General features: G+C 38.7%; 4 protein-coding genes across 5 annotated transcripts; 1 reads left to right on the forward strand and 3 right to left on the reverse strand.

Annotated features, from left to right (window-relative positions):
- Window positions 1-11,626: 11,626 nt before the first annotated feature.
- On the forward strand, window positions 11,627-30,996 carry LOC130737509 (myosin-1-like). Its single transcript, XM_057589296.1, has 23 exons — window positions 11,627-12,421; window positions 12,833-12,934; window positions 13,026-13,169; window positions 13,252-13,402; window positions 13,503-13,530; window positions 17,296-17,461; window positions 17,596-17,659; window positions 17,791-17,804; window positions 17,901-17,985; window positions 19,927-20,030; window positions 20,171-20,309; window positions 20,763-20,881; window positions 22,123-22,275; window positions 22,382-22,471; window positions 22,592-22,669; window positions 23,825-23,983; window positions 25,045-25,251; window positions 27,856-28,061; window positions 28,186-28,321; window positions 29,106-29,235; window positions 29,329-29,475; window positions 29,778-29,845; window positions 29,980-30,996. The coding sequence occupies exons 1-23, from the start codon at window positions 12,068-12,070 to the stop codon at window positions 30,637-30,639; spliced, it is 3,504 nt and encodes a 1,167-aa protein (XP_057445279.1). The 5' UTR covers window positions 11,627-12,067; the 3' UTR covers window positions 30,640-30,996.
- Window positions 30,997-33,338: 2,342 nt separating this feature from the next.
- Window positions 33,339-35,308, reverse strand: LOC130737510 (uncharacterized). Its single transcript, XM_057589297.1, has 2 exons — window positions 35,198-35,308; window positions 33,339-34,627 (listed from the first exon to the last, which is right to left on the reverse strand). The coding sequence occupies exon 2, from the start codon at window positions 34,602-34,604 to the stop codon at window positions 33,597-33,599; it is 1,008 nt and encodes a 335-aa protein (XP_057445280.1). The 5' UTR covers window positions 34,605-34,627; window positions 35,198-35,308; the 3' UTR covers window positions 33,339-33,596.
- A 1,884-nt stretch (window positions 35,309-37,192) lies between these two features.
- LOC130737511 (65-kDa microtubule-associated protein 6) lies at window positions 37,193-42,870 on the reverse strand. 2 transcript variants are annotated; one of them, XM_057589298.1, is made up of 12 exons: window positions 42,294-42,870; window positions 41,623-41,847; window positions 40,842-41,108; window positions 40,283-40,498; window positions 40,023-40,178; window positions 39,763-39,922; window positions 39,487-39,638; window positions 38,669-38,756; window positions 38,510-38,583; window positions 38,343-38,417; window positions 37,734-38,107; window positions 37,193-37,623 (listed from the first exon to the last, which is right to left on the reverse strand). In XM_057589298.1, the coding sequence occupies exons 1-11, from the start codon at window positions 42,369-42,371 to the stop codon at window positions 37,757-37,759; spliced, it is 1,842 nt and encodes a 613-aa protein (XP_057445281.1). In that variant the 5' UTR covers window positions 42,372-42,870; the 3' UTR covers window positions 37,193-37,623; window positions 37,734-37,756. The 2 variants fall into 2 exon arrangements, with proteins under 2 accessions (XP_057445281.1, XP_057445282.1); XM_057589299.1 differs by having other exon boundaries at window positions 41,644-41,847; window positions 42,294-42,866.
- A 15,555-nt stretch (window positions 42,871-58,425) lies between these two features.
- On the reverse strand, window positions 58,426-60,714 carry LOC130736009 (uncharacterized). The gene has a single exon (XM_057587870.1). It carries the CDS (start codon window positions 60,712-60,714, stop codon window positions 58,426-58,428), a length of 2,289 nt encoding a protein of 762 aa, XP_057443853.1.
- Window positions 60,715-72,089: the final 11,375 nt, after the last annotated feature.

A 72,089-nucleotide genomic window follows, 5' to 3' on the forward strand; every position in this document is an offset into this window, starting at 1 on the left:
TCCAAGGGATGTGCCGAGAAGCTTCACTGAGGCGTGAGACCTTGTGAAAGCGAGAATCTTCACTGAGGCGTGAGACCTCGTGGAAAGCATGGATCTTCACTGAGGCGTGAGACCTCGTGAATAGCATGGAACTTCACTGAAGCGTGAGACTTCGTGCAAGTGTGTAAATTCACTGAGGCGTGAGACCTCGTGAGAGCATAAAACTTCACTGAAGCGTGAGACTTCGTGATTGTATAAGACTCCACTGAAGCGTGAGACTTCGTGGGAGCATTGATGACTCGAAGAGTTATCGTGAGTGGTTGCACTCATTTTATGATTAATTGTATTTTGTCGCAGAATCGACTATTACCTTAGGGTATGCTTTTAGAGACAATAAGTTAGCTAGAACACATGGCGACGTGTCGAGTGAGGTCGGAGACGTTGTTTGGCTAATCACTTTGCATTCATGCATACATTTTGAGGTATTAACACGAGACGAACTTTGGACCTCGGTGGATTCCAAAATGGTCATAAGACCCGGATTTCCGCGTAAGAGCGCTATTAGGCGACTCTTAGTAGCAGACCGAAATGGCAGACCTTCGGGTTCACTGCTGATCTGGCTACCTTTGTGTGGTGTAAGAGGCACGCGGGCTGAAATGGTCCCACCGTGGCTGGTGATAGGGCTGATTCGTTGATGCCCATCCTTTTTCCGGAATGCATTTGGTTAACTGGGTTAACCGTCATTTCATTTCATGCAACATGCATACTGACATTGTTGCTGAGTGTGTTTGATACTTGTTAATTCTATTTGATGCATGTTAACTGTGATTACTGTCGTTACATTCATTATGGAATATGCAACCCTAGGATGTTATCTATAACTATAAGCCTAAGTGGCTATTCTCTTATTTGTATCTATTGGTGATATTACTTACATAATTCTTTGGAGTTGATCCTCGCGTCTTCTGTGTGTGCTTTGGCGGACTACGCCCTTTGTCCGATGTCTTTGGCGGGCTGGTTCACGATGGTTCACCCTTCGGGGGGAACTAGGGTTGAGATGCTGGAACAGGAGCGCATCGCGGTCGCGAGAGGAGGACGGATGGTGTACATAGACTAGGTCGTTCTGGATTTCGAATTCGGGCGACGATCATGCTAGCATGTAGGTTTTAGTGCTGGTGTGAGCTCCTCGAGATGGGATTAGTGTAGGAGTAGAGTCTTAGCTCTGACCGTTATGTTTTCTTTTGGGAACATGGTAGTTTCCCGCCAATAGCTTTTTGTGTAGTTTCTTTACGGGAATCACAGAGAGTTGGTTGGACTTAGGAGGTCTTGTTTCAGGCCATCTGGGCTGACTCATTCTCATTTTTTCGGTTTGTGTTGCGGACACTTAACCTTTACTTTTGGTCTGTACATTTTGCCTACGGGCGTTACCTTCTGTTACTTCCCGTCACTGGAGGTTTACTCGTGACGTGGTTTGCTACTTACAGCGGGGGGCTGTATTTATATTATATATTAGTTCTGTTATCTTTTGTTGTCTAGCTTCATTTCTTTCAGTTTTAATTCTATTATCGAAAAAAAATATTCACGTTTTTCCGCTTAAACTTTCTTTTTGGTTACTAAAGTGACGCCTCCGAAATCGGGGTGTTACAGAATTCTTCTAACCAAATTCCCAACAATTATCAACATCACTATCAGTTTCCCAACAACCAAATTCCCAACAATTATCATCATCCAAATCAGTTTCCCAACTACCAAAATCCCAACATTTATCAACATCCAAATCAAATTTCCAACTACCAAAATTCCAACAATTATCAAGATCCAAATCAATCCAACTACCAAAATCACAACAATTTTCAAGATCCAAATCAATCCAACTACCAAAATCACAACAATTTTCAAGATCCAAATCAATTTCTCAACCAACGTCCTCATCCCCATCATGGATCTATGATCAGATATCCATCTCCAACACCGCCGTCTAATGATGGTGCACCTGAATTTCCCGAATTTTCAACACAAATGACTCTTGGTGGCATGACAGCTGGTAATGAAGCCACTCCAAATGAAGAGGATTCAACTCCTACGAGCAGGAGAAGTCACTTACCAGCATGGAACACTGATCAAAATAAGGTGTTAATTAGTGGGTGGCTTAAATATGGAACAAACAGTGTTATCGGCAGAAACCAAAAAGGAGAAACATTTTGGGGTCAAATTGCTGAGTATTGTAATCAGCATTGCTCATTCGATCCTCCGTGGGATGGAAATGCATGCCGAAACCGTTATAATTATATGAGCAAGCAAATAAATAAATGGATTGGCGCTTATGAAGGCGCTAAGCGTATGCAACGAAGCGGTTGGTCGGAGAATGATATTTTGACCCAAGCGCAAGAATTATACGCAGATGGGAAGAAGGGTCAATTTAATTTGATGGCAGAATGGCAGACTCTCCGTGATCAACCACGTTACTGTAGTCAAGCAGGAGGAAGTGTTGGCTCAGGAAGTAGTGGATCTAAGAGATCTCGAGAGAGTGATGCATGTGGCTCAAACTCTATAGGATCGATTCCCCGTCCAATGGGTAGGGATGCAGCTAAAAAAAAGGGTAAAAAGAAGAGCACAACAGCTGCCTTGGAGGCGATGGAGAAAGATTGGGCTGAATACAAACAAGTCAAGGAGATAGAGGTTGAACAATTGAAGCAGATGGCGGCGATGCAACAAGAGACTAATAAATTGAGGAAAGAGGAGACTAAAGCTAAGAAAATGGAATTATTTCTAAAGTTAAGTGAAGAGGAGCATCTCAGTGACCACAAGAAAGAGCTGTTGAAGCGGTTGTCCCAAGAGCTCTTTGGAAATTAATTGTCTGTAGTGTTTGCTTTATTAATTTTCAAGTGGTGTCAAGTCTGTAGTGTTTGCTTTATTAATTTTCAATTGGTGTCAAGTCTGTAGTGTTTGCTTTAATAATTTGTCAGTGTTGTCAAGTCTGTAGTGTTTGCTTTAATAATTTGTCAGTGTTTTGTCAAGTCTGTACTGTTTACTTTAATAATTTGTCAGTGTTGTCAGTGGCTTTAATGTATGGGTTACTGAGTTTGAATATGCATCACTCAATTCGAATCTAGTCCTTATCCGATAATTAACTATAGTTCATATTATTTCGAATCCGTCAATGTCCACCATTCAATTTATCTATATATATGGACTCATAGAGCCACCATTGAATGTATCTCTTCCCATCTACTTCAAATTTCACAAAAAATGGATCCACCAGAGTTTGATCTCGAAGCTTACCTTGAAAAAAGTAAGAGAGAAGACACTTATATACTCAACCACTTTAGGGAGCGTCGAAATCTAATATTGGAGGATAGCGCACCTCGTGGTAGAAAACATCTCAGTAGAGATCATGCAGGGGCAAACCAAAGGCTAATTGCCGACTACTTTGCCAATGAGCCTACATACGACGATGGAATATTCCGTCGCCGGTACCGGATGCAAAAACATGTTTTCCTTCGAATCGTTGCGGACCTTTCAAGTAGTGATAACTACTTCACCCAGCGAGTTGATGCAGCGAAAAAAGAAGGTATATCGCCCTTAGCAAAATGCACCACAGCAATGCGAATGTTAGCATATGGTGTGTCAGCAGATGCAGTTGATGAGTACATCAAAATAGGAGAGACTACAGCATTGGAGTGTTTACGTAGATTCTGTAAAGGAATCATACGATTGTATGAGCAAGAGTACATGAGAGCACCAACCCAAGAGAACCTGCAAAGAATACTACAGGTTAGTGAAATGCGGGGGTTCCCAGGCATGATCAGGAGTATTGACTGCATGCACTGGGAGTGGAAAAATTGTCCTAAAGCATGGGAAGGTCAATTTGCTAGAGGGGATAAGGGAACCACCACAGTTATTCTTGAAGCAGTTGCATCTCCTGATCTTTGGATCTGGCATGCCTTTTTTGGATGTCCGGGAACGTTGAATGATATAAACGTTCTAGACCGGTCACCAGTGTTTGATGAATTGGAACAGGGAAACGCTCCAAGTGTGAATTTCATCGTGAACCAACGTCCCTATAATATGGCATACTATCTAGCTGATGGAATCTATCCTTCTTATCCAACTTTCGTCAAATCTATTAGACTTCCTCAAACTGAACCCGATAAGTGCTTTACAAAACATCAGGAGGGATGTCGGAAGGACATCGAACGTGCATTTGGAGTGCTTCAAGCTCGTTTTAAAATCATCCGTGAACCAGCTCGCTTGTGGGACATAACTGATTTGGGTATCATCATGAGGTCATGCATCATATTACATAATATGATTATTGAGGATGAACAAGATTCATATGCTCAACGCTGGACCGATTTTGAGCAAACTGAGGGAAGTGGATCTAGTACACCGCAACCATACTCGACCGAGGTGTTACCCGCTTTTGCGGATCATATGCGTGGTAGATCCGAGTTCCGTGATCCAAATGTCCATCACCAACTGCAAGCAGATCTAGTGAAGCACATCTTGGCAAAGTTTGGAATGTATCATGATTAAATATGCTTTGTATCGTACTAATTACGTTATTTGTGTGTTGTGTGTTTAGTTTGTTGTCTTGCATTTTAAGTTAAGCAAATAAAATGTAGGGTTAATCCTCTAATTGGTCCCTATGGTTGTGTGGCCGTCTGAAATTAGTCCCTCCCGTAAAATCTAAGTCCTCGTGTTTGGAAAGTGTGTGGAAATTAGTCCCTCCGGCGAGGACCTGCTACACACACTTTTTCAAACACGAGGACTTAGATTTTACGGGAGGGACTAATTTCAGACGGCCACACAACCACAGGGACCAATTAGAGGATTAACCCTAAAATGTATTATTGTGTGCTTAGTTTCTTTTCTTCCATTTGAAGTTAATAAAATAAAATAAATTATTGTGTATATTTTTTTAAAAAAATATTAAATTGTTGAGTGTTTTAATTTAATTTACGTTAAAAAAATATTACGTTAATTTAATTTAATTTAAATAAATAAAAAAACATTAAATTAAATTAAATCGATAATAGTTTATTTAATTTAATTTTTATCGAAAATTTTAATTTTATGAAATCATAAAAAGAAAAATATAAAATTAAATCAAAATATGAAATAAAAGTGATGAGGTAGGGGGTAGGGTGTTGAATGAAAAACCATTGGAGTGGGTAAAAGTTGAATGAAGTGTTGAACTGGAGAGAGAAGGTGATGTGGAGTGTTGGGAAGAGAAAAAGTGGAGTGTTGAGGGTGTTGAATGTTGAAACCATTGGAGATAGTCTTAGTTGGGTGCCTCTTGACTTTTTCTGCAATGCTTTTGGAGGCTGGGGGTGGTGCGCATCTTTTTGCTTCACCATGGGCTGATATTTATTATGTCTTGAGGAGCTATTTTCTCTTAGACCAAGTGCAATGGATGTTGAAACTTTTATTGAGAGTTGTTTAGATGGTGCAATGGTTGTTGAGACTTGTTTAGAGTGATGTGGAGGAGAGAGGGAGGGGAGAAATGTTGAGGATTGTCAACATTTGTGAGGGAAATGTGGTGTGCCACGTGGCGCGAGGCCAGTGACCACCGCAGGCGCATGCGTTACACGCACAGACAAGGCGCGTGACGCGCCTTGTCTCAGGAGAGAGAAACGACTTTTTCTCCTCCCCTGCCACGTGTTTCAACCTGATTGGTGGCTCCGGATTCCGATTTCCCTTATCTTTTGAACTCAATTATTTCATCAAAAAAATTATTTTCTGAAAAAAAAAATTATACCAAAATTCATGATTTTTTTTCTCTATAAATAGAGACTTGGTTCGTTTGATTTGGACACAGAAAAAAAAAACCAAGTTTTTTCACTCTCTTATTATCTCTCTCACCATCTTACTATCTTTCTATTAGCTTTTGTTTTGAAATGGATCACAACAATCACCATTTCAACACCCAGAATTCATCTAACTACCCATATAACAACCAAAATCTCAACAATTATCCAGATCCAAATCATTTTCCCAACCAACGTCATCAAAATCCCAACATTTATCAAGATCCAAATCAATATTGGTCTAACCAACGTCCTCAGCATCCCAACAATTATGAAGATCCAAATCAATTTTCCTACCCACGTCCTCAAAATCGCAACAATTATGAAGATTCAAATCAATTTTCCTACCCACGTCCTCAAAATCCCATCAATTATCTCAACAATTATCCAGATCCAAATCATTTTCCCAACCAACGTCATCAAAATCCCAACATTTATCAAGATCCAAATCAATATTGGTCTAACCAACGTCCTCAGCATCCCAACAATTATGAAGATCCAAATCAATTTTCCTACCCACGTCCTCAAAATCGCAACAATTATGAAGATTCAAATCAATTTTCCTACCCATGTCCTCAAAATTCCAACAATTTTGCACCAAATTCCAACCAGTCATCCTTTCATCCCTCTATGAGATATACATCTCAAACACCCCCGTCTAGTGGTCATATGTCAATGGTGAATGAAAATTTTCCAAGTGTTGATGCACCTGAATTTCCCGAATTTTCAACACAAATGTCTCTTGGTGGCATGACAGCTGCTAATCAATTCACTCAAAATCAAGAGGATTCAACTCCTAAGAGCAAGAAAACCCAGTCACCAGCATGGAACACTGCACAAAATTTGGTGCTAATTAGTGGGTGGATTAACTGTGGAACAAGTAGTGTTGTGGGGAAAAACCAGAGAGGAGAAACATTTTGGAGAGATATTGCTGAGTATTGTAATGAGCATTGCTCATTCGATCCTCCGCGTGATGGAAATGCATGCCGAAACCGCTGGAATTATATGAACAAAATATTGGGCAAATGGATTGGCGCTTATGATGCCGCTAAGCTTCAGCAAGCAAGCGGTTGGTCGGAGAATGATGTTTTGGCAAAAGCGCGGGAATTATTCTCCTGTGGGAAGAATGTTCAATTTACTTTGATGGAAGAATGGATACAACTCCGTGATCTGCCACGTTTTTGTAGTCAAGTAGGAGGAAATAATGGCTCAGCAAGTAGTGGATCTAAGAGATCTCACGACAGTGATGCATGTGGCTCAACCTCTATAGGATCAATTCCTCGTCCAATCGGTAGGGAGGCAGCTAAAAGAAAGAATAAAAAGAAAAGTAGAGAAGCTCCCTTGGAGGAGGACAAAGGTTGGGGTTGGGATAAATACGAAAATTTTAAGCAGAAAGAGCTTGTACGATTGGAGAAGATAGCATCGGTGCAAGAAGAGACTAACCAATTGATGAAAACCAATTTGTATCTAAAGCTAACTTCCGAAGAGAACCTCGATGACCATAAGAAAGAGCTGTTGAAGAAGTTGTCCCAAGAGCTATTTGGGAATTAATTTCAATCGAGTATTTGTCTGTATTCGGTCAAATTTGTCAGTGGTGTCAAGTCTGTAGTGTTTGCTTTAATAACTTGTCAGTGGTGTCGAGTCTGTAGTGTTTGCTTTAACAATTTGTCAGTGGTGTCAAGTATGTAGTGTTTGGCTTTAATGTATGGGTTATTGTGTTTGAATATGTTCCACTCAATTCGAATCTTGTCCTTTTTCTGATTATTAACTCTAGTTGATAACTTATTTCGAATCCGCCAGTGGTGTCAAGTCTGTAGTGCTTGGCTTTAATGTATGGGTTATTGTGTTTGAATATGTTCCACTCAATTCGAATCTTGTCCTTTTCCGGTTATTAACTCTAGTTGATAACTTATTTCGAATCCGCCAGTGGTGTCAAGTCTGTAGTGCTTGGCTTTAATGTATGGGTTATTGTGTTTGAATATGTTCCACTCAATTCGAATCTTGTCCTTTTCCGGTTATTAACTCTAGTTGATAACTTATTTCGAATCCGCCAGTGTCCACCATTCAATGTACTTATATATATGGATTCATAGATCCATTGATGTACCAATATCCCAAATCTCTTCCAGTCTACTTCGAATTCTTGTGAAAATCACAACAACCAATATCCCAAATCTCTTCCAATTTCAAAACAAATGGATCCTTTTGAAAATCCAGTTCCAAATCCTTTTGATATGGCAACATACCTTCAAAATTCTGAACTTGAAGAAGCTTTTATACTCAACCAAGTTAGGGAGCGTCGAAACAAAATATTGGAAGATAGGGCACCTCGTAGCAGAAAATATGTCAGTAGAGATCATGCAGCGGCAAACCGAAGGCTAATTGAGGATTACTTTGCCAATGAGCCTACATATGACGATACAATGTTTCGTCGTCGGTATCGGATGCAAAAACATGTTTTCCTTCGAATCATTGCGGACCTTTCAAGTAGTGATAACTACTTCACCCAGCGAGTTGATGCAGCCTATAAAGAAGGAATATCACCCTTGGCAAAATGTACAACAGCAATGCGAATGTTAGCATATGGTGTGGCAGCCGATGCAGTCGATGAGTACATCAAAATCGGAGGTACTACAGCACTGGAGTGTTTACGTAGATTCTGTAAAGGAATCATACGATTGTATTAGCATGAGTACATTAGAGCACCAACCGAAGATGACCTGCAAAAAATACTACATGTTAGTGAAATGCGGGGGTTCCCAGGCATGATCGGGAGTATTGACTGCATGCACTGGGAGTGGAAAAATTGTCCTAAAGCATGAGAAGGTCAATTTACTAGAGGGGATAAGGGAACCACAACGGTTATTCTTGAAGCAGTTGCATCTCATGATCTATGGATCTGGCATGCCTTTTTTGGATGGCCGGGAACGTTGAACGACATAAACGTTCTAGATCGGTCACCAGTGTTTGATGACGTAGAACAGAGAAAGGCTCCAAATGTGAATTTCTTTGTGAATCAACGTCCCTATAATATGGCATACTATCTAGCTGATGGTATCTACCCTTCTTATCCAACTTTCGTCAAATCGATTAGACTTTCTCAAAGTGAACCCGATAATTTGTTTGCACAAGTTCAGGAGGGATGTCGGAAGGACATCGAACGTGCATTTGGAGTGCTTCAAGCTCGTTTTAAAATCATCCGTGAACCAGCTCGTTTGTGGGACATAGCTGATTTGGGTATCATTATGAGGTCATGCATCATATTACATAATATGATTGTTGAGGATGAACGAGATTCATATGCTCAACGTTGGACCGATTTTGAGCAATCTGGGGAAGGTGGATCTAGTACACCGCAACCATACTCGACCGAGGTGTTACCCGCTTTTGCAAATCATGTGCGTGCTAGATCCGAGTTGCGTGATTCGAACGTTCATCACGAACTGCAAGCAGATCTAGTGAAGCACATATGGACAAAGTTTGCAAATGCTTCGTGATGGAATATGATTTGTATCGTACTAATTACGTTATTTATGTGTTGTGTGCTTAGTTTGTTGTCTTGCATTTTAAGTTAAGAAAATAAAATAAATTATTGTGTGCTTAGTTTGTCGTCTTCCATTTTTAAGTTAAGGAAATAAAATAAATTATTGTCTATATTAAAAAAAATTAATTCGTTAAGTGTTTATTATTTAATTTAATTTAAAATAATAATTGTAATTTTATGTAAATAATAAAAACAAAAATATAAAATTAAATAAAAATATGAAATAAAAAAGTGGTGGGGTAGGGTGAGTGGTGAGGTAGGGTGTTGAAAGAGAAAACCATTGGAGTGAGTAATTGTTGAGAGTGTGTTGAATTGGAGAGAGAAGATGATGTGGAGGGTTGGGAAGAGAAAAAATGGGGTTAAAAAGGGGTAAACAAAACATTTTTTGTTGAACCATTGCTCATGGTCTTATGCTAGTTGCTAGGAGTTTCTTTTTATGTGTGGTGGTGGTCTAGTTTCGTTTCTGCATTGGTTGGGCTTTGGCTATCTTTTCATCAAAGATCTGTTGTCTGCATTTGAGGAGGAGACTTTGGTTAAGTGCAATTTATTTACTTGGTGGAACACTTTATTGTAGGAATGTAGTGTTGGTGGATTGGCCGGGTCATTCTTTTCTGTTCTGTTTATTTCATAGTCCTCCTTGAAGTTTCATCTTGATCTTAGCAACGGGCACTTTTTTTTTCCGAAGGGGGTTTATTCTAGTAAGGTTTTAATGAGACCCTTTTCTTTGATCTGTCTTCCAAGGTGGGGGTGGAGGCGGGCTTTTTCCACCTTTGATTCTTATGATCTTGTACTCATATTCTTCTTGACCTCTTTTGTATTGGTTGAAGTACCCATTGTACTTCTCTTAATATATATTTCATTGCCTATAAAAAAAAAGTAACAACTTTTCCATAACTATTATAAGCCTATAATTCCAAAATTAATAGCTTTGCTCCAGAAGGTCAATTTCGTCAATATACACGTGCCTCCAAAATCCAAATGCAAGCCTCCAACTACGTGTGTGTTTGGCTCGGCGTTAGTAGAATTGGATCTGGCCAGAATTGGATCTGATATGAATTGGATCTGGTAAACGTGAGTTTGAGTGACGTGATTTATGTTTGGATACATTTATCAGGAATTGGATCTGATAGACTTGAATTGGATCTGTAAAAGGGAAAGGGGACAATTGGATCAACATTGATGCTGAAGCAACAAATTGTTGTGTTAGGATGGATCCAATTCTGGACATTTAACATCCAAACATCAATGGAGATGGATAAATCACGTTTGAGGTCTTTAAACGTGGATCAGACCTGATCCAACGTGCATCCAAACACACCCTACGTAGTACGTACTTTGAATTTTCACTTCAAAATTCAAAATCGGCTGGCAAATAGAAAATTCCCTCAATTTAAAACTTTAAATAAATGCCACGTTACTAACTTTTTAAAGTAATACAACTCCATCCAATTGATGTGTTAATTGTGGAAAATCTTTTTATTTTGAAATTCACTAGTTCTCCTCCGTTTCTTTTATTTATCCATTTCGATTGATAATTTCAAAATTAATAAATTAAAATTAAGTTCTTAATAGTGGTCTTCCTCTTGTAAAAATAGTTCTTAATAGTGATAGAATTTTGATGATAAAAAGTATATAATTGAGAAAATTAATTAATATTATCTTAAATTTTTTAATATATAATTCATAGAATTTTTCTTTTTCAAAATGTACAAAAAAAAATGGTGGGAACAAATTCTTGAAGTATTTTTGAAGAAACTACATTGCATGCTTGATAAATTTGAGAATCTTGAGTTTCTAAGACTTTTATAACCACATTAACTAACTTGTATATAGTCAAAGAAATTTCTTATGCATTTAGATAAGAAGGTTAGGATAAACAACTTAATTAAATATTTAGAATAAAAAGTATTTATTGTTTAAACGTTTTACGCTAAGTTGATTTCTTTTTTTATAAATTTATTAAAATAAGTTAAAAACATGTTGTACGCAAACATGTGCGGGTTCGACATTCATGGCAGAGCTCATTGCAGTTGAGCTTGGATTACAACAAACTCTTTGGCTCGCCAAGTCTCAAGAGAATGCACTCCACTGCGTGATACTTTAATCTAGTTTTATTTTATCATAAACTCTTATTCTCAAACACATACACACATTTAGAGTATAATAACTAATAAGATAAATTGAAATAAGCTTTTAGTATAGTAGTAACTTTGTTTTTCTTTTAGCATTGCGTTAATTTAATTTATTAAAGATAGTGTAAATTAAAAAGCAATAGAAAGCAGAAAAGCTGGTTCTTCTCCACACGCCTTGGATGGTTGGCAAATAATTTTCATTTTCTCTCTCAACTTTCCCGGAAACCAAACAGACATCCTTTTCTCCTGTCAGAGACTTTGTTCAGAGATTGTTCTTCAATACTCTCTCTCTCTCACCCATTCTGCTTCTGCAAGATCTTCTTCTTCTGCTTCACTGGCCGAGCATGTGCTAGATCATCTCGTCTTAACTGCAATCGGACAAACCAGGTGCTTCCTTGCTTGCTTTGTTAAGTTTGGGAGGAACTTGAAAGTTCAAATTCGCTTTCTTTCGGTGAGGCCGAGGGAATAAAATAGCACATTCGAATTTTCAATATTTCTACGTTTTTTTGTTTTCAAATTTGCGTGTTGGATCGGGAAGGGTTTAGGTTCGGTTAACTGTAGAAGGTGGTGTTTCTTGGTTGGGGCTATTTAAGGGGGGAAAAATGTCTTTGGCATCCAGGGTCCTGCCTGCTCTCCAGCCCATGAAATCGCTGCCTCCTGATCGAAGGGAAAACTGTGGAGATGCTAAATTGAGAAGCTCTGATGTGATTGGAACAAGTAGTCCTATAGATGATGCTCTGATAGGGGAGGAGGTTTCTGAGGAAGCTCAGGACCGTGCAGGGGACAACGGTCTTTTTGATGAGGACTTAGCGTATAGTGGAAAAGGCGTGTCAGTAGAGGAAAGGCCATCAACTGCTGATGAAGACTTAGAATCTGTTCCCCTGCCATTCCAACCGGTTTCAATGTCCTCCAGGGAGCTCAGGTGGAGTGATACAACACCTTATGCTTCAAAGAAGGTACTTTTGGCCTCAAACAGATCATGATACTTGCAATATAATTATTAGTTGGATAAATAACTTGATTTTTCATTTGGAAGCTTAAATGTTAAAATTTGGCTGTGCTTATTGAAGGTAAGGTTAATTATATTATTTAGTATTATTTCTTATATGATGTGTCACAATTAAGTTCATGAGTTTCAGAGTACTGACTTTGAGTAGAATTGTTTTCATGGGGAACACCATGTGATTAAGCAATTCTACTACCAGCAGGTTCGCTAATTTTTTGTTAAACCTCAAAATTGAGATTTCCATGTTAAGATTTCCAGACAATTGTTTTATGAGTTTTATTTGAGTTATAATTCTATACCTAGTTTTTTAGAATTCGAAATTTGTTGTGTCTTTCCCTTACTTCTGAAGTCCCTATTTCAGAAGCTTCAGTCTTGGTTTCAACTTCCAAATGGGAATTGGGAGCTGGTAAAGATAATAACAACTTCAGGAACTGAGTCTGTCATTTCACTGCTTGATGGGAAGGTAGGATTTGATATTTCTCAAGAGCGCTGTTCTTACTTTTGAGCTTTATTAACTATATCGTCTTGTCTCCCCCCTCTTGGCCTAATTATAGGTTTTGAAAGTGAAAGAAGAAATTTTAGTGCAAGCAAATCCTGATATTCTTGATGGACTGGATGACCTCATGCAGCTTAGTTATTTAAACGAACCATCAGTTTTGTACAATCTGCAATATAGATACAATCAAAATATGATTTATGTAAGTCTCTATAACTCGTTGAAGTTTGATTTTTTCCTGATCACAAGTTTCTAACATATTATGTATGTAACTGTGCAATCAGACGAAAGCGGGGCCTGTTTTGGTTGCTATAAATCCCTTTAAGAAAGTTCCTCTGTATGGTAACGAATATATTGAAGCCTACAAGCGCAAATCAGTTGAAAGCCCTCATGTATATGCAATTACAGACACAGCCATCCGAGAAATGATACGAGGTAACCTTTTGTATCCTTAGACACACACACACACATGTTAAGACCACTTCCATTTGTTTAAAGCAATAACTTCTTAGTCTGATTCTTGTTTTATTTCCAGATGAAGTTAATCAGTCTATAATTATAAGGTCAGTAGTTTTTTGTTGAATTATGCTTTTATGAGCAGCTGGTCATTACATTTCTATTAGCTGCTCTTATTTAAGTTTAACTTTTGTTCTAATTGAAGCTTGTCCAAATATTGCATTAAATAACGGTCTTGACTCATAAGTTTTACTCTTATTTTTCAAAATTTTCAACTAAAATTGTCTTACATATTGCATTTATTCTTGTCTACACTTCCTTTTTTGGAGAATTCACAAAATATTTTCATTTTTTATTCAGAATCTGAGATTGGTCATTTTACCTGGAAAATATTCTGGATCAATCGAGGGACTAGGCCTACAAATCTTGAAAGGAAAATTATAAAATTGGTTTTTTTGGTAAAAATATTTACTACAATTAACTACTCAATGGTTAGCTATGTTCAAAGAGTGGTTAGTTAGTAACAAGTAGCCGCTTGAGTGGTTCATCATTTGAATTCAATGTTTGTAATCTTCATTTTTCTGCAAAGTTTTTTGTTCATATTACTTGAATTTGATAAAATAATTATTGTATTTCATTGATTAATACTTGACTAAAGACTACAATATATATAGACTAACAAAGAGATAAAGAGAAACTAAATCTATCTAATCCTATCTCTATTTAAATAGATATCATCTCTATTTAAATAGATACTAATCTAAAATAGATAAACAAATCTTAACTATATCTCTATGAGATAAGACTAATAATAAACTAAATCTTAATAGATATTCAACACTCCCTCTCAAGCTAAAGCTTACTTAGCTTTAAGCTTGTAACAAATCGAACCCAAGAAGAAAATTATCTTAATAGATATCCCTTATTAATGACGGGCTTGGCAAATCTCTGAATTGAATAACCTTTCAAACTTTTAGTAAATCCATGGCGGCAAGAGACAACTTCTCATACTTGAAATTGAATAATCTTTCGAACTTCTGCTAAATCCATGGGAAGGCAAAAGACAACTTCTCATACTTGATCTGGCTGAAATTGATGCAAGACAAAAACCAATTCTTCTGGAGTGTCGTAGGGTGCTGAGCCAGCAAACAAGGGCGAAAAACCAGCAACAATACGCCTGAAAACAAAATAAGGCTGAAGCAATAGCTTACCCCAACAGCAACCATACAGAAATAAAACATACTTGAGGTCGATCGATTGATGGCTTCTAAAACAAACAATGGTGTCAACTTTGACACAGACAACTCTCAAACATTAGAGAGTGGGCCAACGCAACTCGCAGCTGAAGCCCTAAAACCAGAAAACCAAACAGGGTCAGCGCAACCTGCGGCTGAAGCCCTAAAACCAGAAAACCAAACAATCGAGACAAAACAAACGAAGGTGACACTGTCACCTCCAAAACCAAACCAAACCAAATTGCATAAAGTCAGCCAAGATCATTGTAATAAGAGCATCTCGAACCATGAGACGCAAACTAAGATCTCAAACAGCGAGAAACATCGCAGATGAGTAAACACAGCAGACTCACGAACCAAACTAGAAGAGTTGGACCGGACGATCACCACGGTGGCGGCACAACACCTCAAAACAGAGCCAAACAATAAAATCCTTTACACCGGAGATCTAAACAATGCAACCCTTCACCAAACAAACGAATTACCATTGCCAATTGCCAAGGAGAAGAATTTCAATTCTTGCAATCACATGCAACATTCAAAGACTATCAATAGTGTAGCAGCGCAATACAATTAGATCCAACCAAACACTTCTTGAATACAACCTCCACCAAACCAGCAACAAAGGGTAACGATTGTCGAAGGTGTTGATTGTGGTCTTTATTAGGATATTTAGCAATATCCAACACTTCCCCTCAAGCTAGAGCATATATGTCATATGCATAGCTTGTAACAAATATAATTAAGATATTTCCAGATCTTCCCCTCAAGCTAGAGCATATATGTCATATGCATAGCTTGCAACAAATATAATTAACTTGCGGAGAAAAGCTACTGCTGCCAAACACAATGTCAATGCGGTAATCAGAAATTGTAGAGACTTGAAATTGCCCTTCACTGCTTACTCCCAACAAGTAGGTAAAGACTTTGCCCTTTCACACAGCAGAAAAAAGAGAGTGAATCTGCGAAATCTGAAATTGCTCAAACTGTTGCATCAAGGAAATCTCAACCTTGTCATGAACCAGAATTGTAATGATGTTGGTCGAACACTTCATCACTGTGAACACATTAATTTATGAAAAACTGATTTTGATCGCCACAAATGTAATGATCTTTTTGTGATTTCTATACTGAAAATTCAGTATATGAATTGGCAAAGAAGGAAATTGACGAAGAAATCATAGGAGAATCACAAGATGAAGGGCATTAGTAGTGTTCTTTTCCATCAAAACTTCAATACCACTGCTGTTGATGAAATAGAAAGGAAAGCTCCAACAAAAACCTCTTCTGAAGCTTTACCACCACATAACGATAAAGTAAGTCCACACATGCACATAAATAGAAAAATCTGAAGTAGGCATCCAAGAACAACAAACAATACTCTGGATCTGGGCAAAAGGACCCCTGAAACAGCACCAGGAGGGGTAGACGACCTTGTCTGTGCAATTGCGACGGCGAAAGGATGCTTGGAGGGTGGCGCGAGTGTAACTCACTCGCTGAGAAGAAGACGGCGCGTGGAAGGACATTGATAGTGGCTGAACATTACTAGGGTTCCAAGACAAAGGGGACCATAATCAGAAAGAAACGAGGCCGTAAGAAAACGGCTAGAACTAACAAGCGGAAGCAAAGTACGAAAAATAAATCCAGAAAGATTTGGAAAGTCACCATGAGGGGGCTCACGGGGGAGGAGCCCCCTCACAGCGGTAGGATCGAAACTTGCGCTCTGATACCAACTTGAATTTGATAAATAATTATTGTATTTCATTGATTAATACTTGACTAAAGACTACAATATATATAGACTAACAAAGAGATAAAGAGAAACTAAATCTATCTAATCCTATCTCTATTTAAATAGATATCATCTCTATTTAAATAGATACTAATCTAAAATAGATAAACAAATCTTAACTATATCTCTATGAGATAAGACTAATAATAAACTAAATCTTAATAGATATTCAACAATATTAAACAATATTCTTGTTTACCTGTAGAATGAAAAATATTCCCCCAGAACCTGCAAAGTAAACAAGAGAACCTTATACAATCTCTATTAGAATTTGGAAGGCCTAACTCAACCCAAAAGCTAGCACAAGAGTTGAGGGTTACTCTAACCTTTATAAAGGCTATCTATGTCATATCTTTAGCCAATGTGGGACTTCTAACACACCCCTTCACTTCCAAGGTTGGAAATCTGGAGCGTGGAATTTGCAAGACTGGACATATGCGGGGTGGCCCAAATATGGGAGGTCTCCACAAACAAATGGATCTAGGATAAGCTCTGATACCATATTAGAACAAACATATCTAGGATAGGCTCTGATACCATATTAAAATTTGGGAGACCTAACTCAACCCAGAAGCTAGCTCAAGAGTTGAGGGTTGCTCTACCCTTTATAAAGACTATCTATGTCATATCTCTAGCCTATGTGGGACTTCTAACAATGATCTTCTCATTTCTCCTTCTTGGGTTAACATTTTGATGGACATAAAAACATTTTCGTTCTGCAGGTTTTGCCATTATTGTCTAGCTCTTTCTTTGTCTTCCCTAACCTCGTGTGCCCCTTAATTGTTATTGTGTTTGAATTGGGAGTCTAGGACCTATAGTAATTGTTATCATCTACATATTTTCAGTGGTGAGAGTGGAGCAGGGAAGACTGAGACAGCGAAGATAGCAATGCAATACTTGGCTGCCCTTGGAGGTGGAAGTGGAATAGAGTATGAGATATTAAAGACTAATCCAATACTAGAAGCCTTTGGTAATGCAAGAACATTGAGGAATGACAACTCAAGTCGCTTTGTAAGGTTCCAGACTTATCATATTAATTCCTTGAGTTTCCTTTCTTGTGGATTTCAATTTGTGATTCCTTTTATTTAAGCTGTGATCTTTTATTCCTTTAATTCTGAAAGTTCTCATGTTTGAATGTGTGACAGGGAAAGCTTATTGAGATTCACTTCAGTGAAACTGGAAAAATCTCTGGTGCTAATATTCAAACATGTAAGTTCTCTGCTGTTTAGCTGTTGAAACCTTGTGTTTGGTCCTGCTAGAAGTTTCCAACTAATTATGATGTTCAATGTTTCCATCTATGCGTTGAATCTTTGTGATGCTCCTGGCCTGACTATTAATAGTTTTGCTGGAAAAGGTAATAAGTCTTTCCTCTGAGTTAATTATAATTTTATGTTCTAAATTTTATTCATTTTGCATTAGTAGATACTAATTTTATTTGGTATGTGAACAGTCTAGAGTAGTCCAATGCAATGAAGGGGAAAGGTCATATCATATATTTTATCAGTTATGTGCTGGTGCACCACCAGCTCTCAGGGGTAATTTCTAGCTTGTACCCTACTATTTTCACTTCTAATATTTTGTTGCGTATTGTGGATAATGAGCATGTATCTTATGAGAATGACCTTCTTATGTGAGAATGGTGAAAATAAGTCGTGATCGTCAGATCTAACCATCAGCATTCAAAGTTATTTTTGGGCCACATCACCACTTTAAAATGTCATGTGCTTTTTTAAGTAGTCACATGACTTATGTTTTAATCTTGACCGTTAGGTCCTACGGTTGCGATTTATTCTCACCATTCTAACATGAGCATGAGAATGTCATTCTCATAAGATACATCCCTTGTGGATAATAACTGTCCCTATAATATAGTGAACAGAACAATCACATATTCTTGGGGATGCTATTATGATCCCAAGTACGAAAACTGGTAGATAGATTAGTAAGAAAAAGGACCCACCGAAAATAGGGGGAGGGGGTTGATACAAACTTACAGTAGGCGTTTCTGCTATCTTTTCTTTTTCTTTTTCTTTTTCTTTTTTCAGTTTCTGGTAATCATGTGACATTCATGTGACTGTTGATGGCTCAAGACTTGTTGTCACCTGGTTGGGGGCTAGATCATGCAAATAAAGATTTAATAGACTATTTAATTTTTTTCATGAATAATAATATTTTTTTGTAAAAGATTAATTTCCTAAAACAAATATACGAAGAGGACAATGTAAAAGTGATCATATAATCATATAATTAACGGACAAGTATGGATGAAAGGACCTATTGAAACTTTTCTTATAGTTTGACAGTTTATTGAAATACCCCATTTTGTCCCCCCAAAAAAATTCACTCGTAATAGTAGTAGTAATAATAAAAAATATAACAATTGAAATTTTAAAATTGAAAGTTAAGAAAATTAAAAGTATTAAATTAATCAACTTAAGTTTCAGTTTAGTTCTTCTATAATTTTTTACCTTGATTAATAAAAAATAAATTAACTCTAGCCTAGGTTCTAACTTGCTTTCTTATTTTTATTTTAGTTTTGTTGTGATATTATCCTTTTTTTCATTTTGATGTGTTACTTTTCTTCATACAAGGAGATGGAAGGGAAAGAGAAATAAAGGAAAAAAAAAACACAACAGGGTGACATTGGCTATTTAGGGTATTGAGCTGAAAATGTTTTTGGTGCTGTCTCTTACTTTTTCCATATTTTCCTTGAGCCCCCCCCCCAGCCAATCGAGATATGCTTCTGGCTCAGTCTTGAGTCTTGACAAAACAACATCCATTTCTTACCTGCTCTCTATGATAGTCATACATCCCATGAACCATCACTAGCCTGTGTTCAGCTCATCATGGAACCATAGTTTCATTCTAAGCCTAGTCAGAAACTTCTCTTTTACTTCTCATCATGCACTTACATTCTAATGAATTCTTTTAAAATAAAACTAAACAAGTACGTAGATCCCTATTTCTTAATTCAATAACTTTTTATGTTTTTGAATAAATGAAGTTTATTGATTATATAAGTAAATGATATGTTAGATCTTAATTCAAAATACAACGCTAATCTGTTAATAATAATAGACTCTTAACCAATCCTAATTAAGAAAACAAATAATGGTATAAACAAGTATGGAAATTGATTGTAAGAGATAATCTAAGTTACCCTAAATTAATCTATGAGATACAATCAAGATATTATAAGATCTTTTTTCATATGCTAACATTTTCAATTAGGGATTTATTAAATTCAATAACAATTGAGCATTGAACCAAACATCCGACTTTGTTCTCTTGTTGGTCAAGAAAATGCCGATAACATAAACTTACAAATTAATAAGAATACTTGGAAATTATAACATAGTCCCATATAAGCTGTGTGTTTTTATATGTCTTGTCTGCAACATTTAACTCTTCATCCTTGTTTATTTTACCTTTTTATTTTATTTCATTGATTGTTTGGTGCTTGATTTATGATTCAGGGAAGCTAAACATACAAAATGCAGAAGACTATAAGTATTTGAGACAGAGCAATTGTTATTCAATCACAGGTGTTAATGATGCAGAAGAATTTCGCGTAGTCATGGTACACTATTTTTTGTCGATTCAACATGGCTTTCCTCCAGGGAGGCTTATATGATTTTTCTTACCTCTTGTTTGGTGGACTGATTGATTTTGAAATGATAGTTTGACATCAATATGAACTTTTTAATTACCAAAATCCAGGAAGCTCTTGATGTTGTCCACATCAGTAAAGAAGACCAAGAGGCTGTATTTGCGATGCTTGCTGCAGTACTATGGTTAGGAAATGTATCATTTACCGTGATTGATAATGAAAACCATGTTCAAGCTGTAGAAAATGAGGGTAAGAAGTTTCCAGAACCTCTATTAAATGCATCTACATTAAATTCTAGCATTTTTAAAATATGATAGGTTGCTGATTACAACAGAGACACGTGTTTTAGCATTGAAAACTCTGGTTCCTATGTTGCAATGTACTACATGCAAATTTATGTCTAATATGTTATGATGTGATTCAACTTATTCAGATACACATACCCATAATGGTGATGTTTTAATTGTAATTTATTTGAACTTATTCAAGTAAGCGTACCCATAATTTGTTGTAACTATGACTTGTTTTATTTTCATCTGATAACTGTTATTAATTTATATATTATGGTGGAAAAAGGCTTTTGTTCATGTTGTAACTGTGATTTACATGTTATATTTATTACCTAATTTGTTAGGTGCCTTGATGTTTTTCAAGTTATTCAATACCTCACTTCAAAATGAATTCTTTCCTGACTTTTTGAAGGTCTGTTCCATGTTGCCAAATTGATCGGCTGTGACATTGAAGATCTCAAGTTGGCTCTGTCAACACGCAAAATGAAAGTTCGTAATGAAAATATTGTCCAGAAGTTGACACTGTCACAGGTAAAATGACTAGTGTTAGAAGTTTACATTCATCTAAAATTATGGGTGAAAAGTTTGCGACTTCGTATTTCTAGGAGGGAAGATCCTGGAGACATGAATGTGTTTTACATTCTTCAACGGTTATATTTCATTTTGTTAAATTTGTTATTTGAACGAAAAGGAAATAAAAAGAAGTTTGGTGGTGATAAAAAGTGTCTTTTATGTTTTAATTTCCTCCTTAGAAGTTCCACACAACATTTAGTTGTGAATGCTCATGGGCTGGGCTCATCAGTCTTGTGATGACGAAGCCCGTCCCCATTGGATATATATAAAAAACATGTTAGAATAGCTGGTTAGATTAGTTCATGCTCAGTTATACAATTCTGTTATGTTATGTTGGACAGTTATAGGGTGTGTGCTTCTAGCTGAACCTTCCCAAGTCTATCAATATCAATCATGTAAACAAGAAGTTTCTTCCCACTTCAGATCCAATTAAACTAATTCTCTCTTTCTCTCATACTGCCACACTCTTCTAACATAATCTTATCTTAGATTATCTCTTAGGATTAGTTTTCATATTTCTTTGTATCTCCTGATTTGTTTTCTTATTTAAACAGGCCCAGGATTTTCCTTATCATGATTAGTTTCTATACTTGATTAGGATTAGGAGTCTAGTATTAGTATAAATAAGGTTTTGTGATTTATCCTTTTGTATCATATCAACAATTAAACTGTGAGTCCTTATTCTTTTTCCTCTCTTATTCCTTATCTAAAACTCTAAAACTTCAACATGAAGCAAGGCACTTTATTTGGAAATGACTAAGTAAAAATATGCTAGCAACTTCACTGAGGCATTCAATAGTACGGTTGGGTATCTTTGTAACAAGTTGGGCATAATTAACATCTATGCTTTAACTTGAAGTGAACTGTATAGAAGTAAGTATTATGCATGTGATCAATGTGCAAAGAATGCTTATGTTCTTTGTAGTGTATGCCTGCATTATACTACATTGGACTCCTGACACAATCCACTTAATACCGAAGGCTGCATTCACATCGGGTACCATTTCCGAAAATACCTATTTCCTTAACAATAATAATTTCTTTGGGGTTGGAGGAAGGGGTGAGCATACTCTATGTCAAAATCACAACAATTATGCTCAATGTACAGAGAAGTTGGACCTCTAACGATTTGTAAGATGGCATGCAATTGATGTTGGTTTTTATCTTATCTAGCTTAAATTTTACATTGTGTCTTGTAGGCAGTTGATGCAAGAGATGCTTTGGCAAAGTCAATATATGCATGCCTGTTTGATTGGTTGGTTGAACAAATAAACAAATCACTTGCTGTTGGCAAAAGACGTACTGGCAGATCAATCAGTATTCTAGATATATATGGCTTTGAATCATTCAATGTATGTCCATATTAAAACTTAACTGCATCTTTATATTTGTCTCACCTTTGTTATTCTGTTTGAATTTTTAAATATTTTGATCTGTTGATGCTACACATGTATGCAGAGGAATAGTTTTGAGCAGTTCTGCATAAATTATGCAAATGAAAGATTGCAGCAACACTTCAATCGTCATTTATTTAAGTTAGAACAGGAGGTATTCACCGCACAGAAACTGAAGGCTTACACAAGTCTTTGAATAACTTCATATCTTAAAAGAAAATATTGAATACCCTCTGAAAGCTAAAAATTTGTGTACAATTGTCAAAATTTTCAGGAATATATACAAGATGGCATTGATTGGGCTAAAGTTGAATTTGAAGACAACCAAGACTGCCTCAATCTTTTTGAGAAGGTACAGAATTGCTTTGATCCCTGACCCCTTTTCTGGACAATCTTTAGTGTACTTGTTAATTGAATTGTTGCAATTGTTAACTAATCTGTTAATTTTTAGTTGGCAATGTAGTGCTTATATATTTAATGTGATTTTCATCATCATGTCATGTCTTGTATCTTTATGTGCAGTGCAAAAGATATCCAACTTTGATGCTTGATTGTATATTCTGATATGTGTGTGTGTGTGTACTTTTGTATATTGGTTGTTGTCAGTATATTAATTTTGATGCTTGATTGTATATTCTGATATATCAAATTATTAAACTTTTGGTCGGCATTGTTGAGAAGTCCCACATTGACTAGAGATATGGCCAAGATAGCCCTTATATATGCGGAGACAGTCCTCGACTCTTGAGCTAGCTTTTGAGTTGAGTTTGGTCTCCCAAATTCTAATAACATTTGTGAGAAATGAAATGTAGCTTTATTTTCTGCAAATGTCAGTGCCTAGCAGAAGGTCTTGTTTAAATAAAGAGCTGCTCAGCTGTCTTACTATTATATACTGTCCTTTTTTTCTGAATTTTTTACGAAAGCATTTCATTGAGACAAGAAGAAAAGTATGAAGGGAGAGGGGGATAAGCAGTCCTCTATAATAAAAAAAACAAAAGAAAAATTTCAATGGGATACAAAAGACACCACTGTAGCAAAGCTACCCAAACCTTCAACATTTCTGTTAAATGAATCCGTTGGAAAAGTCAATTTGTTTTACACCATGTGTCTAATAACTTTTTGTAGCATGTAGTTGGCATAAATTCTATTAAGAACAACTGTGAGCCGAAAAACCTTAGGTGGAGACTGGGAAGTGTGCACATCTATGGGGACCTAGTTCTGTCGATGCAATTTTTCTTGATTGAAATTCTTGAAATATTTACCATGTTGATCTGGTTATGAATTTAAATTCTGTATTACAGTATTACACTAATACTATCGGATAGTTTGTGAAGCTTTGACATCAATGACTTTTCCTTTTTTCCTGACATTAGGTACTGGTCAATTGGTAAACCATGATGTAATTTGTGTGACAACTGCACTTCTATTCCTTCCTGTGGAAATTTTGACATTCATGATTAGAAATTAGATTCTTGTGCGCTAAACTTGACTTCTCATATATTTGCAGAGGCCATTAGGGTTATTATCTCTGTTAGATGAAGAGTGCACTTTTCCAAATGGCACGGATTTGACATTTTCTAACAAGCTTAAACAGCATTTGTGTTCTAATTCGTGTTTCAAAGGAGAAAGAGACCAAGCCTTTACTGTTTGTCATTATGCTGGGGAGGTATGAATCTGATCATGTCCATATAACTTCTGGTTCTACTGTCCAAATTGATTGTTATTTGCCATAAGATTTGAAGTCTATTGATATGATTTACATTACAGTGGCATTCAATTTGACCTAATGTTGTGACCTTTATAATTAATGCAACTGGGTTATTTTGGAATGTGTAACTATGTAAGTAGTAAAATCATAGTTTTAAAACTCGGCTCGGACCGGCCGGTCCGACCGGTTGGACCGGGACTCGGTCACCTGACCGGTCCGAGCCTCTTAACAGATCGGTTAAGCAATCGGCTCGCTGTGAACCGGCTTGACTCGGCCGGTTCGCCGATTGAACCGGTGACTCGGTCAATTTTCGGTCAGACCGGCCAGCTTTTTATTTTTTTTTTAAATTAGTTGTTAATGGGTCAGCACGTGAGGCCCAATATTTTTTTTTTTGAAATAAGGCCCAATAATTAGACTGGCTAAATTCTGTTAGCACGTGGGCCTTTCATTATTTTTTTTAAATTCTGTTAACAACAGTTTTTTGTTACAGTGGGCCTTTTTTTTAAAATTATTCTAACATCAGTTTTGTTTTTGTTGTTGATAAAAGTAGAAAAAACGTGAAATATGTTTAAATTGTGTTGCAAGGAGGATTCGAGCACAGGACCAGAAGGGAAAAAAGAGAAACCTTTACCACTAGACCATGATATTGTTTGATTATATCACGCGTTTTTTAAAATTTATACCTTAACTTCAAATTGCAATGGATATTTTTTAGAATATTTGAATATAGACCGAGTCAAGCAGTCCACCCGTTGACCCAGTGGTCCGACCAGTGACTCATTGACTCAGTACCTCGACCGAGTCGACCACCGAGCCGAGTCTTAAAACACTGAGTAAAATACTATTCCACCAGACTTGAATCAACATATTAGCTAACCATAGTTTTGATTGAAATTTCCTACTCAATATTTTTGAACTCCCTAACACTATCTTTTTTCGTGAAGCAGTGGGTTACTTATTAATTTAAATTTGTTTATCCTGCCTGACTGTTTGATAGCTTTACTTTTTCCTCCCCTCAGGTCACCTATGATACAGCTGGATTTCTGGAGAAAAACAGGGACCTATTGCACTTGGATTCCATCCAACTTCTATCCTCATGTACATGTCGTCTTCCTCAAACATTTGCATCCCATATGCTTACTCAGTCTGATAAGCCAGTAGTTGGCCCCTTACACAAGTCAGGTGGGGCAGATTCTCAAAAGCTAAGTGTTGCAACAAAATTCAAGGTACGTTGCTTAATCATAAAGTAATCCTAAACTTTAACTATGATGAAATGGTCTAACCCTTTAGCAAACTAATATCTTAATTCTCACAGCTTTTCTTTTCATCTTAATCAAACCATGCGTAGTATTGTACTTGCTGCTGGAAAATAAGTTCTCATCTAAATATCAATGAGTGTACTTGTGATATGGCCTATCAACCAAGATGCTCCAAAGTACTTCTTTTAATTGTTACAACTAAATAGTTTGTGTCTCATTTTTTACTGAATGAATAGTGCTTGTAACTTGGTTTAGGTGATCATAAGTAGGATAAGGTACAGATAAATATTGTAATTTTGTAGGAGTGAAAATGTAGGTACTTGTTTGGGATAGAGTAAAACTTCCAATGTATCAAGCTGTGTGCATATGAAAGTTAGATAAATTATCAACTTTACCCTCTAATATAAGCAACAATGTACAACAATTATCAACAAGGATTTACAGACAGTTATTATAGTCATTACAACAATGTAAAACACCTAAGCAACCCATAATACTATACTCTCATTAGTTCTAACGCTCTCGCTCAAACTGAAGCATATAATTCACATGCACCAAGTTTTTTATATATGTAATTAATTTGAGAACCTCTAAATGACTTGGGAAGACATCCGCCAGCTGGTCATCGGAATTGACAATGCTAGTCGTGATATGTCACCATATATGGTCTTCTTCTTGATGAAATGGAAATCTATCTCAATGTATTTGGTTCTCTAAGGGAACACAGGATTTGATGAATTATGTAAGGCAACCTGATTATCAAATATTAGTGTCATTTTTGTAACTTCCCCAAACCTCAGTTCTTTAAGCAACTATTTGAGCCAAATAAGTTCACAAGTGGTTGAAGCGATGGTTTGATATTCTAGTCTTGCAACAACATTTTATTTCTGCTTTGCTTGGAAATCAAATTATTACTAATAAAAACACAATATCCAGAAGTGGATCTCCCTGTCAGTAGGAGTCTAGGAGAGTCTACCCAGCCTACATCTAAATATGCTACAACTTGAATATGACCTGTTGTCATACTGGACGCCATTTTCTTGAGCTCCTTTAATATATTTTAGGACGCAGATAACTGTGTCCTAATGACCTTCACAAGGCTAATTAAGAAACTGACTTATCATAGTTATGGCAGAGATATCTGGATGAGTAATAGTGAGACAATTTAGTTTCCCAACCAATCTTCTATACCTATCTGATTCTAAATTTGGCTCTCCCTGATTTCGCAAAAGTTTGGCATTGGGATCCAAAGGAGTATCAATAGACTTGGCGTTCATCATCTGTATTTCCTCTACAATGTCCATTGTATACTTCCTCTAAGAAATCACAATACCATTGACCTCTATCCCCAAGTAGTCTGTCAAGATCTTTTGTCTTAAAATGATGGCTAAGATGTTGTTTTACTTATGTGATGCAATGGTGATCACTACCTATAAGGACAGTGGTCTCATTATACGCAACCGAGTAATGCACCCTGCAGCTAAATAGCGATTGAAAACTAAGTGGGTAGGCTCACTCTCAGACAACCCAAACTTTTGAACCAAATGGTGCTAAATCTACAAAACCATGCACTAGAAGATTGAGACCATGTAAAGTTTTTCAAAGACATACTAATGCTAAAGACCCCCCCTGAGGAACTATTCCAGGAGGTTACTCCGTATAAACTTTCGTGAAATCACCATGAAGGAAAGCATTCTTGATATCAAATTGACATAGCATCTACTGACAAAAGTAATATTACAAAGGCCATTTTCTCCATAAGAAAAAAGTCACTATAATCCAAGCAAAAAACTTATGTATATCATTTGGCCACTAGACAAGCCTTAAGCCTATCAACCTTAACATCAGGACCAACATTCACTTCTTCAGTCCACTGACAACCTACAACAAACTTCATTGGATGAAGAGGAACAAGATCACAAGTACTATAGCTTCTAGTGCACACATCTTATCGATCATAGCTTAACTCCAACCGTGATGGGCTTAGGCATCATCACTTGAAGTATTAGGAATAGACCCGAAGGATGTGATGGCTGATCAATGTTGGACTACAAGGGATTGGCCAATATGGTGGAGACAATGCCAGTGGTGAGGCCAACGGTTGGAAAAGACAATTGACAATCGTGGCAGGCGGTGGCAGGAAAAGGTGGTGGTCTTCTGGAAAGAGGTTTGAACCTATCAGAATGAGGACACGGAAGTGAAAATGGAGGGAAACTGAAAATACCACATGATTTCCGGAAATTGTTTTAGGAAATGGATCCAATGGGTAATCACAGAATAGGGGTTGCCGCTTATCAGGTTTGGATGCCATGATGGGACAAAAAGAAAATGTGAAGGCATTGAGTGAATCCATGTGTTTCAGTTACATAACGGTTTTGATAGTGATGGTAATTACAATAATATTCAACACCTAATGTGTTGTATATTATTAACATTATGGTATTTATATAATATTATTATCGTATAAAATACAAGATTGACTGTTATGGCATTTACCATTACATTTTTTTAAGAGGGATATTTATCCTGCTTTAGTAGAAATTAATAATTATTTCATATGTTGGAATTCAGGGCCAATTGTTCCAACTGATGCAACGTTTAGAGAGCACTACTCCTCATTTTATTCGCTGCATTAAGCCCAATAATCTTCAATCACCTGAATCATATCAGCAAGCACTTGTACTGCAACAACTGAGATGCTGTGGGGTCCTGGAAGTGGTTCGAATATCTAGATCAGGCTTTCCAACAAGAATGTCTCACCAAAAGTTTGCCAGAAGGTATATATCAAATTAAACTGATGATTCATATTCTTTAAATTACTTCCACCACCTGCACCCTCTCCGGCCTTGTGTTTTTGCATGTGTCTGACCTTTTTCTATTGGCTTGCATATAATGAATCAGATATGGTTTTCTTCTCCTCGATAATGTTGCATCTCAGGATCCACTTAGTGTTTCAGTTGCAATTCTTCATCAGTTTAATATTTTGCCCGAGATGTATCAAGTCGGCTACACAAAGTTATTTTTTCGAACAGGGCAGGTAATGTATATTTGAATTTAATATAAAGTATTTGTTTAGATCCACTGTTGCACCTGCTATGGCCAGGCCCAGGTCTGGCAAAGTCTACAATAGGAAGCCCAAGTTCACTGGCATTCTGTCAAGTGACAAGGCCTTCTAGAATGTTAGGATTCCTAAATAACCACCTGATGAGGTGTTATTATTAGTAATGATGAGTAGTACAGCTAAGGGGGGGGACCACTAGGGAGTGAGAGGAATATATGTTAGTTATGGTGAGAGAATGAGGGAGGCTTGTTTTTGGCTTAGGCTTGGGAGAGAAGAGCACTCTCGAATTGCTCTGGTTATTTTTCCTTTGTTCTTGTATTCCCTAAACACTATTTCTGGGTTTCATACCAGAAAATTCAGTGCTATATATACAAATTCAGTTCTAATTCCTTCATAATTTCTGGTACCTAACATCCACCAACGTTTTTTATTATCTGCTATGCACTTTTTAGCCATTATGTTGTGTATTTTACTAAGTACGGTTTAGGTAAGAAGTATCAACTGGTGTAATGACGAAACCTTTCAAAAATAATAATGAAGAATGATAACATTGATATTATTTATGTTAAGAATATAGTTTACGAATTAGGTTTTACTGTTAAACTAAGAACTTTTCAGCTTTGGTGATTTGGGACTTTAATGAATTAGAACTTCTGGCTTATAGCTCTATTTATATCCAGTATTGAGTTCCATTCTGAAAGGTCTACGAATATTTTTTTAAAATATAATCTCAATTTATGCTGCTTTGATCACATTGCAGATTGGTGTGCTTGAAGATACTAGAAACCGTACCCTTCATGGTATTTTACGAGTCCAAAGTTGCTTCAGGGGTTACAAAGCTCGATGTTCTCTCAAAGAGTTCCAGGGAGGAATCACTACTCTGCAGTCATGTATTCCTTTTTCTCTGCCTCATTCTTTTCAAGTCATTGATATTGTCTGAAGAAAAGTATAATATAATGGAAAAATATTACCTATTCATGCAGTTATTAGGGGAGCAAAAACCAGAAAAGTATATGCAGCTTTACTTCAGAGACATAGAGCTGCTATTACAATACAAAAGCAGATAAAAGTAGTATTTACAAGAAACAGAACGAGGACAATTCGTGGTGCTGCAACTGTCATACAGTCTGGTATTTACGGTCATTTTTTGTTGTTTGGATGTTTGACTTAGAAATAATAAAGACTGCACACCTTTTTTTTTAAAACAATATGAACAGCTAAACAGAAGACATCAAACTTCTACTTAAAGTGTGCAAATCAATGATGGATTAGCATAGGTGTTGCACGGGCTGTTTTTCATTTCAAATTCCCAAATTTTATTCAAGATTTATTCTAAAAAAACATGCTGTATTTTATTGGAATGAAGACAGCTGTCTTTTCAGTGATAATGTTGATAAATTTTTCTCAATTTTCTTCAACCAATTTTTTGCAGTTATTCGTGGATGGTTGGTCAGGAGGTGCTCAGCAAATATTGCATTTTTGAACTCTGGAGACATGAAGGTATTCTCTTTCCCTATGTTCAGAAACTATATAATATCTGACCTTTCAATTATTTTATGCAATAGGAATTTTCTTATATTCTGCTCGTTAAAGTTTCATCGTCGTGATACTTACTGGCATAGACTTCAATACAGATAAAAGATTCAGATGAGGTTCTTGTCAAGGCATCTTTCCTAGCTGAATTACAGCGTCGGGTACTGAAGGCCGAAGCTGCCCTGAGAGAAAAGGAAGAGGAAAATGACATTCTTCACCAACGTCTGCAACAATATGATAGCAGATGGTCCGAGTATGAATTGAAGATGAAATCCATGGAAGAGGTGTGGCAGAAACAAATGAGATCCCTACAATCCAGCCTTTCCATTGCAAAGAAGAGCCTTGCTATTGATGACTCTGAAAGAAGTTCAGATGCATCTGTTAATGCAAGTGACGAGCGCGATCACAGCTGGGATGTGGGAAGCAATCACAGGCGCCAAGAAAGCAATGGGACGAGATCAACGAGTGCGGGTTTGAGTGTTATAAGTCGGATGGCTGAAGAATTCGAGCAGAGGAGTCAAGTATTTGGTGATGATGCCAAGTTCTTGGTTGAGGTGAAATCGGGTCAAGTGGAAGCAAGTTTGAACCCAGATCAAGAGCTTAGAAGGCTAAAACAGATGTTTGAAGCTTGGAAAAAGGATTATGGGGCAAGACTGCGTGAGACAAAAGTGATTTTAAATAAACTTGGAAGTGAAGATAGTGCACTTGACAAAGTGAAGAAGAGTTGGTGGGGAAGGCGAAACAGTACTAGGATAAATTGATTTATTTTTTCAATTCATTTTCATTTCATTTCATTTTTTTGGTTTGGCTTTGGTCTATGCACTGTTTCAAGGGCATTGCCAACTATATATCCCAAAACAAGTAAAATACAGAGGGAAAGGTAAAAATAGGAATGGTAAGAAAAGCCAACGGATTTATAGGTTAAGTTGGGTTAGTTATTGCTAGCTGCCTTTATCATAACTTTCTGCTTGAGATGTGAAGACGTATACTACAAACTGTAGTGATTCATGTCAAATATGTTATGGAGGCTAAAAAAATGTAATACACAAGAAACAACTTATTGATTGTGCAAAAGTCATTGTAAAATAGTGATATTTATAGAAATTTAAGCTTGCATATTGTGAATGTTAAGAGTTGCTTGTTACTCCCTTCGTTGCACAAAAATTGTTCTTTAAGGTTGTGGCACAAAGATTTAGATGACAATTATTGATAGTATAATGTTACTATTATACCTTTATTTAATTTTACTACTACTATGTGCAACAATTAAATTCTACTTGGATATAGAATAATATAGTAAATAGAGAAGAGTTGTAGTTGGTTGAAATGAGAGGTGATGAGTGAGAGAAGATTTATTAAATGAGGTTATAGGTGGAAAAAATTAGCAAAAAATGCATTGACTTTCCAAAACAACAAACATTTTGGAATATTGAAAAAATGTCCAAAACAATAATCTTTCTGGAACGGAGGGAGGGAGTAGCTGAATTGATTGAATGATTATTTATTGCTTCATGCATTATGAAAGTCAATAAATGCATACAGCTCTTACAAGGAGTAGATTAAAAAAAAATCGAACACATTCCCTCACGTAAGAGTTCACTTGGGTTTAATGTATGGATAATGCATATGTTCACCTATCATGTGCTGAAATTTCACTTTTTATTAGAATAAGAGAAAAAAGATGATGCACTGACAGTGTAAAGTTTTTTTTACACCGTCAACCAATTAGATTGTAAGGATGTGTCATGTCAATTAATAAAATTAATTAAAATGACATATTTTCTCACATCCTTTAAATTTGATTGGTTGACTGTGTAAAAAAATTACACTGTCAGTGCAAAGAAATTAAACTGTTTAAGTTGTCCGGTAAGAGTCACATAAATGGTTTAATATTATACTTTATAGGTACACTTTTTTAACTTGTAAACATAGGATTTGTAACTATGTGCAATAATAAGGTTTGTAATTAGAAAAAAAAATGTCAGTAAAATAGTTACATTTAGCTACAAATTTACTAACTGGTAGATAGTTGTGCTTTTTAAGCATCTAGTCCACAATCCCTGGACGGTACGTATGGAGAAATATTTGTTGGATGAAGCCTACTCATTTAGCGTGATCTAAAGGCTCAAAGAATTTGTATTATGACTGTCGGTTGTGGAGATATGTAGAAAAAAAAAACCATTAGTTAAATTATTGGGAATATGTAACTTGCGTTGATTGATTCTAGGATTCCTATGCCCATTTGTGCTTTGCTTGATATTGAGGTTGACTAATTAGCCACTTTTAGTTTGAAAAGAGAAGAAAGAAAGACTCACATGTGTTTTTTTTTGTGGTTATTACTCACATGTGTTTTTTGATAGTTGTTTTACAATAATTATTTAAGGTTGAAATAAAATTATATCACGATAATGAGATCAGATAATCATTTTTACTCATTTAAAGATTCTTTTAAGAAGGCTAATAAAAATAGTGAGCAGAAGAGAGAAATTTACATACATGGTTTCTCTGAAATGTGATTTTGTTATTTGGATTTCAAAATCTCAAAGACAGATACTATGTTCAACTTGTGAGAAAAAACAACAAAATGGGCGAAGAGAGAAATTCACATTTCTTCCTCTTCAATTTCTTTCTTGATTATCTCATACCAAACAACTTGAAAATGTTATTCTTTTTCACCTCTCTTTTTTAGGCAAATTCTTTCTTACTATTTTCTCTCTTTTTTATTTGTCAAACCAAAGTATAAAGTACCCTTATGAAAGTATTGTAGATGGGGTATAGACTAGTAAAGCCTTGAATTTTGTGCAAAAAGAAACATCCTGTGTACAAAATGTAGCCATGGAGTATTTAACATAATAACAATAAAAATATATCAAGAAAGAAGCAACAATGCAATACTTAGAAAATCTCTTAAATTCCATAATGCATAAACTTGTGAGCTGCTGATGGCATAATGATATAAAAAATCAGAGTTTTTATGACGAAGAAGTGCAGGAGAATATTTTGTTCAGTTCTTGTGACGAAGAAGTGCAGGAGAATATGCTTTTATGTTAGTTTGAAGTAGTGAAAGTTAGTTCTGGAGTGGAAACAAAGTAAAACTTTCAACACCAATAGTTCTAAATGCAACTCACATAATTTCAACTTTGATTAAGAATATATGATATGATTGACTTTGAAATCCTGGACACGATATGAAGATTATAGTAGCTTATACAAGCCTGATGCTGTTTCCTGGAAAGCTTGGATGGCAATTTCAACAAACAGGAAGATACTGCAGCAATAAAGCTGCAAATGAGGGACTTAGCAGGTAAATTGGGGACCCAACTGAGTTCACCCTTGTTGATAATTGTCAAAGGCCTGATATAATTAGTTACAAAGGCAACTCAATTGAAAATACTTGATAATGTCCAAAGTCCAATTGAAAGCTTATAAACAACATACACTTAACTTAATAGCACATACATTAACACAGTAATTAATGGTTAAATTTTTATTAAAACAGAAGAGATGGACATGAAGCAAAGGTAAAATATTAGACAGTAGTAATAGTCCGCCAACTAGTTTATGTGAAGAAATCAAGAAAAATACATCCTAAATTGGGTAGAATTATTTTAATGATAAGCTTTCCCTATCATTGTCAAAAAGCCCAAAAGTTTTTTAAAACAAAAACATGTTTTTCCATTAGCTATCTCAAAGTTAACAGAGAACCAGCATCTTACTATCATGCGCCAGCTTCTGGAGACCTGGTTTGTCGTCTTAATTCTTCATCTGCGTTCCTTAGAAACTGATCCCAACCACTCCCTGCACTGGTGTCCAAGTAATCATATGGTACAGCTGTTTTAAGGCCTGGCCTAACACCACAACGATCTTCCACAATTCTGAACTCCACATCATCTCCTTCACCATTGATAACCTCTAATTCATCCCATGTGAACAACAATGACAATGTAAAGGAGGCCCAAGGGTTGAAATCCACAACCTTAACTCTCTCGTCCTTTGTAATGTAAACATCAAATGTGTAGTTTTCTGACTCAAATCTAGTTCTCACATAATTGTTGAAAAATCCTTGCATCAGTAATAAGAGATCATTTTTCTTTTCAAGCAGAATTGGATAAAAAGTAGTAACCTCTCGCTGAGAAATTCCAACTAGTTTCTGCTCGCGTACAAAACAACGAAATTCCATGTCTGGCTTGAGAGATGGATACCATTTACGGAGAGCAAGAAAGAAATTCTGGGGTCTAGATGAAGATTTATCCTGGCAGGAATCATAAGCATGGCACAAGTCATGGACCAACGAGTCAGATGATCGAAAAAGAAGTGCAATCTCACTGAAATTGGTGCAGCAAAGGGTACCAGTAGTACTCATCCAAGCTGAATCTTTTGGGCCGCTCCAATTCAACTTGGGGAAAACTGCACCCCCAAGGGCCACGATGGATTCTTTAACTTTCAACTCAAGTTCTGGAAATGAAGGTGGTGGAGAAGTTTCATCTGCTTCATCATCAGATCCCTCTAACACCTGAAAATCTTGTTCGTCAACGGGATTATGAATTCTGTTGGGAAATGCATCTTCATTTAAGACAGATTGAGGCAGCAGGAAGGGCCCAGTGTCATCAAGAAGGTACTGAATAAAAGATTCAGGTAGTTGATGAATTATGGTCTTGATAGATACAGATTTGAACTTTGGGAACCATTCTTGAATCTGGCATCGATTCACCTCGTCCTCTTTCATATTTCGATCCTTTGTTGAATTATCTGGTATGAAATACAGTATACATGATTGGTAAAAGTTAATATGCATCTATATGCATGCCTCCTCCCCATGGAGACATTAGAAAGTAGTCTATATTAGCAATAGAACTTGTAAGATGTTATTATCATGCCTAGTGTAATCAAATGGTCTTGGGCAATGAGCAATGAAGGGTGCATCCTTAGAACATGAGTTTGAATTAAAATCTACAAATCAGTTAGATGCTGAATAATAAAAAATAATTGATATTTCAAAATTCATTTAGTTTACTTCTGAGAGTTCTATTCTACTATGCCTTAGAACATAATCATTAGTTCATTACACAAAACACAAATTACTTACACATGCATCATAGCATAAACTTAAAAATCCAACATTGGTTTTTGCCAAAGAATGTATCTTTAGACAACAGAACTAGTAAAAAGGCAGCATAAATTTTGATGATTACACAAAAAGAATGTAAGTTTACACAACAGAACAAAAGAGAGAAGGGAGCATAACAGATCCATTAAACTGTGCAGAGCAAGCAAGTATGAATTAACAAGAAAAGGAAGAAGGGGAGGGAGGTTACTTACGTTAACACGGAAGAGAGAGGTCGTCAACGGCGGTGAAGGAAGAGTTTGAGAGAAATTGAAATTAGGGCTGCTGTGCTGTGAGTGTTATTAAACTCGGACCGGACCGGACCGGCCGGTTGAACCAACAAATTAGGGTTTGGCTTCTTTGGGCTTCAGTAAAGTGTGGCCCGAAAACATGATCATATTATTTAAGATTTTGATTGGGCCTAATATAAAACCAACAATTTGCTAGACCGCCTCTTTTGCTTAACTAATGGACAAAGTAAATCTTTTCTCATTTGTAGCAATAAGGTCCTATGAGCATTTTTTTTTTACATTATTTTAGGAGGTGACATGACCGTAAATTAATTTTGTTTAATTAAATACTTATAGGCTGTACAAAAAATACTTATATGACAGTAAAAAATTTAATGATAATTTCTTATTAGTGTTAGTTTGTTATATTTCTTTATATTGTTTAATAAATACCGAGTCAAATGGTTCAACTAGTGACCCATTGACCTAGTGCCCTGACCGAGTCGATGATCGGACCGAGTTTAATAACACTGTGTGAGAGGGGGGGAACAGTGCAATTTATATTTTATTTTACCTCAACTTAGTAATTTATATTAAAAAATAAATTTACTTTTTAAATTAAAAAATCTCTTTTATATTTTATCCTTAAAATTTTATTTATCACTTATTATTATTTTTTCTCCTAATGAAATTATTTGTACAAGATGTCTGGTTTTTTTCCGGAAAAGGGAATGTTGGGGAAATCACTTGCATGGAGCTAACAACCATGATGTACGGACTCCAACTCGGTTGGGAAAGTGGGAGTAGGCATGTGGTTTATCATGCTGACTCCCTAGAGGCTATCTAGCTGGTTCTAGGTGCGCCGCCTCCACGGCATAGGTATGTGGTTCCCATTTGGGATATAAAGGATTTGCTCTCTCGATAATGGGAGGTGTCAGTGGTTCACACTTTGAGGGAGGGGAATGTGTATTCAGATTTTCTTGCCAAATATGGGGCCCTTCAGGATGCTCTGTTGGTGGTTCTTGATATCCCGTTATCGGGCTTGACGCGCTTGCTGGTCATGGACGATGTTGATTTCCTGAATGAGAGGGGTTAGGTCCTAGCTCGTGTGGTGATTTGTTTTCCTTTGTTTTTGTTGTTTTTCTTGCTTTCTAGGGCCTAGCCCCGCTCATCTACAAAAAATTATTGTTTTCTTGAAATTCTAAGCCGATAAATATATAGAAACAATTTTTTTCTTCTTTAAGCTCATAGTTAATAAACTAAGTCGTGTAGCATAAACTAAGGTAGTTTTTTCTTTTAGCACTCCTCAACTTTTTTATAAGTTTTAATTGAGTCTTGTAGCATGAACTAAGATAATAACATGACTTGGAAAATAATTATAATAACACTATAAAAAGTCTATATACACATAATAGCTCACAGAATTTATTCATAAATTACTTAATTCATTCAAACAAATTGTAGAGGTACAACCCTAGTAATTTATGAACTGAACCATGGTGGTTCATTTAGTTTAGAACTCACCGTAGACGCCACGTTTAATCATGTAACATTTTTCACAATTGTACACATCATATGAAATCTGTCTGTCAACTTCGGGAAAGAAAAAGTTCACATCCATTGCTGTACTACATTTTCAATTTCAATGATTCCACAATTGAAAGTATCAAGAGGCTGGCAAAGTCATCTATCTTTATGAACCAGCTGTCTTAATCATGAGGCACCAACCATAAAAATCCAAATCGAACGTTCACAAAAGTAAACTACTACAAGCTTGTATCCATCAGCAAAATAATTGAACACTGATTACAAGCAACAAACATAAATCATGGCAATAAAATCCATTAACACCTAAATTCCACCCTCCACCTTGAGAGATAAATAGAAGTGGGAGAAGAGATACAATAGATGATGTAATAGAAAAAGAAAAAAAGAAAAAAAAAGAGATAGGAAAATAAATGGGCAGAAGTGGAATGGAAGAGAGTGAAAATGTCAAATTTGCATACAAATTGGGCATGAGGTATATAGCATGAACTTTCCTACAATTATGAATCAAAATAATCTGAGTTACTGCATGAACTAATGACCATCACACTGAACATATATATACAACTGAACACACAAAACCCATAGAATACATGGTCAAGCACTGTATGATCTCCCCTCTACAAAGGAGTCCTAAAACATCCCTACCAGTATCAACACTCTTTTAGAATCTGATCATGTTCTTCAAAAGCATAAACACCCTACTTCCTGTCCTCAAATGTCAGTTACCACTGTCCAGGTATACCTCAGCTTATTACAAGCAAATAACTAGTGTACAATCCTTCTCCATATTCACAAGGTTTGCGCTGGTTTTAATCATGTTTACAGGCACAGCCCAAGAAAGAAAATCTCATCTTAGCCTATTCCTGCACGAGTTAAAAAACATTACCAGATTATCATCAAATCAATAAAACATCAAGATTTAGAAATTAGCAAACAAAAAGTTTAACAGTTTCAGATTGGAACCACAGTTTACCTTTATCATTTTTGTTTTGAAGTTTAAACTTGGGGAGGGGATTCAGGCTCTGAACCACAATGAGAACTATATGACATGGTATCTTCCTTAGATATAGCCACATAGTTGAGAGGTGCAGTGGACAACCTTCTCATTTCTTTGAAATATCCATTATGACGGCCAGAGTAGGAACGCGGTGTTAGTAGTTCAGATGTTCCGCCACTCACAGAGTTACGGCGAGGTGTGGGAGGCATAGAAGACACACTGCCATTCCCATTGCCATTTGCACGATACCCATTTGTGTTTCTAACGCTGTTACTTTTTCTTGGACTCGGTTTAGACCCATACATGGCTTCCTTTTGATTTAGGAGTAGATCTTGCAGCTTCTTTTGGTCCTATGAGATTCAACAAAATACACACCAATCAGCAATAAAATTCAAAAAGGAAAAATAAAAGTAGCTTTTACTTTCTCAGCAATTTTTTTTAAGAAATCTCTTTTACTTTTACAATGGTATCTTTATAACATACACAATTGGGCTATATAATTTAAACTAAGTACTATATCCGAAAACCAATTTGTAGATGAATAACAAACGATTATAGCAAAAGGGGATAAACAAGTTAATTTACCTTGTGCCGTCGCTTTTCTTCTTCTTTGAGATGTCTGGTCAGTTTATAATCCTCCAATATTGACACCAAACGTACCTACAGAAAATATTGACAATCAAATTTAGCAGCCAAAAACTAAATTCAATAGGGAGAACACCACCAAAAATTATTTACAACGCTTTGCTCACCCCATCGTATAGAAAATGAGTCTTCTTTTCATCTTCCCAGGAAAGTGTTTTGTTTATAAGATTGTCAACCATAGCTGGAAAGAGAACAAACTGTTATCTGAGTGGTCCAAATGGCACTATCAGAAACATAAACATGTGGGGCGTTCATGAAAGCAATACCTGGAATTTTGGTCACAGTTACTCTAGCTCGTTCAGCGCGTTTAAGATTAATATGAGCACCTCGTCCAGCACTGTACCGATTGTTATCCTGAAATTCCTCATATTATGTCAGGGAAAGAGCTCTAGATGATCTACCAGGAAAAGTGGTTCATAGTACATTGAATTAAATGCCATGACATTTATTTGAACTGCAAGTGTTAACTATATAGTGGATGCAATAGTATACATGATAAAAATACAAAACTAAAGTACAAAGTTTGAACCATTTAAGATAAGCTAAACGATTTACCAGAAAAAAGTGGTTCTTAAATTAAATGCAATGACATTTATTGGAACTATAAAGTTTAAACTATTTAATACAATGAAAAAGGAGAACTTTTTCAAGTCTCTAATAAGTGGCAGTACTAATGTATGCTGAATAAAAATATTGTATCATAAATTGCCACACCAGATTAATTTTTGAACAATATAATACATGAGAGCTAACATGTCTACTAATATTCAGATCCAAACAGGAAAACTCAGTGACGACAAAATTATAATTTATAGGTATCTTGATATATTTGGACCCACCTCTCCTGCTTGTCAACAGAACATTTATTCTTTAGTTCACCTAACATAGCAATATTTTATGGTGTAGTCTGCACAAGTTATTTTGACTAGTCCATGCAAGAGTCTATAGTTTGATGAAAAATACCCCCCCGACAATCAATAATCAGTAAAAAGGTCAGAGACCTCCAATAAAAAGGGTAGTCAAAAAAAATATTCATCAAGCTTCAATTAAAAAGGACAGAAATCTCCAATAATTCCTGGCTTACTTGACTATATTCATCAAGCCAATTCTCCTCTTCACAGGCAGAAAGCCACTTATCAATCCTATCTGTTACTTCTTTTCTGCTCAAAGCTTCATCTCTTGCCTTCATTATCTGTGCTTCGATGTTAGCTAAAAGTTCAGAAGGATCAACCAGACCTGCCCAAAAAAGTTCAATAATGTCAGCTCTTTTCAAGGTACATTTGAAAAGAAACCAAATTTTCATTAGTGAATGACAAGTGAGTTATAGATAAATAATCTATCAGTACAACAGGGAACGGACCAGAATCTATTAATGCACTAGCTTTCTCAGGAGCAGTACTGGTATCCGGTTCAATATGAGTCAGTCTACAAATTTCCTCTAGCTCTGACCTCTTCTTAAATACAAGTTCCTTCATTCTGCTTGCTTTCAGTTTGGCAAGCCTTTCTACTTCTGCTGAAGCCTGCAAAAGGACTTTTTAGTCTAGTTCCTCCACATCTAAAGAACTAGTGATAATGAATAGAAAAGAAAGAGTAGTGAGTGTACAGAGAGAGCTTGCAAACCTTCTCTATAATCTCTGTCGAAAGAACACCTCGTTCAGTGAGTTCTGATTCCGAAATCCTAACAATAGAAGTAATCCTCAGAAAACAGTTTCTCTCTTCTTTTGATGAGTCCATCAAATTCCAAAGATCAAATAGTTTAGCAACAACATCCTTCAGCTGCATTTTCAAAAGTATACTTTAAATTTCAGGCAAGAGAAAAGGAGAGAGGAAGACGACAACAAACAAACTAGAAGCTAATAAGAATGGGGCATATAAATCACCTTCTGCATTCTAGCTTTCCTTTCTGTTTTCAATTTGTCAATGGTCTGTTCTAGACCTGCCAATGTGCTATTGCTAATATTAGTCGATTGTTCCAACTGAGTCCCATGCAAGCTTGGATGCACATCACCCACAGTTTGGCCAAAATCCAACCCAAGCACACCACAGAGAGAATGCACATCATTCACACATTGCAAGACCTTTTGAAGGCGGTCGGACTGAAAAGAACAAGCATAGAATATGCACAATGAGCAATAGAAGAATATAATGATTGGTATGAGGCTCATTATAGTTGCACTTGCACAGAACCCTTATTGGGTATTGCAACATCTCAGAGCACCAAAACCATTTTAAATAATTACCAGGATGCACAGAAGTACAACTAAGAAATAAAGGAAAAAACATAATAATAAAGGGTATCCATAAAGAAATGCAGGAAGTGAGCATAGAAAAGAAAATATGGTATTTATATTTGTTTGAACCAATCATTCACCCCATCATTTATCCACTCATAACCAAGCCATGAGATGTTCAAGGGCCAATTAATATGAAAATACAAACCTTTTCCTTTTGAAGAGTACGAAGATGTGTTTGACATTCATTAAGCCTTCTTAGTGACAAGTCCTGTTCTTCCGCAACTGTTGTGCTGCTCACAGCATCATTGGCAGGATGGCTTTCAAAAATCTCACCACTTATCTTTTCTATTTGAGCTTTAATATCTGCAAATTGCTTCAACCTTTCATCCTTTTTCTTCTTCAATTCTTCAACCAGTGGTGTGACAGATGCAAGCTTCTCCTTCAGGGATGCCGATTTCTTCTCTGTTTTAATCTGTAAATTTGACAGACAAAAATAGATCAGGATGGTTGATGGCATATTATACAATTGAGCCTTTTATCTTCTCAAGTGCACCTAAAGATCAGAAAGTTAATTCCTAGGCCCATGAGGTTCCCCCTTATTATTAAACAAATAATAATCATGTAAATAACACAGACATCTCCTGGACCAATGACATAAAAACAATTCCATATATACTCAATTATCCACAATTCTGAAAGATTTACACGTTGCAGCCACATCTACATAATAAAAGCATTTAGTTCATATCCTTTCTTGAGTATATCGTATTGCAGCATAACAGCGTAAGGGTGTGGGTAATTTAGTGGAGGATGAAGCATTAACAACAACATTATCGTACTCCAATCTATCAAACTGGAGCCATTTCAAGTTGATCTAAAAACTCTTTGTCTATCTTAATCTGACAATAAACTTTACTTCTTGACATCCAGACAACAACCAACTTCTGACATGCCAGACATGAAATTGACATTTGAAATTGACATACAAGCATGTCATTTATTTTTACCGGCGAATGAATATCATGTTCGCCAAGGGCAGCCATTAGTGTTGCAAGCTCTGCTTCCTTGGCTGCAACAGTCTGGTGATAGCGCGCCTTGGTGTTGGCAGCCTCATCAACCTTTCTCCTGTAAACTTCTAAGCATTCCCTCTCGAGTTCAAATAACATGCGATCTTTCTCCTTCTCACTCTCCCCAATATCGTTCCATATTTGCTGCACACATAATGAGGTCTGTCAACCCAAGGAAAAAAACACAAAAACAAAAAAAGAAGGTAACAAAAAATTGTGATAATGAATGGTTTTTTTTCTCCTTTCACTTTTCAATATATTTATCTTCTCAGTTAAACACATAAAAGCAAATAAAGAACTTTACAAAGGCTTAAACTTAAACTATCTATAACCAAACCAGACTCGTTCTTTATGCAGCAAATGATTTCTCACAAAAATAATAAACAACAGAACTGACAATTACCCCAAAACCCCATATGCTAATTGAAGTACTGGTAACCATGTAAAGATTCCCAATTACCCATTTCCAGTAATCTCATGAGCAAAGGCAACTCCCCCTTTACCCTTTAAAAAAACAGCCTACAGAGACCCTATAAAAGTTGACCTGAGAGGAAACAAGACATCATTCAACAAGAAAAAGAGAGAGAGACCTCAAGTTCTTTGAGCAAAGCAGTGCAAGTAGAGCTGGTATGGATGCTAGTGATAGGATTCCCAATGGCAAGCATCATTTACAAGTGATAATTTGAAGGTGAAAAAGTGGTTAATGCAGCTACAGAAGCAGAGGGAAGAAGAGTCAAAGAAGAAAGCAAGAAACATGGGGTATCTCCATTGCTTGAAAGAAGCAAGCCAGATCTAAAAGCTGAAACCTTTGGAATTGGCAATAACAGAGAAGGAAGGAAAATTATCAAAACAGGATCTGTAAGGAAAGAGAGGAAGTGGGTTTGTTTTGGTGTTTCAGGAGGGAGGATAATGATTGATTGATATGATTATTGTTGGTCCAGTGAGAAGAGAAAACAAAAATCTCAAGTTAAAGCAAAGAAAGAAAGAATGCTTATTTTAGGGTTTGGTGGTGGTTAGATGCTAAAATGCGCCAGCCAAAATTGGAATTTGGAAGGAGCAGGTGAAGAAAGAGGCAAAGTATTGGATCTGTATTCTTTCTGTATATTGTATTCTGCTAATGCACATTCGCCAATGATTTGTAGTGGGTAGTGAACTCAAAGCATAAGCTTCATTATACTGTACTATTTTTCTCTCTCTCTCTCTTTTCCTTTCTTTGTGTAGGGTAGGGTCTGTGAGAGAGAAATTTTTCCTCACAAGATAGAATCTTCATATTTCTTCTTCCATACTCCTGCACTCACGCGTGCTTTTCACTCTCCAATACTACAAGAGCTTTGTTTGCCTTTCTATACATCCCTTATCAGACGACTATCTCTCGAGCACAGATTTAGGTTTGGCCTAATATAATTGACATTATTTTGATTTTTTTCCTTTTATTTGACATTTTTACACTTTCAATAGAGCATTAATTATACTTTACTAATTGTACCCTTCATTAAAATTAATAAGAGAGATAAATAGTGTAATAAGAAGTTAGAGTAGCAATTTTAATAAAATAATAATATTAATTGTTATTTCTTAATACTTGTAAAACAATCTTAAAATGTCAGTTATATTAAAATGGAGGAAGTAGAGGGAAGAACAGTGAAATAATTACAAAATTATGGAGAGTGAGTGAGTTTTTATTTATAACTGAGGTGAAGCGCGTGTGGGTTTTCTGGCTTTGATTGCCCATTGACACAAGCAGCTGTTGTGATGTTGAAGTGTTTGGAAAGGGAAAGGAAGAGAAAAGAAAAATGATGGTAGTTTTTGGGATGAAATCTGAATAAACTGAAATGAAATGAACATGTTGTTGAGATCTGTAACTTGTTTGTTGCGGTGAGCTTTCATTAATTAATTAATTAAAATCCTCGTGTGTAAATGCAATGAGTAAAAGCTATTTAAATGTTTTTATGGTGAACTTTGGGTGTGATTTTGGTTTGAGGGAAGAAAATTGTGGACTCTTTCCATCGTGTACAGTTTGCTTTTGGAATTGAGTCAACAATTAAAGTGGAATCATAAGTTAGCTAGGCTGTTCATGACGATGTTTGCATTAAATGAGTTTGAAGTTATACTTTGCTTCTTAGATGCAAAAAATAACAATAATAATTTGTATACATAAGTATGGTGTCAACCATTCATTGACATACGTGATTTTTTATTGACATGGTGTACTTTTAAAACATATTTACCATTATAATATAATTTTTTTTAATAATCGAAGTAGTATAAATGGTCATTTTAAGTGCTGATACATTTTTTTTTTTTGCAAGACAATGGTGACACCCTATTCTTTTTTTTTTAACTTTCTTTCTTAGTGACATAAGATGGAGAGAGAGAATTTTCGTCACAAAAATTATCCCAAAACTAATGCCCCCATCTTTGGCATAGCATTTCCTCAACCCGGTAATCCGATTCAATGAGAAGTGGAAAGACCTAGCACATCTGCCTGAACAGATAGATTGTCAAATGGCGACGTATATAAAAGTTCCTCATAAACTATGAATTGCTTTTTCGACTCCAGTTCGATTCTTATTTATTTTATTATTGACTCGTCTTAGAATCTCTCTAACTCTTTGAGAAGAGAATCATTGGTTTGACCGACCGTCAACATATTTATTTGTGACACAAAAGTATCCTTTCAAAATTCCGTCGCTAACCCATTTAATCTTGATCACTAGGATTTTGTGACGAAAAATACTTCGTCAAAAATAAATTCATCACTAAATACTTTGTGACATAAAACTTCTTGTTCATATTCTGTCACTAAGAGCATCTCTAACAAAGAGATCTTAATTTAGGACTTAACTCATTTTTTATGGGCTCATACTGCCACATAGGATTTAAGTCCGTCATAAGGTCCGAGTACACATTTTGTTCTAGTGGTTGAGATTTTATTTTACTTTGTTGGAGTCACCATACCCAATATATTTATATTATTTATTTCCACGTAATATTAAATTTAATTTAATTATTAATTACATTCAACTTAATTAATATTTAAAAAATATATAATATAATTAAATTTTATCATGATAGAAAATATATAATATTTAAAATTCAACATGAGAGATAAAAACATATTATTTTATTGAATTCTAGTATTTAATGAGAGAGAAACAATTATTTTATTCAAGGTTACTGAGCTAAGGCACGAATCTTAGCTTTTTCTAAGATCGCATGCCATGTAGGATAACTCCGATGACAGGATCTTGTTAGATCCAGATCTTATTTTTAAGATTTCAACTTAATATCTACATTGGAGTGGCTCTAATTCCTTCTACATTATACCAGGATCTTGTGACAGATTTCTTTCCGTCACTATTAGAGAAAGTAAAAAAAAAAAAACTATAGCCACATGCAGTGATGGTTTCTTTAAAAAAATATATGGGGAAATTGTACCGACCTCCCTTAAGGTTTATCATTGTTGCACTAACCTCTCATCTATTATTTAACAAGACATTGACCATCCTTACTTAATTGAGAAAATTTTACTAACCTCCCCTTATGTTTATTATCATTGTATCAACATTCCCTAAGATTTATCACTTAATACACAACACTCATTTGTCTTTTTAAATGATACAAGGGAGGTCAGTGCATTTTGCAAACTAGAGGGGAAGTCAGTGCAATAATGATTAATCTCAAGAGAGGTGATATATAGGTATCATCACTTAGAGTGACGATTTATACTACTTAGGTAGTTATAAAAAAAAAGCTACACTAAAGGTAAATAGGTTTCAAAAGCACACTATGTTAGTAAAAAAAAGTCCACACACAAAAAAAAAATCTGCCACAATCTAGTGAATAAAAATTGATCAAATTTAGCTGACCTGGTTTGGTTGGGATTCTTAAAATCTTTTTAGCAAATCATAACCAAAATGATTTGATAACTCAAGTGGTAGGAGTTGGGGACATATGGCTTGGGCAACACCATCAAGTTATTGTTAGTTGTCATACCACTACACTACTTACAAGTAAACTATCACTGTAAGGTGATCAATTACAATAGGCATATGAAGCATATAACGGTGTTTTAGAGATATTTTACTACCTAATCGTAGGAAGCAAACAAGAACTAATCATAATACCTTCGCAAAAAACGCATCAAACGGTTCACTATACTATTTCCCTTTTATTAATTCCATAATTAATTTCTCCCATCAAGGTAAGATTGATTACTATGAGAGCATGATTATGTAAATGAACGATCACAACTGTACTTATAAATGTGGTAAGGATTGTACCGTAGACATCTTGTCTTGATGAAGTATTTTTAAAGCCTTCCGAGATCATGGTTGCTCGTAAGCAACCTTGCAATGGTATGTTATAAATGTGTCGGCTAAAGTCCACTCAACTATAAGTGCACTCAACTTCGTTCTTTATTAACTGTTCACTTTGAAGAAAAAAAAATGTTTCTATATATCTGTCCACTTAGAGTTTCAAGAAAGCATTAAATGGTGTTTTTCCAAGAAATGCCCTTGCAAGAAGAATAAATGAGGAAAGATAAAATGCATTCTAAGGGGTGAAATAGGAAAACAAATAATACTTTCATGAAAATTAAAAAAAATTAATTGCACTCTTAATCTGTGTGTTTCTTCTGTTTCTGGACAGTTATATAAGAACGGAGATAGTACTTTTTAACAATAAAAGATTGCTACATTCACAAAAAATGCACTTATATTTGTTTTTTTCTTTTCTTTTTCATATTTTTTTAACGTGTATTCAGATGAGCTCAATGTATGCTCCCAAATCGAAATATGTAGAAGAAAGACACTGTTTTTTCATTCAATAAAATATTTCTTTCATAACATTAAAAGTTGGAAGAAAATCTTTGAAGTCTAGTAGAACATAATATAAGATGAGTGTAACATTTTTTTTTAATATTTTAAAAAAACGCTTTTTTTTCTATTATTGATGTTTTTAATTGATTAAAATTCATGTAACTTCCATATTTTAGTAGACCTTACTTAAACTTTAACCAATTAATAAAAGAATATTAAAAAAATGATATTGCTAGTATTTTTCAAAATGAAAAATCATGCTTAGCGCGAAACTATCACACCCACCTATTCATTATAGTTTGATTGGATAAACTAGTTAGTATGATTCGATTTTACCATCTATGAGAAAATACTAGGAAAGACGCTTTAATTAATTAGATTAAGAAATTTGTAACAAACATGTCTACTACAAAATATTGAATTATTGATAATAATTATAATAAATTAATAATAATAGGAATAATAAATTATTAATAATAATAATTGATACAGTGCCTAACGGTGGGCAGTGACCAATATGGCGTATAGCATATCTCACACGATATATAAAGGTTGACGTTTATCTGCTAACATAAATTTCATACTTGACCTAAGTGATAATTATTGGTTTGTTTGATTAGGTCTAACATCAATTTGATTTGATTGTCATAATATATAATTGTCAATATCTATCATATTTCCAATTATTAATTACTGTAATTATAATTAAAAATTATTATAAATACTTCATGTCTATTTGCGGAGGACTTAATGTTAGTGTTAACGCAATCACGAGGATGAGGTGCAGGGCCGTGTACAAAGATTTTTGAAGTAATTTTATTTTGACAAAAATCTTAAAGAGATCTAATATATTATATAAAATATCAATTTTTATATTAACCTTCCAGTTTTTTGAGGTGCGAAATCATTTATCAAGAGTTTTATACTGTAAAATAAATAAAAAATTATGAACAATAGAACATAAAACACAATGAATGATTCAATGAGAGATTTTGCAACACTTTAATATCAAATATCTTCTTTGATAATTCACTTCAACGTTGAAAATAAAATTTTTCTATTTTTTAGAGAAGAAACAGTGAGTGAAGAGTAAACATATACAATACTATATATAAGTCATTAAAAACTAACTGTTATGAGTAACACAATTTAATTTTTTGAGTTTTGCACTTCCCATGTTGCACTTCTAAGTTCTTACATTGCATTGCTCATGTTGCAATTCATGTTATCCAATTGTTCATTGTTCCATTACCCTCTCAATTCTCAGTAATATATCCTATATGCATACTAAATATATTTTAGGGCCTATATATTCTTGGGGGCCTTAGGCAATTGCCTATTTTTACTAAGGCCCTACACGGCTCTGATGAGGTGATGTAGTAGTTGTTTATCTCATCCCTTAATTATGATTTCTTTTTTACAATGAAAGATATATATTATTGAATTAAAAAAGTTCATTAGAACAACCCTCTCATAAATAGGGCAAATAAAGAAAATCCCATCAACTCAAAACCACCCCAAAGAATGCACCTAGCGAACGAGTCTCGTTAAAACATTTCTAGGAAAAATTTATTGGGATAAAAACCTAGTGAACCTTAACTATAAAATCAACCGCTCTTTAATACGCAGAATTATATCTGATAGTATAAGCTTATACAATATATTATGAGTTTATATGTTGTTTGGTGCTAACATTGTACTTCCTTCATCCTCGTTTAATTTAAAAGTCACTTTTACCTAATTCTCTAGAATTAAGGAAAGTACTCCTCCTTCGATAAAGATTGTTTGTTGTTTTTTTGTTGAAACTGATTGTCATTCAAGGTAATGATACAAAGAGTAAAAAAATAATTATTGATACTAGTATTTATTTGACTAAAATATATTTACTTATCCTTTTCTAGTAACTAGAAATCAAATACTTCCATTGATAGAGAAAAATATGGTGGATAGAGATAAGTTGTGGTTTATCGTTTAAAATGTGATATGTAAAACAAAATTTAATTAATGAGGGTACAAATGAGGGTTAACCCAAGAGGGGTAGCTCAGTTGGCAACACAGGCTCAGTGTGTAGGAAGAATTTTCGGGTTTGATCCCCACACAATACACTCTAGGGGAGGGATGTCAAGTCTTAATTGTGACTAAACCCCGAATCTGGCGGCATCCAAAGGGTGATCAAGTACCGGATGTTTATAAAAAAAATTAATGAGGGTACAAATGTCAACAAATGAGAAAAATGCATTGATTTTCTAAAACAACAAAAAGTTCAAAAAAAATGAAGGAGGCCAAAACAACAATTTTTACGAAACAAATGAAGTAGTTTTCTTTGAAACAACCCGCATATATTAAAAGGAGAAGTTACAATTGTCATTACATCATCATCACGAACTAGATGAAGAATCTCATCTAAGACCTCCTGAGATGTCATCGTTATGGAACGAAGAGGGTAGTTACTAGCAATAATTTTGTAAAAAAAAATAGTCAGTTTTTCTAGATTACTTGTGAATTTTTTTCTCCAAATTAAAACTTTTAAAAATGACATTATCACATTATCTATTTCATATTAAATGTGAGGGTAACTTTGAAAAAAAAACATTAAATGTTTCATTGATTTTAGGGGAAATTGCACTCAACTCCCATGAGGTTTATCATTGTTGCATTGACCTCCCTGTTAAGTTCAAACACATCATATCGTTTTAAAATGTAATTTTTATCAATAACAATTTTAATATACATAGAAGCACTTTGCTGGAATCTAAGCTTCTAAATTAATTTAAATTTCAAGATTTATTCTTTATGAATAAAGTACCTCAACGTTCAATCTATCCTAAAGATCAAGATTCAAATTTGAAAGAGTGTCTGGCACACATGTGACACAAGCTGAGTCACATCCAATATTAATCGTTCAATGCTAGCTCATCATTCAGAAAGGTTGAAGACATATGTCAAAACATCAACGATAAAGTCAAAATGCAACCAACTGCTAAGGAATTCAAACGAGATCATATGAAGATTTTTCTCTCTCCTTGAAGAGCATTGACCAACGAGGAAATGTACAAGATGTAAGCATCAAATTTCTCAATTGTCTCACTTCTGAAAAGTAGCCAAAGCCTATTGTCATCTACTAGCTGAAAATCCTCACCTTTTCGGCAAAAGGACACACTTGAACAATAGCATGCATTTAATGCATCTACCCACCGGAGCCATTTGAATCAACTGATGGATTTATCTCACAACGACCAGAACAACGGTTGGATCTTGTCTCACAACAGCTACAACAAATTCAAGCAAGTATTTAAGGTAACCATGAAGAAAGAAGAGCAAAAGAGTTAAGACTGAAAGAACAAGAATCTTAAGCATTCAATCCTTCATTCTTCTAAGCATTCAAAGCTCTTCAAGTCTACAGTATAAATTCTTTTAGTGTCAAATCTTTGAACACCAAATCTGCAAGAAAAGAGAGATAACATAGAACCTTAAAGAGTCGAATCTCTTCATTTATTTCTCTCTAAGAATCAGAACTCTTGAGTGATCCAAAGTCAAATCTGAACCAAAACACTTAGAGTTCCAGTTCCATAAATTCTCTACCATCACTCTTGTAAGAAGAAAATCTTTGTAGAACCAAACGATCTTTGTAAAGATTGTAGGAGAAGTCCTGGACAATGATTGTAGGAGAAGTCATGGACAATAATTGTAGGAGAAGTCCTGAAGAATACTTGTAGGAGAAGTCCTGGAGAATACTTATATTGGAGAAGTCTTTGATACTTGCTAGTGAAAATCTTGGTGGTGGCCAAGTACTAGACGTAGCCCATCGTTCAGGGGTGAATCAGTATAAATCTGTGTGTGTTGATCGTCTAATAACTCTGCTTATATTTCCGCTGCACTAAACGTTTACGAAAAGCTTTCAAAAAACATATATTCTTTTCGAAAAAACTTAGTTTTAAAAGAACACAATTCAACCTTTCCCTTTCTTGTGTTATTTACTTACATCTCACTCCCCTCTATTTTGCAAAATGCATTGACTTTCCCTCATTCATGTATCATTTAGAATAATAAATGGATGTTGAGTGTTATAATGATAGATCTTAGAGGAGGTCAGTGTAATAATATTAAACTTCAGGAAGGTTGGTGCAATGTTCCAATAAAATAAGGGAGGATAATGTCTTGTTAAATAGTAGAGGGGAAGTCAGTGCAATTTTCCCCCTTGATTTTAAAGAGACTTATATTTTGAGACAGACAAAATACTCTTGAAAAGTTACTTATAAATGGGAACAAAAAGAGTATTGTATAGACTTATTCTTCAATATTTTCCTAGATTAATCATGAATTTCTTTCTCCAAATTAAAACTTGTCAAAATGATATTATCTCTTTCATATTAAATGTGAGAGTAACTAAATATTAAATGTTTCATTGATTTTAAACAATGATTTATATTTTAAGACAGACAAAAGTGCTCTTAGAAAGTTACTTATAAATGGGGACAGAAGGAGTACTGTGTAGACTTATCCTTCAATCTTTTATATATTAAGTGATGAATTATTTAATCTAACATATAAATTAAGGTGAGATAATGGCTGATAAGATTGTGATGTATAAGGCACTTGAAAATATTTAATCCACTACTATAGCCATTGTGCGCCACTGCCACCACCATCGCTTCCATCAGTTGTACTATTGTCGTTGTTGCCATCGCCATCACCATTTCCACCACCACAACCAACGCCACTACACCCTCCACTACTATCATCACTATTATTACCACCACAACATGATCACCACCACTACAACTACCGCCACAACCACTACCTTCGTCACTGCTAGCACTAACACCACTACCAATAATTCTTCCACAACAAGCAACTCACCAGCACCTTCATCACCATCGTCTCCACACCCTCCACCACCGCAATCGCCACTACTACAACCCACCACCACCACTCTACCGCCACTACCCACCACTACCACTGTTGTCGTCACTACCTACCCACCACCACCAATGCCACTGTTGCCGCTACCCCTACTGCCATAAATACAACCCTTCATCGCACTCACTGCCACCATCATCACCACTACTCTCCACTACTACCACCCTTCACCAAACATATGATTGTATCAATTTAAATGATATAATAAGTTATACATGTTGGATAGTATTAAATTTTTATCAGATCTTATTCTATCACGTCTAATACTATTTGATTTAATATTATCAGACTTTATACTATACAACATATCATCGATTCTGAATTACGAAAGTAAAGTATATTTTAGGCTAAAAAGCATTTTTGGACCCTAATGTTTCAAGTTTGTGCAAATTCTGCCCCTACTCTATTTTTGTCGACGTTTCTACCCCTCATGTTTTCACACAGTGCACCGTCTACCCCTCCGCCAGTCAGGCTTCCTCAGGAGAAGTTCCTGAGTGGATTGGAGAGATGAAGAGGAATATATGAAGTTGATGATGATCAAGGAAATGATATAAATTAAATTTGCTTGATGTATATATTTATGTATGTAACTGAACTGGTTAAATGCATGTTTTGCTACTTACAGGTCTTGAGTTTGAATCTCTCATGCACCATTTTTCCAATTTCACTTGTAATTTCCACGTGGCAGGTCCAAAAAAAATATATAAAAAAAATAAATCAGCTCATTCCGTTAGTTTTCTAACGTTTGACTGACGGAGGGGTATACAGTGCACTGTTTGAAAACATGAGGGGTAGAAACATCGATAAAAATAGAATAGGGGCAGAATTTGCACAAACTTAAAACATCAGGGATCAAAAGTGCTTTTTAGCCTATATTTTATAGTCAATTTACTACTCAGCCCGAGCACCCGTTGTGAAGGAAACCATTACTTCTATGGCGTTGTATATTGTATATCCTGGTCTAAAAAAATATGTTATTGCTAACTACCAAAAGGTTGAAGCGAATTAGGATAAGAATGCAAGGCAAGACAAGACAAGGGAACAATAGCTGGCCATAGGCCACCCTACATATGTATATCAAAGATGGACCCAACAACTATTTAATAATTAATATGCCACCCTTCAATTTAATTAGGCTACATATCTTCGTTAAAGCATTAACAAATATTCGTAGTTGCCCCACTTAATGATCAGTGCTTCTTTCGTTCTCAACTTTAAAATTAAATTACCAGCATCCAGCACTACTAAAACTTAATTATGACGAAGCAATTTTACTTTTAAAGGGGTTATTCTTGTGAATTAAAGGTGGAATCTCCTTCTAACACATTTTCTTGTTTTTATATAAATCCTACTTTTCCTTTGAACATTTGAAAATTGATCACAAGTTTTGCGTTTAGACATCCGAACCGCAATAGCGAGAAAGAAGGAAAGGACTAAGGCTCCCCTTTGATTATCAATTAACAAGTATGAAAACGAAAAATAAACTCATTCTGATAGTTTTTTTTTAAACCATATATATATATATATACAAATAATCTATATATATAAGAAATATTGAGAGTAATTCCTCTTTAACATGAGCACAATAATCTAATGAACATAAAACCTGAGTAAATTACACCCATACAGTAAAAAATCTCCCAAAGAACATCTAAAGTCCCACATACACAAGAGCAGGCATGTTAAAAAACTTAGTAAAACCCCCCAAACGTCTGTCCCTCTAGAAAGATCTTCATTGAAATTAAAAAATGACAATAAGCTCAATTGGTAAAGTAACCTATCACTATCAAATCTCTCTAGTCTCGATACCGTAAGCAAAGACCCATGTAAATTTTTCTTCATAAAAAACAAAACCTAGATACATTTAGTGAAAAATGAAATGGACAAATAAATATTCGATGTTTCAAGAAGTGATTTCAAGAAAAGCTTATAAACAAAATATTTACCTTTGATTGCAACACGTACTGCCAGAATTTTGTTACGAGTTTATGATTTTTTTTTATCAATAATTACGATGTTAGAGGGATGAGAGGGTGGATGAAGTGTGATCAGAGCGTGATCAAGTTACCCGTTGACGAGGGGTAGGAGAGGGGAGATCTGAACGTGCTGAAGGGCTCCTGAGCTGGTTCCGTCCCGGAGGGGGCTCCTGCAAGGTACTCCAATGCTAAAGTCAGTAAGGAAAGTAGTGAGAATGGTGAATATGGTGAGAATACGTTACCTTTCAATAGAAGAGGGGCTCCCCTTTATATAGGGGAGGTGGGATTAGGGTTGGAGCAACGTCATGCATGGCTCGTACGCAGGGCATAGCCTGCCGTTGGATTATCTGTGGTACTTGTCAAGGAACAGTGATCCAACGGTCTGGACCCCTATGTATCTGTACCTGCCTACATACTACCTAGGGAGGTTGGCCTAGGTCAACCCCTATTCGGTGGGCCCTAGGTCTTGTCCTTACTCTAGGTGGTAGGGCCCAGAAGCAGGATCCTCTCAGGCTCCCTAACCGGGGACCATCATACTAAGCCGTCCCACGTCAGGGACGCTCTGGGGGGGCCACGGTCGTCCCGGGTACTTTGTCCGTCACTGGTCAGGGTTCCCCGGAACAGTAGCCCCCTAACCCTGGTCCGCTGTTCTAGCGGGGCAAGGGTTAACATGTCTTATGCTTAAGGTGTCACAGGGGTCCTTAGAACAGTAATTTAAAGATTTAAACCTTTATTCATTAAGTTTGGGGGGCCGTTAGGCCGTTACATTTATTATCCCTAGAAAGGGGGGGTTACTCGCATGGAGTTGTAGCGGAGGCGAACGACTCATAGATCTCTATCAAGATCCCTCCTTGCTGTTAGGAGGGGAGCCAGCTCGGCTTGGATTTCCTCAGCTGCTTCCTTCTCTTCCCCCTCACGCTCCGAGATGGCTACTTCTAGCCCCCAGATCAGCATGTTAATCTCCGAGCGGCGCCGGTGTAACTCCCACATTTCTTCCGCCAGCTCCGAGAAGATTAGTAGTCCTGCCCTTAGTTGAGGATCGGGCCTCACCGCCAGAAGTCTGCTGGTCAAGGATCTAATCCTACCAGAGGTGGTGGCCTGCGTCTGGTAAGAGTAGTACAGGTCGCAGTCAAAAGCCTCAACCCTGAGTGCTTTCAGGCAAGTTTCCGCAGGGGTCATCCTAATTTGAGGGGAGTGTGTAGCATGCAAATGGGGAAATGTTGCTATTTATATCTGAAACGTTTCTGGAAGGTAACGCCCATTGCTCTTTTCCCAGGAGTTTCTTTGGGGAATTGAAGAGGGCATTAAAGGCGGTGGCCGGTGGTCAACGCACGTTTTTACGTAGTTGCATCCACAGTTTTGGCCGACCAGGGGCGATCCTGACCGTGGCGGCCTGGTACTTGGACGACCAGTTTTGGACGAGTAGGTCTTTCCGTTCTGGCCGACCAGGGGCGATCCTGACCGTGGCGGCCTGGTACTTGGACGACCAATTTTGGTCGAGTAGGTCTTTCCGGCGAGGTAACGGTTTCGCAGTTTGAATTTTGAATAGCTGAAAAGACGTGGGTTGGTGGTGACGTTGAAAAAGAGAGGAGGCGCGGGAACAGGGAGCGGCGTGAGGTTCTGGGGACCCGGTGCATTTAATGCACTTGGCTCTTGAGAGTGCACGTGTCGTTTTCGGGAGAGTCATGTCGCTTCGTGATCTCTCTCCCACGTGCTTTTTGAAGCGTGTGACGCTTCGCCGTCGTTGCCTCCCTCCTGACGTGGCAGGGGCTGATTCGCTGATTCGCCTGCGTTCCCCCAAGCGTCATGATTAGGAAAACCAGGGTTGATGAAACGTCACGTCTTCCCCCTAGTTTTCTATAAAAAGGGGAGGGGGAGGATTCATTTGCACTTTCGCGTCCTTGAATTCCCAAAGAGCTCTCCTCACCTCTTCCGCTAGTTGCCGGCACTTCATGGTGGTCGTCCCTTTCACGCGGTGGTCGTCCGGAAGCTCTTTTCTTTCTTCCTCGTAAGTTCTTGTTTCCCTTGCTCTTCCTTCCTTCTATTTTCGTTTATACTTTTCCTTTTAAGTTTTTTGGAGGTATGACGGGTGGCTTACACTGGGGGAGTTGGTTTGGTTTCTCCTCCCCTTGTGGTCCCCTTTGCGGCGGGGAAGAGTCTATCAAAGGGTCTTCGCCGTCGCACGGTTATGCTATCCTGCCTGGGGCAAAGATGGACCCCGGGTGGGTCTTTCTTTGAGCCGATTCAAACGAGCTAGGCGTTGATACAACGTTCTCCCTTGTGCAGGTGTCGTCATGGTGAGACCGACTAAGAGGAGGAGGGGTAAGGCTGTGGCCGAGGTCCCGAGGGAAGCTTTTGCCTCTAGGCCTCGACCAGAGGCGCCCAAGACTAAGAGGATCGATCGGGATAAATTCCCTCATTTGGAGGGGGATGTTGCCGAGTATGATAAATGGTGCCGCACCATCCTCAGTCTCCAGTCGGAGTACGCCAACGAAGACGAGGGCTACTTCTGGAGTCAGCGCTTTATGTCGCAGACTCAGGTCGGCCCCGGCCACATGGCGTACTCGCCGAGTAAGCTTGAGCGGTTGCCCCATACCCCAACGTTCGGGGTATATATGCACATTTATACCATGAAGAAAGTGAAGGTGAGGATGCCGTTCACGGATTTCCAGTGCGACGTCCTTCGTCATATGGCGGTCGCGCCATCGCAGCTTCACCCTGGCGCTTGGGGCTTCGTGCGTGCTTACGAGGTTGCATGCGTCCTGTTTGGCCAGAAGTCGTCGAGCCCCATGTTCTTTCATCTGTTTGAGGTGGCCCATACTCAAGGACATGGTGGGTATGGGATTGTAACTCTGAGGTCGGGAAAAGACCTCCAGATTTTCCACCCGTTCGCAGAGTCTTACCGGGATTTCAAAGATCGATTCTTTCGGGTGGCGCCTACCTCTCGGCCTCCTTACGGGTGGTTTGAGAAGACCCCGAGTGGGGCTAGTCGGCCTCGGTTCCCGTTAACTTGGAATGCCAAGCACTACGACGTGAAGCTTAGTGCCTTTGGTTTTGCGGCCGGGGCTTTGTCGGAAGGAGACTTGGCATTCAAGAATCTCCTGGTCGCCGCAATATGGAAGGAAGTAAGGGGAGATCCACCCAAAGAGTTTTGTATCCGGCCGTTGCGTTGTTATGAGCTTTGCACTTTTAGCGTTCGGAAGAACGCGTGCCTATTGCGCGCTAGAGGTAAGGTGTTATTTTTTTTTGTGAAGGTGTGCCCGTCTTGCGATCTTTGTTTGATTAACCGTTCTGCTGGTTACTCTTATGCAGGTGCTAATATGGAGCTTAATGCTGCTTTGATCGCCGCGCTGCAAGTGCCAGTTGATGAAACTGAGATCGACAGTGAGGGGGACCAGAAGGACGGGGCTCCTCGAAATGAGGAGGAAGGACTCGGCGATCAGGAGCAGCAGGAAACCGAGACCGACTCCATTGGGGGTGCTCGAAGCGCTCCGGCCCAAGAGGATAAAACAAACAACAAGGGGTTGGAGCTCCAAGGTGGTCGGACGAGCCCTAACCATTAGCAGGTGGGTTCCCCCGGGGGGGATGAGGGCCGCTCAGGGCGCCAGAGTAAGAGAAGGCGTCACTCGTCTGGCGGAGAGAGTCACTCCCCTGAACGGGTGACTCCAATTGCTCAAGTTCCTCCGCTGAGGCCGTTCTCCATGTGGACCCGCGAGGCGGTGGACACTCCGGAGCATAATGGCCAGGTCGATGCGTTGGTGTATAACGAGCTAGATCACGCGTTCTTGGGCCAGAAAGATCCCTTCGACCTCATGAACTATGCCCTGAAGGCCGTGCTCCAGACTGCCTCTGTTATTCGGCATGTGCAACAGGGGGAAGTGCTCGAAGTGGAGGAGATCAAGGAGCGGGCGGGTGAAGCCGAGCAGAGGTCCGCTAAGGTGGAGAAGGAGCTGGCCGGTACCAAAAAGGAGGTTCAAGATCTGACTGCTGCCAAGGTGAAGCTGGAAGGGGAGGTGCATGATGTGACGACCAAGGCCAGGCAGTTCGTGGAAAAGCTGGAGCTGTGCGAGAAGGACAATGACTGGTTGCGGGTCCGGGCCGAGAAAGCCGAGCAGGAGCTGAAAGAAGAGAAGGCCGCTCGGGAGAGAGAACTCAAGGAGATGGAGACCCTGAAAGTGAAGAAAGCTGAGCTCGAGAAGAAAGTCGCTAATCTTGGGGCTGAGAGGAAAAAGTTGAGGTCGAATCTGAAGGAGATACATAAAGCCTCCTTTGACAATGCCTTGGCTCAGCTTGAGGTGGTCCATCCGGGACTGGATATGGGTCCTCTCCATTATAGAAAGGTTGTAATGGGGGGGGGGGGGAAGATTGGTACTCTGGACGAGCAGAATAAGTTTATTCCAACCTTCCCGGCCGAGCAAGCCCCTTAAGTCTCTGCTTTTCTAATGGTGACGGTGGACTTCCCGTTTTGTAATTTAGCTTAAGCTTGTTGTTTTTAATTGTCGTCTTGTATGTATAAACTTGTTGAATCGCCTTGAATTTAATCTAAGTGTTGCGTTCTTATTTCTTTAGTCGGTTGATTATTTCTCCGTTCGATATGTTGTCTAATATTGTGCGCCCGGAAGGTCTCGATGCCCTGAGGGTAGTCGTGCCCGGCGAGTCTTTGCATTAAGTGCTCGGAGGGTCTTTAATTATTCCGTGCCCGGTGGGTCTTGGTGCCCTATGGGTCTTAATGCCCGGAGGGTCTTTAATTATTTCGTGCCCGGTGGGTATTTGTGCCCGGAGGGTCTTTGTAGTCTCAATTTCTTAGTCGCTTGTCGACACGATCACGTGTCTGGTCGATCCAAATAACTCAAATTCAAAATAACAAACTTCTTCATTTCTGCGTTTAGAGTTAACGACTCTAGCCGTGTACAAACTTGGATAAGATGGGCCTGTACCCTTGATTAGAAAATACTAAGTTAAAGGAAAACATAAAGATAGGTAGGGGGTGCATGGTCGGTAATGCCCTAGCTGTAGTATCTTCTCAGATTAGTTGCATTCCAAGTGCGGGGAATCTCTTTCCCGGCTATAGTCTCCAGCTTGTATGCTCCTGTGCCGGTTGCTTCGGTCACCCTATAAGGGCCTTCCCAGTTGGCTGCTAGCTTTCCGCGCTCGGTCGAACGTGCTCCGACGCTGGCGTTCCGCAGGACCAAGTCTCCAGTGGCAAAGGAGCGGAGAACTACTTTCTTGTTATAGCGAAGAGCTGCATGTTGCTTTGCGATCAGCTCTCTGCAGTTGGCGACCGCTCTTCTTTCAGCCAGGAGGTCAAGGTCCTCCTCGATGAGTTGGCCGTTCTGAACGGGGTCGAATCCAGCCGTTCGAGCGCTCGGTTCTCCTATCTTAGCCGGAATAACCGCTTCTGTGCCAAAGGTGAGGCGGTAAGGGCTCTCCCCGGTAGTCGAGTGCGGTGTTGTGCGGTATGCCCACAGGACGTGGTCGAGTTGCTCGGCCCAATTGCCTTTGGCTTTCCTCAGTCTTTTCCGGAGGCCTCTGAGGATGACTCTATTCGCCGACTCAGCCTGTCCGTTTGTTTGGGGGTGTTCGACGGAGGTAAACCGTTGTTTGATGTGTAGCCCGTCCATTAGTTCCCTAAATCCTTTAGAGGTAAACTGGGTCCCATTGTCTGTGACCAGGACCCTGGGTACGCCGAACCTACTAATAACGTTCTTGTAGAAGAAGCGTTGCACCCGAGCCGAGGTAATTTTTGCTAGTGGCTCTGCCTCGATCCACTTGGTGTAGTAATCTACTGCTGCGATCAAGTGTCGGAGCTGACCCGGGGCCGTGTCAAATGGACCTAGAAGATCCATTCCCCATTGGTGAAAAGGCCAAGGGCTGACCAGAGATGAAAGACGTGCAGGTGGAGCGTTGTGCAGGTCAGCGTGCCTCTGACATGGGTCGCACCGCTTAACATGATCCACAACATCTTTCTCCAAGGTGGGCCAGTAGTAACCGGCTCGGAGTACTTTTCTGGCAAGGGAGCGTCCACCCGGATGGTGGCTGCAGCTGCCCTCGTGGATTTCCGCTAAAACATAAGCCGCTCTGTCCTTGGGCAAGCACTTGAGAAGGGGGGTGGAGAATCCCCGCTTGAAGAGGTCGTCATTGATTATGGTGTACCAGGAGGAGCACCTGACCAACTTCTTGGCTTGGGCCTTGTCCTCTAGCAACCATCCAGTTCTGAGGTACTTGAAGATAGGGGATCTCCAGTCTTCATCCATATCGACATGCATCGTCACCTGTCCCGACGGTCGATTGGGGTCAGCGACATAAGGGAGGGCCAGGGTTCCTTGAATGACTGTCCCATTCAGGCCGGGTTTCCCGGTGCTGGCCAGAGTGTCCGCGCGATCATTTTGTGCTCTTGGGACGTGACGGAATTCTACCTTGCTGAAGGTTGAAGCCAGTCGCTTCAAATGGGCCAAGTACTGTTCCAATATGGGATCCTTAGCTTGAGCTTCACCATTGGCTTGTGAGACGACCAGAAGTGAGTCGCAGCGGACAAGGATTTCCTTTGCTCCCAGGTCTCGAGCTGTGACCAGCCTCGCAATGCAGGCCTCGTACTCGGCCTGATTGTTCGTTGTTGGGAAGTTGAAACGGAGGGACTGTTCGACCACCATCCCAGTGCTACTTTGCAAAACGATTCCAGCCCCTCCACCTTCCTTGTTACTCGAGCCATCTACGTTGACTACCCATGTAGTCTCAGCAGGGGGTTCCTCTTCGTCCGTGAGCTCGACTAGGAAGTCGGCGAGGACTTGGGCTTTAATGGCTTTCCTGGGTTCGTAGCGGATGTCATGCTTGGAGAGCTCAATGGACCAGCTAACCATGCGACCAGCCAGATCTGGCTTATGGAGGACCTGTCTGATCGGCTGGTCGGTGCAGACGATAATGCGATGAACCTGAAAGTACCTCCGCAGTCGCCGAGCTGTGTTCAGCAAGGTCAGCGCTACTTTCTCCAACATCGGATACCGGAGCTCCGCTCCCTTCAATGATCGGCTGACAAAGTAGACGGGAAGTTGGACTCCCTCCTCTTCTCTGACCAGAACGGAACTTACTGCCTTTTCCCGCACTGCCAAGTATAGGTACAGTGTCTCCCCTGGTCTAGGGCTGGTCAGGATGGGAGGGGACGAAAGGATCTCCTTCAGCTGGGTGAATGTCGTGTCGGCCTCCGCTGACCATTCAAAAGTTGCTCCCTTCTTCAGAAGGGTGTAAAGTGGTAGTGCCCGGAGAGCGGCCTTTGGCAAGAAACGGCCGATCGCCGCCATGCGACCCGCTAGTTGTTAGACTTCTTTGACGGTGCGTGGGCTCTTCATATACATGATCGCTTGACACTTGTCGGGGTTCAACTCGATTCCGCGGTTGGTCAACATATATCCAAGAAATTTCCCGCTTCGAACGCCAAAAGTACACTTGTCGGGGTTGAGGCGCATGTTATGCTTCTTTAGCTGCTCGAAGACGACCGCTAGGTCGGCTGCGTGATCTCTTCCCCTCGGGGTCTTGACTATGATGTCATCTATATATACCTCTACAGATTTTCCCATCAAGTCCCCGAAGATCCGGGTCATCATTCTTTGATAGGTTGCCATTGCGTGATCTCTTCCCCTCGGGGTCTTGACTCCTAGGTCGTTTCCCAAGGATTATCGTTCAACAAAGACTCAGTATTAAGAACGCACACACACTGGGGGGGGGGGGTTTGTGATTCAGTTCAAAAGATTAGCAGAAAGTAAACAAAGATTAATATGATCAATTAAAGACGGACGAATCCCTTTGTTCAGTATATCGCTGCTCAATCATGGGTATCTAAAGATCAATTCTTGTTATTAGTTTCCTAGTTCGTGAGAATTAATTAACTAAGCGATAACTAATTCACAGATTCCTAAACTAAGCGATTAAGAATCGTTTACGCCCTAATATGAACTAAGCGAACATACATCATCTTCTATTTCTAATCATAAGGAATTAAGCAAACCTAAGCCAGAAGTAGAGATGAAGAAAACTAATCATGCGAATTCTATTAAGCACTATACCTCAAGAGCGCGATATACTTTGCAAAGGAATTCGTTCGAAGGGAATTAGCCTTCCATGGATGGGGCGAATTCAACAATTAGATTGGAGAAGAGAATAGGGATTAAAAGCATTAAACCCTAGCAGAGCTCTAATATAACTGAAATTCGAAATTGCATAAAATAATAATGTAGAAGGTCAAAGGTCATTGTTTCTCTCAGCACAAATGTAAGACCTGAATTTTCAGAACAAGCTAGTTTCCGACTCACGCGTAGGATCAGTGTAAGCGTGACAGGAGTTTGATATTTGAGGAAGATTAATGAAGAAGAAAGTTCAGGAATTGCTTGAGGGATGTTGCGTAGTTGTTTTCGGAGTTAGTGCGAGTCGTCTGCACACCTGCCTTATGGCGAGCGTGTCCAGAATAGGCTATTTCGCTCTTAAAGCAACGTTTTGAGTGAGATTTCGAACTCTCGGAAAATTTAAAGATTCTCTTTATTTTTCCATCGACCAGCGTTTCATTTCGGAACTCTGGACTGTACGCACGATAGGTTTCACTTTTCGGATGTCCGCCGATGCTAATTTCCTTGCTTCGAAACCCTATTTTCGAGCAATGGATGAAGACTTTTTCTATTCGGGACTTCTAACGAAGATTCCGTCCGCGTTGCCAGACTTGTTTCGACATTTCCAATCTTTCTTCTGTTGGAAGTTTTGTCGTCTGAGCATCACAGCAAAAAGTAGTTTTTCGGGGCAGATTAACCGACACCGCTTTTGAGTTTTTCGATATCGTTTTTCCCAAATCTTAGATGTTTGTTTTGAGTTCTGGATTTCTGACGCCAGAATCTCTCTTAGAATTTCTCGGTGATCGTGCTGCAAAAATCGGAATCGCGAAATTTTCATTTTCCCGCGATTTCGCCCGCCTATAAATAGGCGAAAAAGCTAATATCCTCTTCATTTTCACCATTTTGGCCGAGATTGTGGAGAGCTTGGGGGGAGAAGGAGATTTCGCGAAACCTTGACCAATCTTCGTGCAGTTCGTCCCTACTTATAGGTATCGAGGTAACTATCATGAATCCTGCCTCTGATTGTTGTTTCTGTTGCGTTTCTGAAGCCGTTTCTGTGCTCTAAGTTTTGAGCTTTTTCTAAAATTGTCCGATTTCTCTGATTTCTCGCTTGGGTTATGTTCCTTATGTTCCCCTGAGTCTAAAACCTCTGTCAGTAAACTCTGATTTCGATTCATTTGTCCAGGATCTGAAAAATTGACTCAAAACTCTTTTTGTCTCACATTTCGAAACTTTATTGTCGTAAAGACTTAATCTGACTTCGTGCCTTTAGGATTTGTTGTCACGGATGTCATGAGGATCGTTGCTGTCAAATTTGTTTTCAGAACTGATAACTTTGAAGTTTTGAGCCTTTATTTTGGACCAAAATGCCCCTGCGTAGTCGTATTTCGGCCCGATTGTCCGAAAATTGTTCTGACAGTTTCTTTGCTTTAGTTTTACTCTAAAACTACCTTGTAAACTGATTTGATCGAAGAAAAAGAGCCGAAGCCCTTTTCTCCTTATGGCCGTGGGTTTTCCTAAGGGGGGGGGAGTTTTTCGTTTTCGAAAACTTGTCTTTTCGTACCTGATTGTCGTATTCTGAAGCTTTAATGCTTTGTCTATCGTTTATGTATTGTTTTGCGATCGAGCTAATCGATTTTGTTTGGATTCTGCTTTGTTTTTCTCCGAGGTTCAGTTGAAGGAACTTTGGAAGACTCAGAGCTATTGTTTGAGGAGAACTTTGTTTACGAAGCTGGAACAGCTCGAGGTTAGGGCAACTTACATATATATTAGCTATGAATGCATGATAGGCGTCGATCAATTCGACTTATGCTTTACTTTGATGTTGATTATGTTGATGAACTGATGTTGTGATGTTGTGCTTTGTTGGATTGAGCGTTTTGACGCAATTTCGGAGTGGAGATTCATTGATCTGGTGATCTTTGATATTTCGGGTTGGATGAACAACCCTAGGCAAGTCCAAATGTGGGGTTCGAGACTTAGCCATATGTTGGAATTCTTAGACTTTCCCCGGGAAATGTATTTTGGGTGTTTGATCTTTGAAAACTTAGAATGATAGAGCTTTGAAAAACTAAAGACTTGGGAAACTTAGACTTTGAGAAATAAACTCATAACTTGACTAATTCGAATTGAAATAATTTTTATTAACGTTTAAGCATAGGAGAACTGAAGGGGAAAATATTTACGAAAGACGGGGAAAAGTCGACTTTGTTGTGGGTTTGGAGAGTTATCGGAATTGGGGAAAGCCACTAAGGTGAGCTATGGTGATGATTGAAGTCACCGAGTACTTTAGTACTCTTGGGGAGTGTTGTGGAGCCGTGTTGTATTGACCGACACCTAGTGCTCTTGTTGTTTGGGCTGTGTTGTATTGACCGACACTAGACCCTTGTGTTTTCTTGTTGGAGTTGTGTTGTATTGACCGACACTTACTCCGAGTTGTGTTGTATTGACCGACACTAACTCATTGGGTTTGGTTGAGATTGGGTTGTGAGCTAGACACTTTCGTGGTAAGGGCGATTCGTTGTTTGGCTAACCACGTTGCATTCAATCGGGTGAATAACGGGAATGGTTCACCTGTGCATATCATGGTGAATAACGGGAATGGTTCACCTTGCATTAATGATGAATAACGGGAATGGTTCATCATTCGGTGAATAACGGGAATGGTTCACCAAGGATGAATAACGGGAATGGTTCATCCAGGATGGATTTCATCCAGGATGGATAACGGGAATGGTCCATCCATAGTGAAAATGCTTCACTTGTGGCGAACGGGAACGCGTCACAAATCCGGATTCATATTGTGCATTTCACGCATACATTCATGCTGACTGAGACTGTGTGCTGTTTGTTTATTGAAGCAATGTTAGAGCCATAACATGCTAGGATTACTTATATGCTTATATAACAACTTATATATATATATATATATACCCTGTCACATGTTGTGTGTATATGTACTTATTGCTGTGAGTTGACCCTAGCGCCTTGGCTTTGTTTGTATGTTTGTCTTTGGGCGGTCGGCCTGCTGCCAGATGTCGATGGCCGACTGGTTCTCGACGGTCTCTCCCTCGGGGGGGATCAGATATGAGTTGCTGGATAGGGATGCCCCCACCGCTTGGGTGATCGATGTGGCTGGTCACCGGGCGACGTATAGGGGAAGGGTCATGGAGGACCGGACGGATGAGCGAGGACGCCTGACGAGCGGAGTGTTACGGCGTATGGAGCTGAGTTTTGACTTGCCGCCCTCAGTTCATTGTGGACCAGGCACTGGACATGCACCACCTGCACCACCTCCGACTTCACCTACTGTTGAGGAGGACCCAGAGGAGATCGAGCCTGCTGCTGCTTCTACACCTGTTGTGCCACCTCCGGCTACTGCCATCGCTTCTACCGACGTGGCGTCGTCCTCTAGGCTCGTACAGTCGAGGAGGGAGTCTGTTGTCCCATCTGTCTCACGTCTCTTATCTTTCTCTTCACCGCACGGCTACCGTGTGGACCCCTTGATGAGGGTGGAGGAGGAGGATGTTCTCACAGGAGAGGTGGATGTGGAGACCGGCTCGACTAGGGCGGTGCGCAGGACAGTGAGGAGGGAGGTTATGGATTTGGACACCGAGATGATTACGGTGGATTCCGACTCTGACTCCGAGAGCAGTGGGGAGAGCTACTCGCCGAGCAGCGATGAGGAGGAGGAGGATTGGTGAGCTGAGCTAGGAGGGTAGGTTAGGGTTAGTGATTTTTTTTTGTGTAGAGCTCTGATCGTCAGTTTCTTTTTGGGACAGGGTAGGTTCCGATGTGTGGCTTTTTGTGTGGTTCTTTTGAGGAGGATCACAGAGAGTCTGTCGGAGTATAGGGGTCTTCCTTTCAGGCCATTTTTGAGTGCCGACTTTCTCTTGGATAACTGTATTTTTGATACTTTTTCTCACAGTTCTGGTTTGTATATTTGCCTGCGGGCGTACTACTTTGGAGTCACTGCGGCTTCGCGTGACATGGAGTGCAGCCGAGGCTGTACAGATGTATATATATTTGTATATCGGTTAGTTTAGTTGTTGGGTATTGTCTCTACTTCTTTATCGCTTTGATTTAAAGGAAAGAAAAAAAAATTACCTGTTTTTCCGCGTAAAGTTTATTTTTGGTTACTAAAGTGACACCTGGAAATCGGGGTGTTACATTGTGGTATCAGAGCTTAGTCGAGTCTTTTGGGAGTCTTTGGGGAATAGGTCTTCTGTGCTAGGTTGTGTGACTCTGCAAAGAGTGAAAATTGATTGTCTGCAGGACGATTTTTCGTTCTAATTGATTGCATGGTTGTTTAACCATATGTTATAGTTTGGTGCTATTCTACGAGTAGGACTAATAGTTTTCTTGGGGGTAACAGACGATGGTGAACACGAATCAGCTAGCAGAGATGATGGCCACTATGGCCCAGGCAATGACTAACCAAGCGAATGACAATGCTTTGAGACGTGCTGCGGAGGAAGCGCGTGATCAACACCAGCGTCAGAGGGAGGCGACCCTGGATCAGAACAGAGGGTTGAATGACTTCAGGAGACAGGATCCGCCTAAGTTTTCGGGAGGTACTGACCCGGACAAAGCGGAACTCTGGATAGAGGAGATTGAGAAGATCTTTGGAGTGTTACAGACTGCTGAGGGAGCCAAGGTGGGGCTGGCAACCTATCTGTTGATTGGAGATGCTGAATACTGGTGGAGAGGCGCCAGAGGAATGATGGAGGCCAATCATGTGGAGGTGAACTGGAATTCTTTTCGAACTGCTTTTCTCGAGAAGTATTTCCCAGACAGTGCTCGTGACGAGCGTGAATCACAGTTTCTGACTCTGAAACAAGGAAGCATGACCATTCCGGAGTATGCTGCCAAGTTAGAGTCTCTGGCAAAGTACTTTCGGTTTTTCCGTGATCAAGTTGATGAACCCTACATGTGCAAGAGATTTGTGAGGGGATTGAGGCCCGATATTGAAGATTCGGTGAGACCGTTGGGGATCATGAGATTCCAGGCATTGGTTGAGAAGGCAACTGAGGTGGAATTGATGAAGAATCGGAGATACAACAGGGCTGGAACAGGAGGACCGGTGAGGTCGACACCACAGAGTTTTCAGGGAAAAGGGAGGTTTCAGGCGAGGAAGCCATATCAACGTCCTGCGGGGAGAGGGTTTACCCCGGGATCTTACAAGCCGATGGCTGCTGCTACTTCTGGAGGGTCGGGAAGCCGTCCCCAAAATCGTGAAGTGACTTGTTTCCGTTGTGGAGGAACGGGACACTATGCAAACAATTGCACGAGGCCACCAAGATGCTACAATTGCAACAAATCTGGGCATCTGGCTACGGAATGCAAGGCACCGAAGGTTGAACCGTCTGTGAATGCTGTTAGTGGGAAGCGCCCAGTGGCTAAGGGAAGAGTGTATACAATGGATGGAGAAGAAGCTGAAGGAGCTGATGGGTTGATCAGAGGGGAATGTGAAATTGACGGTAATCTTCTAACTGTACTCTTTGATTCTGGTGCAACTCATTCATTTATCTCTAAGGATTGCGTATCAAGACTACATCTGCCTATTACTACTTTGAGTTTTGATCTTATGGTAACTACACCTGCTAGGACTCTAATTGCTAATGCCGCATGCATGCACTGTTCAGTAGTATATAAAGATAGAACTTTTCATGCCAACCTAGTATGTCTACCCCTTAAAAACCTAGATGTAATCCTAGGGATGGATTGGTTATCCCACTACCATTGTCTTTTGGACTGTAGTCGAAAGAAAGTGGTGTTCCCAGACTCGGATCTTTTCGAGTACCTTTCTATTAACCACATTAGTGCGTCGTTGAGCGAGGGCACTCAGAAGTACTTTTCATTGCTAAGTCGGGAGGGGAAGAAGGAATCGGATATTCAAGGTATTCCGGTGGTTCGAGATTTTGCGGATGTTTTTCCTGGAGATGTACCTGGACTGCCGCCTGTACGCGATGTGGAGTTTGTGATCGACATTGTACCCGGAACTGGACCGATTTCGATTGCACCTTACCGTATGGCACCTGCGGAGTTAGCGGAGTTGAAATCTCAGTTGGAGGATCTTTCGGCAAAAGGATTCATTCGACCAAGTGTTTCACCGTGGGGAGCGCCGGTGTTGTTAGTTAAGAAGAAAGACGGAAGGTCGAGGTTGTGTGTGGACTATCGACAACTGAACAAGGCGACGATCAAGAACAGATACCCGTTGCCGAGGATAGATGATTTGATGGATCAATTACGAGGGGCTGCTGTATTTTCGAAGATAGATTTGAAATCAGGCTATCATCAGATCAGAGTGAAGACTGAGGATATACCGAAGACTGCATTCAGAACACGCTACGGACACTACGAGTACCTAGTGATGCCGTTTGGAGTGACAAATGCACCTGCTGTTTTCATGGATTACATGAACCGCATCTTTCATGAATTCCTAGATCGGTTTGTGGTGGTGTTTATTGATGATATACTGATATACTCGAAGGATGCAACGGAACATGAAGGACATTTGCGCCAAGTTCTACAAGTGTTGAGAGAAAAGAAGCTGTATGCGAACCCTTCCAAGTGTGAATTCTGGCTGAAGGAAGTTAATTTCTTAGGCCACGTTATCTCAAAGGAAGGCATAGCTGTGGATCCGGCGAAAGTAGAGACTGTTTTGGCTTGGGAGCAACCGAAGACAGTGACGGAGATCAGAAGTTTTGTGGGTTTGGCTGGATACTATAGACGCTTCATTGAGGGATTTGCTAAGATTGTTGGACCTTTGACTCAACTGACGAGGAAGGATCAACCTTTTGCATGGACAGAGGCGTGTGAAGCAAGTTTTCAGACTCTGAAGGAATGTTTGACGACGGCACCTGTGCTTATTTTGCCGCAACCGGAGGAACCTTATGAAGTTTATTGTGATGCTTCGTACCAAGGCTTGGGATGTGTGCTGATGCAACATCGAAAAGTGGTGGCGTATGCTTCGAGACAGTTGAAGACGCATGAGAGGAACTATCCGACTCATGATTTGGAGTTAGCTGCCATTGTGTTTGCGCTGAAGATCTGGAGACATTACCTCTATGGTTGTACTTTCACGATATTTAGCGATCACAAGAGCCTTAAATACTTGTTTGATCAGAAGGAGCTGAACATGAGGCAACGAAGATGGATGGAGTTCATCAAAGACTATGAGTTTACGTTGCAATATCACCCTGGGAAGGCGAATGTAGTTGCTGATGCTTTGAGCAGAAAGATGCATGTCTCGTCAATGATGGTTAAAGAGCTGGAGTTACTGGAACAATTTCGAGATATGAGTTTAGGGGTGACACCGTCTGAGGGAAAGTTGAAGTTCGGTATGATCAGAATTGCCAGTGGACTGATGGAAGAGATTAGAGAGCAACAACTGCAAGATGAGTTTCTGCTGGAGAAGAGGAACTTAGTGATTCAAGGGAAAGACCCGGAATTCAAGATCGGAACGGATGATATTTTAAGATGCAAAGACAGAGTTTGTGTACCCAACAATCCAGAATTGAGAAGGCTGATCATGGATGAAGGGCACAGGAGCAAATGGAGTATTCATCCGGGAATGACCAAGATGTATCAAGATTTGAAGCTGAATTTCTGGTGGCCAGGAATGAAGAAACAAGTGGCCGAGTATGTAGCTGCATGTTTGACTTGTCAGAAGGCCAAGGTAGAGCATCAAAGACCTGCTGGTATGCTACAGAGTTTAGACGTGCCAGAATGGAAATGGGATAGTATATCCATGGATTTTGTGGTGGCTTTGCCAAGAACACAGAAGAGACACGATTCGATTTGGGTGATTGTGGATCGTTTGACCAAGTCAGCGCATTTTCTACCAGTGAGAACTACCTACAATGTGGAGAAGTTGGCTGAGATCTATGTGGCGGAGATTGTGAGACTACATGGAGTTCCGACAAGTATTGTGTCTGATCGGGATCCAAAGTTTACTTCGCACTTTTGGGGAGCTCTTCATGATGCGTTAGGAACCAAGCTGAGGTTGAGTTCGGCGTATCATCCACAAACGGATGGGCAAACAGAGAGAACTATTCAGTCGCTAGAGGATCTACTACGGGCTTGTGTGCTAGATAACAGAGGAAGCTGGGATGATCTTCTGCCATTGGTTGAATTCACCTACAACAATAGTTTCCATGCGAGCATTGGGATGGCACCGTATGAAGCTTTGTATGGTCGGAAGTGTAGGACACCTTTGTGTTGGTATCAAGATGGGGAGAGTTTGTTGATTGGGCCAGAAATGCTGCAACAGACGACTGAGAAGGTTAAGCAGATCAGAGAACAGATGAGAGCTTCACAGAGCAGACAGAAGAGCTATGCTGATCAGAGACGTAGAACCCTAGAGTTTGAGGAAGGTGACCATGTGTTTCTACGAGTTACTCAGACTACGGGAGTTGGACGAGCTATTAAGTCAAGGAAGCTTGCGCCAAAGTTTATTGGGCCTTATCAAATCACTCGACGTGTTGGACCAGTTGCATATCAGATTGCACTACCGCCATTTCTTTCCAACATTCATGATGTATTTCATGTGTCACAGTTGAGGAAGTACATTCCAGACCCGACTCATGTGATCGTGCCAGACAACGTTGAACTGAAGGATGATTTGACCTTTGAGGCACCGCCAGTGAGTATTGGGGATAGGAGAGTGAAACAGCTGAGGGGAAAGCAGATTTCGTTGGTAAAAGTGATATGGAACAAGGATACGGGAGATGCTACATGGGAATTGGAAGATAAGATTAAGGAATTGTACCCCGGACTTTTTGCTGAACTCTGAGTTTCGAGGTCGAAACTTTCTTTTTGGAGGGGAGTATTGTAAGACCTGAATTTTCAGAACAAGCTAGTTTCCGACTCACGCGTAGGATCAGTGTAAGCGTGACAGGAGTTTGATATTTGAGGAAGATTAATGAAGAAGAAAGTTCAGGAATTGCTTGAGGGATGTTGCGTAGTTGTTTTCGGAGTTAGTGCGAGTCGTCTGCACACCTGCCTTATGGCGAGCGTGTCCAGAATAGGCTATTTCGCTCTTAAAGCAACGTTTTGAGTGAGATTTCGAACTCTCGGAAAATTTAAAGATTCTCTTTATTTTTCCATCGACCAGCGTTTCATTTCGGAACTCTGGACTGTACGCACGATAGGTTTCACTTTTCGGATGTCCGCCGATGCTAATTTCCTTGCTTCGAAACCCTATTTTCGAGCAATGGATGAAGACTTTTTCTATTCGGGACTTCTAACGAAGATTCCGTCCGCGTTGCCAGACTTGTTTCGACATTTCCAATCTTCTTCTGTTGGAAGTTTTGTCGTCTGAGCATCACAGCAAAAAGTAGTTTTCGGGGCAGATTAACCGACACCGCTTTTGAGTTTTTCGATATCGTTTTTCCCAAATCTTAGATGTTTGTTTTGAGTTCTGGATTTCTGACGCCAGAATCTCTCTTAGAATTTCTCGGTGATCGTGCTGCAAAAATCGGAATCGCGAAATTTTCATTTTCCCGCGATTTCGCCCGCCTATAAATAGGCGAAAAAGCTAATATCCTCTTCATTTTCACCATTTTGGCCGAGATTGTGGAGAGCTTGGGGGGAGAAGGAGATTTCGCGAAACCTTGACCAATCTTCGTGCAGTTCGTCCCTACTTATAGGTATCGAGGTAACTATCATGAATCCTGCCTCTGATTGTTGTTTCTGTTGCGTTTCTGAAGCCGTTTCTGTGCTCTAAGTTTTGAGCTTTTCTAAAATTGTCCGATTTCTCTGATTTCTCGCTTGGGTTATGTTCCTTATGTTCCCCTGAGTCTAAAACCTCTGTCAGTAAACTCTGATTTCGATTCATTTGTCCAGGATCTGAAAAATTGACTCAAAACTCTTTTTGTCTCACATTTCGAAACTTTATTGTCGTAAAGACTTAATCTGACTTCGTGCCTTTAGGATTTGTTGTCACGGATGTCATGAGGATCGTTGCTGTCAAATTTGTTTTCAGAACTGATAACTTTGAAGTTTTGAGCCTTTATTTTGGACCAAAATGCCCCTGCGTAGTCGTATTTCGGCCCGATTGTCCGAAAATTGTTCTGACAGTTTCTTTGCTTTAGTTTTACTCTAAAACTACCTTGTAAACTGATTTGATCGAAGAAAAAGAGCCGAAGCCCTTTTCTCCTTATGGCCGTGGGTTTTCCTAAGGGGGGGGGGAGTTTTTCGTTTTCGAAAACTTGTCTTTCGTACCTGATTGTCGTATTCTGAAGCTTTAATGCTTTGTCTATCGTTTATGTATTGTTTTGCGATCGAGCTAATCGATTTTGTTTGGATTCTGCTTTGTTTTTCTCCGAGGTTCAGTTGAAGGAACTTTGGAAGACTCAGAGCTATTGTTTGAGGAGAACTTTGTTTACGAAGCTGGAACAGCTCGAGGTTAGGGCAACTTACATATATATTAGCTATGAATGCATGATAGGCGTCGATCAATTCGACTTATGCTTTACTTTGATGTTGATTATGTTGATGAACTGATGTTGTGATGTTGTGCTTTGTTGGATTGAGCGTTTTGACGCAATTTCGGAGTGGAGATTCATTGATCT

The sequence above is a fragment of the Lotus japonicus genome, chromosome 2 (genome assembly GCF_012489685.1).
Source record: "Lotus japonicus ecotype B-129 chromosome 2, LjGifu_v1.2".
Taxonomy (NCBI): domain Eukaryota; kingdom Viridiplantae; phylum Streptophyta; class Magnoliopsida; order Fabales; family Fabaceae; genus Lotus; species Lotus japonicus.

Coding starts and splice junctions, on each gene's coding strand:
- LOC130737509 (XM_057589296.1), top strand. CDS start 12,068: ATGTCTTTGGCATCCAGGGTCCTGCCTGCTCTCCAGCCCATGAAATCG. Junction 13,170..13,251: donor ACAATCAAAATATGATTTAT/GTAAGTCTCTAT, acceptor CTGTGCAATCAG/ACGAAAGCGGGGCCTGTTTT. Junction 22,670..23,824: donor GCCTCAATCTTTTTGAGAAG/GTACAGAATTGC, acceptor ATATATTTGCAG/AGGCCATTAGGGTTATTATC.
- LOC130737510 (XM_057589297.1), bottom strand. CDS start 34,604: ATGAAAGAGGACGAGGTGAATCGATGCCAGATTCAAGAATGGTTCCCA.
- LOC130737511 (XM_057589298.1), bottom strand. CDS start 42,371: ATGATGCTTGCCATTGGGAATCCTATCACTAGCATCCATACCAGCTCT. Junction 41,109..41,622: donor TAAAAATAAATGACATGCTT/GTATGTCAATTT, acceptor TCAAATTTACAG/ATTAAAACAGAGAAGAAATC. Junction 38,757..39,486: donor GGCTTGATGAATATAGTCAA/GTAAGCCAGGAA, acceptor GAGGAATTTCAG/GATAACAATCGGTACAGTGC.
- LOC130736009 (XM_057587870.1), bottom strand. CDS start 60,714: ATGGCGGCGATCGGCCGTTTCTTGCCAAAGGCCGCTCTCCGGGCACTA.